We start from the raw sequence: 61,942 nt of genomic DNA, 5'->3' as shown, positions 1-61,942 counted from the left end.
GAATATGAGCAGTAGCAATATTGTGTACCATTCACTCAAAACAGACCAAGTTGAAAAAAAGAACCATTAGATACTTTGCACATGTCATCTGTGTAAAACCTAATTAAATGTTAAGAATAACTGCTGTTAAGAAAATACTACTCCAATACACTACAGGCCACAATTAAAAACCAATGGGAGCAGACATAGGACATGGTTTAAACCATACCCAGTGCTCTAGAGACTAGGGTCTAAATCACCATTCAAATCCATCTCGGCCAAAAGAACTCACCCTAAAACTTGCATACCGTATTTTTCATTCTATAAGACGCACCAGACCACAAGACGCACCTAGTTTTTGGAGGAGGAAAACAAGAAAAAAAATATTCTGAATCTCAGAAGCCAGAACAGCATGAGGGATCGCTGCGCAGTGAAAGCAGCAATCCCTCTTGCTGTTCTGGCTTTTGGGATAGCTGTGCAGCCTGCATTCGCTCCATAAGACACACATTTCCCCTTACTTTTTAGGAGGGGAAAAGTGAGTGAGCAAAAAATACGGTATAGATGATACCTAACACCATGGAAGCTGGCACAGATACATCCAGAAACTTCATCTAAATGCTGGAGAGATTGAAACGCAATAGGCACATAACGTACCTCCACATGTGGGAATGGCCCCAAATCCAATCCTTCTGGATATTGGTGCTGCAGGAAATTTCCAAAATAACAAAACAGACAATAGAAGCCACTCCAGAACTTGCCCGATTAAATATCTTCCAGGACAACAACACATGTACAGTACAAGGAACTCGTAAGTCACTCTCGGCAGCTAGAACTATCATAACTAGACGCTGGAAGGACCTATTGGGAATGAACACTGGTACCAAAACGTATGAGAAACCGCTGTACAGTGGTACCTCGGGTTAAGAATTTAATTTGTTCTGGAGGCCCATTCTTAACCTGAAACTGTTCTTAACCAGAAGCACCACTTTAGCTAATAGGGCCTCCTGCTGCCGCCACCACGCAATTTCTGTTCTTATCCTGAAGCAAAGTTCTTAACCCGAGGTACTATTTCTGGGTTAGAGGAGTCTAACCTGAAGCGTCTGTAACCCAAGGTACCACTGTACTAGAAAAGTTAAGCAACAAACTCAAACTAGCACGGGGACAAGCTACAGAGGATGCCTTCACTCCAGTGGTAAAGGGAAAGGGACCCCTGACCATTAGGTCCAGTCATGGCTGACTTTGGGGTTGCGGCGCTCATCTCGCTTTATTGGCCGAGGGAGCCAGCATACAGCTTCCGGGTCATGTGGCCAGCAGGACTAAGCCGCTTCTGGCGAACCAGAGCAGCACATGGAAATGCCGTTTACCTTCCCACCAGAGCGGTACCAATTTACTAGCACTGTGTGCTTTCAAACTGCTAGGTTGGCAGGAGCAGGGACTGAGCAACGGGAGCTCACCCCATCGCCGGATTCGAACTGCCGACCTTCTGATCAGCAAGTCCTAGGCTCTGTGGTTTAACCCACAGCACCACCCGCGTCCCTCACCCCAGTGAGGTTCCCCTTTATTACATATGCAGGACAATCACCTAACGCCCCCCCCCCAAACAGCATACAAATCAATATGGCTAACCTGACCCAACAACCTTCACACAAATAAGACACAGCGCAATCGACTAAACACAACAAACCAAGCTTGGGAACCCCAACTTCTCACAATATCAATAAAAAATACACAAAGGACCCACCTGGTGATGCTGACAACACCCCCCTTCTAATAATAGGCAACGGAACAAAAGAACAATACCCCCATCTCCCCCTCCCCTTCCCCCAATTGTAAGATATCTATGACAAAAATGTCTCAACAAATGTAAACCGTGAAAAAGACTACGAATTGGAAGTGGAGACGACAAAGCAAACAGGTACAGGGAGCAGTGTAACACAAAGAACCCAATAGAAACAAATTAGAAAGAATAGCTGCACATTATGATGCTACAAGAAGGACAGATGATTAGAAAAATCTGAACTTTATTATACATACTATATTATGCTGAAAATATGTACCCAAGGACATGAGGTTTTGAATTTACATCTGTACAAACACAAAATAGATTAGAAAACATGCAACATTTTACAAAACATTGCTTGTTATAACGGTACCAGTTTCCCAGAGGGCTCCAACTTAAAACTTTTGCCTGGTCTTAGAACATTTCTCCGATTTCAGATTTTGCTGTGGAAATGCAATTCCAAGCTACAGTATCAAAGTACCTTCGGTAAGTTTGGCAAGTGTCACTTCAACATGATCCGCGGGGGAAAGAGTTGTGTGGTTACCAAAGGCAAGAGCCAAAGCTGATTTTTTCAAGGTGCAGTTAACCCTTTAGGGTTAAGGTCTGCATTAAAGCTTTGTCGATGGAACCAGTGGGCTTCAATTGCTCTTGAGAACTGGGCAAAAAGAAACTGAAATTTTGTGACAGTCGTTCGCGTCTGGCTTCTTTCATCACTCAGACTGAAGATCCAGGATGGATGAGCGGAAGGAACTTGCCAGCGATGAAAGGAGTAGCCTCTTTGTCTTGCTATGTCTGGCAGCGGTGATCTTCGTTGCATCACAACTGGGTCGCACGTTTTAGATTGTATTCGCCTGTTGTAGATCTCCCCATTTGAAGAGACTTAGCAATTTCTCTCCCTAATGAGAGGGTTCATATATTATTTTGAAACCGGCAAGAAGTCCTCTTTTTTGTCACCTTTTGATGGGTGACAAAAAAGAATTGGGAATGGTTATCACATGTAAAAAGCATGTTCTCAAGACCTTCTGGAGACACCCCTACCTTCAAATTGTAACATGAATTGGCTTCCTCCTACCACGAAACAAGCTGTTCAGCTTTGGCTATGTATGTCAACAGGTTACAAAAGATGGGAGGTTTCACGAAAAAAATCTCTTTACAAGAGCATATTGCCTCTTAAGCACCTCAACTGGTGGTGTTTAGCTAATGTAGTTTCACTTCTAGCTTCCTTCCAGCAAATTTAAACATCACCAGACCCGACCCCCCCCCCCAGTAAGCACTTTTGTACCCACTAAATGAACTAAACATCAGAAAGGGGAATGCAAACTTCCATTTGCCAAGATGTGTGGCATATTGTGGCTAATACAATATGCTGTTGTGTTGAAACTAGTGTGTGCTTTGCTTACTGTTATTCATTGTCTGCCCTGGCAAGCACATCTCTATTTCAAACATCTGTACTGTTATTTCCAAAATATTCACAGACATTCAAATGCTTTCTTTATCCTCACTTCTAGAACTGTCTGATCACGTTCTCAATGTTTAATTATTGTGGCATGCAGAACTTTTGATCCATTGGTTTATATCATTTTAATCTTTACAAGATTAAACCTGCAACTTGTAGCTTACGTTTTAAACAACATTTCCATCTGAATAATTTGCCATTAACATTCATGCCATACTCAAAACTGACAAAAAAAAAGGAACAAGATAAACATGTCAAAATAATTAACATTTTAAAAACAATCGCATCGTTTTTGTGATAGCTGCTAAACCTTTTTTAAAAATCTTATGTCCTAAGCACTTGGCCTTCCTATCACAGCTGAAATTCAGATGTGAGGGAACTAGCAAAGAGCTCAGGTCTCTTACATCTTGCCAGCTGCCATTTTAAAACGCTCAACATACCAACCTCTTCGTAGCTTCTAATTTCAAAAATATAAAATCTATAAAAGATTCTGAATTAAAGGCTATCCAAACTGATAGTTATGTTTTGGGGTTTTTCCTGTGAGACCAAAACAAATGGCCCCCCCACCACCACCACCATCCTGTTTTTAATCCGTATTACTTCATAGTCTAGCTTTAGCTGTTTACAAAATTAAATAAATATCTGACCTTTATCTGGAACCCTTTCTGAAACCTTACATTTGCTACTGATCCCTAATAATCGTTTGGCTGAGGAGCGATTTTTTTTTCTCCCAGAACAAAGGTTATTCTGTTGTCAATTCTCATTCCCACCCTCCAAGTTCGGGGCAAGTAACATCAAACCAGAGACCACTGAGCCAAAGCTTGGTTACATCAGGATACAATGTAAAATAAGACCTTGTCTCTTTTCCTAGCTTTAGATTCTCTTAAGTGGATTCTCCAATCAGGTGCAGTTTGATAAATGCCAATATAAGCCTGGCTTAAAAGTTAGCATCTAGTTTGCTCCAATTTAAAGCCCGGGCCGACACAAAGCTCTCTTGTATCTTACGTTGGGACTGATCTGTGCCTCTCTTCGACATCGGCTTTATTAATTCTTTAAAAAACTGTACCCACCATTTCTTGTGGAAATGCCAGTTGTAAGATTCCTTCTCTATTATCGTCCAAGCATAAACTGTTGAAATGATCAAGTTCCGAAAGCACAGCAGTTAGGACGCTGCTCCGAAGGCAGTCTCCTCCGTTTCTCCCTCTGAGAAGAGTCTTTTGCAACAGGACCGCTGCTAAAAGGTGCTCTCCAGTCTCGCAAAGATGCAGGTAACGTCCGTGTGGATGGGGAGGGGGGAATTCCGAAGGATGCCATTCCTTGATAAATCCATCTTCAGCAACGGTAGCTAAATTAACCCTGGAAAAATCAGGGGCGAGCCAGCCAATTGCCAATATGACTCGTATTGAACACATTCCAACATGGACACAGGGGTGGTGTTCCAAAGTAACTTCATGCCATGACATTCACAGACACTGTTTCAAAGGCCAGTCTTTGGTAGATTCAAAAGGTACCAGCTGGGCAAAAAAAAGCAGGCGGGAAGAAGGGCTGGTTCCAACATAAAAGCAACATGTTTCAATTTCTCAGAACTTAGTTAAGTGACCTTGAAGCTTAGCTGAACCTTTAAAGAGGGCAAATCAAGAGTCCTGCATTTCCACACACAAGAAATTAGGTGCCATCCAGACCAAAACAAACCCCTTAACCTTTTGGTCTTTAGTGCTACTTTACATTTTTTAAAATGTATACATGTAAAAAAAGGTAGCCCGTTTACAGGGCAGATGCATGTAAGTTATCTGCCATTATGCAGTCCTATGAATCGACTGTGCTGTTGGGCTTTACACAACAAACAAACAGCGTTACCCTTCATGTTTTCACAATCACTATTGGGGGGGGGTGTCATCCAACATGCCCTAAGCCCAAGAAGAGAAATGCAGCATTGCCCATTTTAAACGCAGAACCTGGAGTCAAACTAGGCACCGCTGCTGCAAAAAATGGTCTCAACTGGAAGGCAATTCCTCTCAAGACATCTGAGCATAAATCTTTCTGCAAAAGGTAGAAGCATTTCAGCTCTTCTTCAATCTGCTGCAATCGCTGCACACACACACACACACACACCCGGGACTCTTAGACAAGAATAATAAAAGACAAGCATTGCCGTTTTGCTCTTTTTCTTCCTGCTTCCGGAACTGATCGCCGCGAGTACAATGAGGCCTAAACGGGAATGTTGTTCTGCCTAGTCAACACACTATGTACAATGCTGGCTTATTCTATGGTCTGTTTGGTCTACACTTTATTACTGAATTGTTTAAGAAACGTTAGTTATTGGTTTGTATTTCTTCAGTCTGGTCCACTGGCCAGTGGCGTAGTTCATTTCAAAAACCGTGTCCACCAGCATCGTGGTGCTTCCTGTGCCGTCAGCCTTTGGCAGCAGTTCCGTGTGTTCGCTCAGTTTGATCTGAATTATGTCGCCCTGTTCTTGACAAGGGTTTTCTGTGGAGGCAACAAGAGACACACGTCACGGGCGGGAGCTTAGCAAACGGAAAACGGTTCAGGCCAGGAGCAATGCAGAAAACAAGATCTGCTCTGGTACACACCAGCAGCTCCCTCATATACGTATTTCCCCTCCTGTGAAAAGTGTGTGCTGATATTCTGAAATAATTGCACCCATGACATTCAAGGATAGCTTTGTATCTCAATGCACACAGATCCCCTACTCCACCCCCAAGAGGAAGGTCACTGCAATGCCTCTGGGATCATTAAGCAGCCTTTTGCATCCCGGGCCTCTGCTTAAGATGCCTTGCCAGTTATCCCTGATCCTGCCAGCCACAATATCCAGGCACCTGGCTTTGATATTCAAGGCAAAGAAATACGGTTCGGAATACATGCCTCTGGATCCTGCCATGAACCCAAGGATGAGAGCCTTCTCTGGCCTCGTGACTTTGTTTGCTGTCTTGAACATTTCTTGCGCTGCATACATTTGTTCCTTCTGCAAGGAAGAGTCAGCAAGATTTTATTTCAGGAGAGGAAATGATCGGGAGAACAGAAAATAACTTCAAGCACCCAGCCTCGTTGTTTCTCAATTGACAAATCCCTTATCTTGTGCTGGAATAGAAAAAGCATCAGCGCCCCTCGACAGAACCTCAGAGCTTTCATTCTAATCTAATTTTCATGTAGTCAAGAGCGGTACATTGGCCAGAGCTCTTCATATTCTTGCAGCTGATATTCTCTCTCTCTGTGTGTGTCTTAAATCTACCATTAAATTCCAAGAGAGAGGTACAGAGTAGGCCATCACTTGGGTATCTTTCTGGGGATCTTTGACCCAAGTACCCAAATAGAAAGGTAAAGGAACGCAAAGCCCTCTGGGAGATACACGGAAGCTCCAACCATCAGCCAATTGTTGGGGTTTAAAGAGCAGAACAGGGCTCATCGAGAGCACCAAAAATCAGCTGAACTCCCTGGTGTAACCAAGGGGCCTGGAGGAGTCAACCTGGATTCTAGCTGCTCCCCCCAGTGTTCTATGAATCCAAGCTGCTTCCTCTGGAGTGTACCAAGTGCCCCACTTGAAAATGTAGTTATTATTTTTCTGGGGGAAAACCCTTGAATCCAAACAGCTCTTTCTGTGGAAGGGAAAATCTCTGCTTTTTAAGAGATGCCCCCCCTCCCTGCTCTAAAGAGACTTCCATGAGTTCCATGATCAGGGTTGCACCATCTTTGATGGCGCATCTTCAAAGGAGCTTGCTGCAATCACCATTCAGTTAAAGGGCTGTTGCAGCAACCTCTCCTTCAAGCCCTTGGCAGGTATCAATGACCTGAAGCCATTATGACACCTGGTAACTGACAGGTGAAGGGACGCGGGTGGCACTGTGGGTAAAACCTCAGCACCTAGGGCTTGCCGATCGCATGGTCGGCGGTTCGAATCCCCGCGGCGGGGTGAGCTCCCGTCTTTCGGTCCCAGCTCCTGCCCACCTAGCAGTTCGAAAGCACCCTTAAGTGCAAGTAGATAAATAGGTACTGCTTTCTAGCGGGAAGGTAAACGGCGTTTCCATGTGCTGCGCTGGTGCCGGCTCACCAGAGCAGCTTCGTCACGCTGGCCACGTGACCCAGAAGTGTCTCCGGACAGCGCTGGCCCCCGGCCTCTTAAGTGAGATGGGCGCACAACCCTAGAGTCGGACACGACTGGCCCATACGGGCAGGGGTACCTTTACCTTAACTGACAGGTGAGCAGTCTTACCCACTTCTCAAAATTGGCTCATGGGCACGGGTGGAAGATGGGTTTTTCACAACATAAAAACACAAAGTACGTAATAAAAATAAAAACTAGAACAACCCAATAACCCCACCAACACATTTCAAAGACCTTGTTGAAGAAGAACGTTTTTGCCTGGCGTCTAAAGGTGTATAATGAAGGTGCCACCTGAACCTCCTTAGTGGGTCAGAAGTTGCACAGGCAGGGCATCCATCAGTTCTCATCAGTATTGAGGTCTATTTGTAATCAAAGCAAATCCTGAAAGTGCTCTTAAAGAGCTACAAGGTAGGGCTGTCATACATTCAGATTTTCCCGGACATTACCAGGATTTCAAAGGCAGAATTGACATTGGGGGGGGTGTGGATTTCCGAAAGGTGGTGCTTTGCCCTGGATCTTGAAAAATCAACAACTTTCGGGGCATCCTGGTTTTTACTTTTTGAAATGTGGCAACAAGGTTATTAGCATCCATACCCTGGAATGTTAGCAGTCTTATGGTTTGGTGCTACCCAGATCCTCATATTCATAAACAAGATTGCAAACGCCTGGCTATTTCTGCAGAAGCAATGGAAAGGATCCAAGCGAATCGTCTATATACATTGTGAGAGAGTTCTCTTGGCTTACTGTTAGAGAGAGGTTCTTCTTGGGCGGCGCTTGCTGAGGAGGAGCTGCCGGTGGCGCCTGCACTGCTGGAGGGGCGGCGGGAGGAGTCACAGGAGAGGTAGGCGTCGCTGCAGCTGTGTTTGCGTTGCTGTTATACATGGGTGTCCTTTGCTTAAACTGAGTCGGGACAGCAGTGCCAGGAGGCGTCGCAGGCTCTTCTTTCGCTTGCAAGGGTTCCCGGACGGAGCCAGCTGTTTGCAGCAAAAGATGTCATCAACAACAACAACATGGTGTTCGTATGGTTTACTCTCATTACAAATTTTAACGCTTCCCTACTTTCTACTTTCACAGCGCGGGTGGCGCTGTGGGTAAAACCTCAGCACCTAGGACTCGCCGATCGAAAGGTCGGCGGTTCGAATCCCCGCGGCGGGGTGCGCTCCTGTCGTTCGGTCCCAGCGCCTGCCAACCTAGCAGTTCGAAAGCACCCCCGGGTGCAAGTAGATAAATAGGGACCGCTTACCAGCGGGAAGGTAAACGGCGTTCTGTGTGCTGCGCTGGCTCTCCAGATGCAGCTTGTCACGCTAGCCACGTGACCTGGAAGTGTCTGCGGACAGCGCTGGCTCCCGGCCTATAGAGTGAGATGAGCGCACAACCCTAGAGTCTGGCAAGACTGGCCCGAACGGGCAGGGGTACCTTTACCTTTTACCTTTACTTTCTTTCCCAAGGGTCACTAAAGGATAACATGTAACTTAGCAAAAAGGTCCCCCTCCGACAGGCAGTGACAGTCTCTCCACCTTCTTCCTGATGCCCTGCCTTCATTACCTAAAGCCTCGCTTTTGCTTGTCTGCTTTTCTGTCTTGCTTGCTTGCCTCCACAGCACAGGGAACACAGGTGCTTGCAGAAAGCCAGAATTCCGCAGGCCATACGTGAAATTAAAATCCTGAGTGCTGCGGGGGCTTGAAAGACACCATTTGGGTACAAACTGAGATTATTCAGCTGAAGCCTTTCCCCAGAAAGAGAAACAGCACACCTGCTTCCTGTCAGATCTGAAATCGCCAATCGCTGCTTGAAGCTTATGTTCGTTTCTCAGATCTGAAACCTTTTCTCACATCCCTCCCTACACACGCTCACAACTCTAATTTCAAAAAGGTAGAGTCTAAATATTACAAAGGCAAAAGTGGATGCACAAAGGTGACGCACAGAGGGTAATGTGAAGAACTTGGATACCAGGCCATGCTTCCCAGATACAGGGGGAAATATTCTCATAACACTTCCTCTAGGTTAAAAAAAAGATATATATATATAAAATAAGGTAAACGACGCCTGCCCATTAGGTCCAGTCGTGACCGACCAGTCTGGAGTTGCAGCACTCATCTCGCTTTGTCGGCCGAGGGAGCCGGCGTACAGCTTCCGGGTCATGTGGCCAGCATGACAAAGCCACTTCTGGCGAACCAGAGCAGCGCACGGAAACGCCGTTTACCTTCCCACCGGAGTGGTACCTATTAATCTACTTGCACTTTGACGTGCTTTCGAACTGCTAGGTTGGCAGGAGGAGGGACTGAGCAACGGGAGCTCACCCCGTTGCAGGGATTCGAACCACCGACCTTCTGATCGGGAAGTCCTAGGCTCTGTGGTTTAACCCACAGTGCCACCCGCATCCCTGATATATAAAATAGCACCACACAAAGGCAAGATCCTATAAAATTAATGTTATGTGCTTCAGTCCAGTCATGGGACACGAGCAGGGGAGGAAGACATGACCCAAAAGGAAAGCCACATTTGAGCCCCACAAGCCCAGTCACTTTCCACCCGTCAGCCATCAAGTGGGCAGCAGCGAAAAGATCCCTCGACTAAGCAGGATGGAGGCAGAGATGTTGTCTGGTTGGGAGCCCTGTGAAGTGGAGGTTTCAACCTTCCCCTCATCTCCATGCTCCTGAGGCAGCTACCCAGTGACGTCAGTGCTGAGGGTGCGCTGGAAGAAGCTGAGGTGAGAGAGAGGTTGTGCAAGTGTGGAATCACCCTGCCCATTGTGCCATAAAGGTAAAGGGACCCCTGACCGTTAAGTCCGGTTGCAGACGACTCTGGGGTTGCGGCGCTCATCTCGCTTTAGCGGCCGAGGGAGCCGGCGTACAGCTTCTGGGTCATGTGGCCAGCATGACTGGCGAACCAGAGCAATGCACGGAAACGCCGTTTTACCTTCCCGCCGGAGTGATACCTATTTATCTACTTGCACTTTGATGTGATTTCGAACTGCTAGGTTGGCAGGAGCAGGGACTGAGCAACGGGAGCTCACCCTGTCGCGGGGATTCGAACCATGACCTTCTGATTTGCAAGCCCCAGGCTCTGTGGTTTAGACCACAGCGCCACCCGTGTCCCACACAGTGCCACATTGGGCCACACAGCCACCAAATGCCTCCCCACCGCCAGATGTGGATTGTGAGGACAAAAACGTTACCACCCCTCCTTTATGCCATCTGGTTTCTGTTTCCTCCGAAATGCTTATATTCTGGTTTGCTTCAGAAGTTTCTGCGAGATCTGGTTTAAGCGTGACACCTGAAACCCGGTAATCTTTGAGATTATCCCAGGAGTTCGGACAATTGCCTGGAGTTGAAATATCAACAGCCACATCCCTCTTTTTCACTCAATCCTTTATAAAACTGCTTTGAGGTTTTATTACAATCAAGCAGCCTAATAAATGCTGTGAAATGTAATAAATAAAGAAGCACAAAGTGACCAAGTGTACTTTGTTGCTGCACTAATTTCCTCAGTGCTTTTTCAAGAACCTTTGAGTAGCCTCATTTTTGCATCTTGGGATGTTAACTGAGAGAATCCTGTCTTTTTACAGAAATGAGTGGATGTGGCAATTCGGGCAGAAGCTGACATAACTAACCTAAAGGAAGATGAAACTTCCTCCATCCATCACTGGCCAGGCAAGGTCTCTACAGACCATGCCCAGAAAGGATTCAAGGTCTCAGTAAGTATTTTTCACAAGAAGTTTGATACTGCTTCATGCATTCACATTGTAACTTTAGTACAGACTAGGGAATCTCTTGGGGACACTGGTGGCGCTGTGGGTTAAACCACAGAGCCTAGGGCTTGCCAATCAGAAGGTCGGTGGTTTGAATCCCTGCAACGGGGTGAGCTCCCATTGCTCGGTCCCTGTTCCTGCCAACCTAGCAGTTCGAAAGTACGTCAAAGTGCAAGTAGATAAATAGGTACTGCTCCTGCGGGAAGGTAAACGGCGTTTCCTTGCACTACTCTGGTTTGCCAGAAGCGGCTTAGTCATGCTGGCCACATGACCCGGAAGCTGTACGCCGGCTCCCTCGGCCAATAAAGCGAGATGAGCGCCGCAACCCCAGTCAGTCACAACTGGACCAATGGTCAGGGGTCCCTTTACCTTTTACTAGGGAATCTCCGGTTTGCAGGCCTAATCCGGCATACCAGGCCTCCCCATTTGGCCCGGGGAGGATGCTTCTGGCAAGCCATGCCCATCTGCCCTACACCTGATGTCATGCATGTGGGTCAGGTGGTGGGGCCTCCCTCAAAGTCGCTTAGCAGGCACGGCTGAGAACCACCTACAACCCTATGCACAGGGCTTCCCAGCGGCTTGCAATGCCTTTGCACAGGGCTTCTGAAGCACCAGACAACCAGCTGGTTGGGAAACACTGGCGAACTGACTCTGACAGGTGCCAATCAACTGATGTTGGATGATTGGAGGGTGAGTTGTTCCTTCCACCTGCCAGTGAGTGAGTGTGTGTGTAGATAAGGATTGAGCTTACTGAGCCAAAAATGTTTCCCACCTCAGCTCTAGGCAATATTGTTATTATCTTTGGGCTTATTATAGAAACTGAAGCCCTGTGCATCTTCCTTGAATTCCGGTATTTTTGGCTGTTTGAATACAGAACAGATTCAAAGCTTGCTGCAGGTGATGTGTCCTCGTTTGACTTGCACTCTGCGCACTGCTTTAAAACATTATTCTGATGAAAGTACTTGCCATAGCCTTTTGAGTGTCGTCGTTTTTACAATGTGGAACATATCAGTAACGAACATGTTCAGAAGTGCAAAAATGGAAAATTGTGTCACTTACCGGGCTGCGTGGTGTCGGAACTTGGAACGTAAGAGGAAGATGGAACGACACTGGGTGCTGCAGGCAGATAGCTCGTAGAAGCTAGGGCAGGGTCATTGTTCAAAGAGGCAATTTTCTGTAAAACAGCACATGCATCCTTAAACTATTTCAAAAATAATTTTGACAATTCAGGGTACATTGTTCGTGCCTGTGATTGCAGAGCAGAGACCTACATGGATGAGGCTTAGAAAGCAGCCCAATATACAATACCGTTCTAAATCCTACCTGAGTAGATACGAGACCAGCAGCGTAGTCTGGAGTAGCATTTTCCACGACTGTCTCTTCTTTCGCTTGCTTTTCGACCACTTCTGTATCTACACAGTAAACAAACATAGAAGCTAGTTAGCCATAACTGCTGCCTTGTTTTGGTTACCCAAATAAAGAATTTTTAAAAATCCAAAACTACTTTCGAATTTTGAATTCTCTCCTTTTTTCCCCCCCAAATTTTTTTATTGGTTTTCACAATATTATAAACAAACAAACACATAAGACAAACAAACATAAATCATAGCCTTATTAAAAATTACACTTATTAACTTGGTTAAATGACTTCCCTGCTTCCCCTTGGTTGAATTTCATTGTATATCCTTTTAACGGTTTCCCAAATCTTAATTCTTATAAAATTTAACTTAAACATAAACATCCTTAAATCTTCACTTTATGAAATTAAACATATTAATTCATCCATTAACATAAATAAAATCCTAAGCCGAATTTTGAATTCTCTGTACAAGCACCGATTCCACAGGGGAATGGTACAAGAAACAGCTGGAAGTAAAGTTTGGGCTGCAGGAACTCAGAACGGACATAACTGCTCTCACGTCCTCAAGAACCAACAAAATTGTTAACGTGTGCAAAATGACAGCATCAATATGAAATAATATCTGTTATGTCTCGTGACAATAGAAATTCAGAAAGCTTTTAATCTATTGGCATCTATCTCGAGAGACAATGGAATGTGCCTCCAGGGGTGAAGTCAAACTGCTGTGTTTGTAGCACCAAAGTGACTTCCTTGGGGTACAAGCCTGGGCAATGTGTATGGAGGTCCTGGACTGCCCAGACAACAATATAATTAATTAATTAATTAATTAATTATAATATTTATACCCCGCCCATCTGGCTGGGTTTCCCCAGCCACTCTGGGCAGCTTCCAACAAAATATTAAAATACAATAGACCATCAAACATTAAAAGCTTCCCTAAGCAGGGCTGCCTTCAGATGTCTTCTAAAAGTCTGGTAGTGGTTTTTCTCTTTGAAATCTAGTGGGAGGGCGTTCCACAGGGCAGGCGCCACTACCGAGAAGGCCCTCTGCCTGGTTCCCTGTAACTTGGCTTCTTGCAGCGAGGGAACCGCCAGAAGGCCCTTGGCACTGGACCTCAGTGTCCGGGCTGAATAATGGGGGTGGAGACGCTACTTCAGGTATACTGGACCAAGGCCGTTTAGGGCTTTAAAGGTCAGCACCAACACTTTGAATTGTGCCCAGAAACGTACTGGGAGCCAATGTAGGTCTTTCAAGACGGGTGTTATGTGGTTTCGGCAGCCCTCCTCACTGATGTGGTCCAAAGGAAAGCGGACAAATAATGCTGGGCACCAGCTGAGCTGCAGTTGCCGGAAAGAGGTGTACTAGGCACCATCCAACTGTCTTAGGGACTTCACTCTGGATTTGTGCAGGGTTAGCCTTTCCTATTTCATGTACTGTATTCATTCTCATGTCCTAATCTTAACTACGACCTGTGCACCTTTATGGAAATTTTAATGTTCTGTATGTTGTTTTATTCTGCTGTGGCCCATGGCTATTCTATTCTATTCGTTTTGCTAACTCTCAGATCCAGCCAAATTTGTGTACAAATACAACAGAACAATTCAATTTGCCTCCCTAGGCGAGTCCAAACGCATGGCAGCCTTCATATAGTAGTTTTTCTTTATTAATGAAAACAGATTTAGATAGATGAATCAATAATCATTTATATATTCCCTCTTGTTTCCCTGCATATCTTTTTCAAATTATGTGTGTTACTATTTTCCAAACCTCTCCGCTGGTCCGCAAGCAGGTGCGCTATTGTGAATTGTTCACTCTCTCAAGCCTATCACAAGTTAACACAGACAATTATTCCATGTTATCAAATCTCAACTCCCTATAATTTCACAGCAGCTTTAATAAGTGGCAAATGAACAGAAAAGCAAACAATTAGCCTTTAGCTCTAAATTTAATTTGACAGATTAAGTACAAAAGACTTTGTACTTAACCCTATATACCAGTTTGTAACCCTATATACTAACCTAAGGTCTTTCTTCTCCTTTTGGCTTCCCGGCCAGCACCAACCGTATCCAGCTCTGAGATGTCGAGTAACTACAAATACACCAAAGGAACACTTACTTTCACATTTATTGCAGAGTTTACTAGCTTCTGATGCATGGATTGCCCTGTCTAACTTCCACATACATGCATCATGTTAGAGCAACTTCCCTTATACAATATTAACAGGGGGGAAGGGAATTTAGTATATGTATCCATACTGTACCTCACCATACCAAAGAGTACTGTGTGATTTTTTAAATTAAAAAACAAAACTGTGTAAACACAACAGGAATGAAATAACGAAATAACACCCAAGCTAGTTGGACAAATACACAGGGCTGTTGTTTTTTAACTTTGAAAAGACTGAATATTCAGAAGCCAAGGGAGAGTGTCAAGGAAAGAACACTTGAAGCTGCATAAATACCTTTACTCCTCTCTCTTTGCGCAGAGGAGTTCTCGAGGGTGGAATCGGAGTTCTGTTTCCGGCAGGACTAAATACACTTGGAGTAGTGGGATTCCTGAAAGGTGCTTGTTTAGGTATCCCTTTGAGTGGAGCTATACAAAAACAAAAGGGGGGAAAATCACCGAACTGAACACAGCGGTAAGACTCCTAAAGGTAAAGGTAAAGGGAACCCTGACCATTAGGTCCAGTCATGACCGACTCTGGGGTTGCGCACTCATCTCGCTCTAAAGGCTGAGGGAGCCGGCGTTTGTCTGCAGACAGCTTCCGGGTCATGTGGCCAGCATGACTAAGCCGCTTCTGGTGAACCAGAGCAGCGCACGGAAACACCTTCCCGCTGGAGCGGTCCCTATTTATTTACTTGCACATGACATGCTTTCGAACTGCTAGGTTGGCAGGAGCAGGGACCGAGCAACGGGAGCTCACCCCGTCACGGGGATTCGAACCACCAACCTTCTGATCGGCAAGTCCTAGGCTCTGTGGTTTAACCCACAGCGCCACCCGCGTCCCTTAGGGTTAGGTAAGACTCCTACTGTAGACCAAAACATTTCAAAGCAATACTGAGTATACATATAGATGAATTCACAAATGTAGTCCAGAGGACATTAGTGTTGTGAAGCAACACATACAAGATGCATGCTTTTTTAAATGTGCTTTTCCCCTTTGCTTACTTCCATAATCTTACTTCCTCAACACAGTCCTCATTCTACTCCATTAATTCTCAAACACTGTTAACACACTTCTGTAAAAATTGGAGAAATATGGCTATTACTTTGGCAACCCGTGAATGCTTAGGGGAAGGAAGGCAGTTTTAAGATTCCTCACTATTAGAAGTTAACATCTAAACGAAGTAGCTCTCAGAAGGTATCAGAGTACACAACATTACCAAATTTTACCATCTCTTATGGGAGGCAGCAGGTGGGGTGTGCTATAGTGGTTAGTGTGTCAGACCTAAGGGGACAAGGGTTCAGAACCCCAGCCATGAATTTTACTGGGTGACCTTGGGCCAATCACTGCATCTCAGCCTAACCTACCTCAGAGGGTTGTTGTGGAGGGTTGTAGGCAAACTAAGGCCCGGGGGCCGGATCTGCCCCAATCGCCTTCTCAATCCGGCCCGCAGACGGTCCAGGATCAGCGTGTTTTTACATGAGTAGAATGTGTCCTTTTATTTAAAATGCATCTCTGGGTTATTTGTGGGGCATAGGAATTCGTTCATTTATTTCTTTTTCAAAATATAGTCCGGCCCCCCACAAGGCCTGAGGGACAGTGGACCAGCCCCCTGCTGAAAAAGTTTGCTGACCCCTGTTGTGGAGATTAAATGAGGAGAGGGAGAACCATGTACACTACACTAAAGCTGGGGTATAAATGGACTGAATGAATGAATGAATGAATGAATGAATGAATGAATGGACAAAGGCTCAGCAACTTTGCTTTTTCCTGGAATCAACACAGCCACTGCCTATTCCATTTGGAGAGCCCAAGTATAAAGAGATCTGAGAAGAATGCACCCTGCAACCCCCTGAGGCAATACAACAATATATTCCAGCATGTGGATAGGCTACTTCGTTCAAAAAGAGAGGATGTGGCAGGATTCTCTGTAATGCAGCCTTCAGTACACCTGAACGCCCTGCAGGACACCTATAAGCATCAACAGTGCCCAGAGATCATGGTAGCTGAGCAAAGGCGAGGCAGGATGCTTGGAAGCAGATTACCTGCAGTTCATAGAATCATAAGAGTTGGAAGAGACCACAAGGGCCATCGAGTCCAACCCCCTGCCAAGCAGGAAACACCATCAGAGCACTCCTGACATATGGTTGTCAAGCCTCTGCTTAAAGACCTCCAAAGAAGGAGACTCCACCACACTCCTTGGCAGCAAATTCCACTGTCAAATAGCTCTTACTGTCAGGAAGTTCTTCCTAATGTTTAGGTGGAATCTTCTTTCTTGTAGTTTGGATCCATTGCTCCGTGTCCGCTTCTCTGGAGCAGCAGAAAACAACCTTTCTCCCTCCTCTATGTGACATCCTTTTATATATTTGAACATGGCTATCATATCACCCCTTAGCCTCCTCTTCTCCAGGCTAAACATGCCCAGCTCCCTTAGCCGTTCCTCATAAGGCATCGTTTCCAGGCCTTTGACCATTTTGGTTGCCCTCCTCTGGACACGTTCCAGTTTGTCAGTGTCCTTCTTGAACTGTGGTGCCCAGAACTGGACACAGTACTCCAGGTGAGGTCTGACCAGAGCAGAATACAGTGGCACTATTACTTCACTTGATCTAGATGCTATACTCCTATTGATGCAGCCCAGAATTGCATTGGCTTTTTTAGCTGCCGCGTCACACTGTTGGCTCATGTCAAGTTTGTGGTCAACCAAGACTCCTAGATCCTTTTCACATGTACTGCTCTCAAGCCAGGTGTCACCCATCTTGTATTTGTGCCTCTCATTTTTTTTGCCCAAGTGCAATACTTTACATTTCTCCCTGTTAAAATTCATCTTGTTTGTTTTGGCCCAGTTCTCTAATCTGTCAAGGTCGTTTTGAAGTGTGATCCTGTCCTCTGGGGTGTTAGCCACCCCTCCCAGTTTGGTGTCATCTGCAAATTTGATCAGGATGCCCTTGAGTCCATCATCCAAGTCATTGATAAAGATGTTGAATAAGACCGGGCCCAAGACAGAACCCTGTGGCACCCCACTAGTCACTCTTCTCCAGGATGAAGAGGAACCATTGATGAGCACCCTTTGGGTTCGGTCAGTCAGCCAGTTACAAATCCACTGAGTGGTAGCATAATCAAGACCGCATTTTGTACAGTGGTACCTTGGCTCTCAAACACCTTGGTTCTCAAACAACTTGGAACCCAAACACTGCAAACCCGGAAGTAAGTGTTCTGGTGTGCGAACTTTTTCAGAAGGCAAACTTGCTCCGATTTGAGTGCCACACTTTCATTTGGAGTGTTACACTGAGGTCTGTCTGTTTTTGCTATTTATTTTGTGTTTTTGTGGCTCTTTTTTGGTGTGTGACTGTGTGGAATCCTGTTCAGCAACGGACTGATTGTGTGACAGCAGTACATTGTTTATTGCTTTCATTTTATGGACCAATGGTCTTGTTAGATAGGAAAATTCATGTGAAATTGCTGCTTTAGGGGTTGTTTTTAAAAGTCTGGAACAGATGAATCCATTTTGCATTACTTTCTATGGGAAAGCGCCTCTTGGTTTTGGAACGCTTTGGTTTTGGAAAGGACTTCTGGAATGGATTAAGTTTGAAAATCAAGGTACCATTGTAATGGCAATGCTTGCTCATTATTCTGTATACGTAAGAGTGAAATATGCTCATCAGTGAAGGGGGGGTATGACTGTGCCCTAGATATCAAGGTCTCAGAAAGTTCAGTCCCCAGTATAGAGACAGGACAGTCAGTATTCAGACTGTTATTACTGAAATCACAACATGCAGCTGTGAGCAAAATCCCAGGCAACCAGAGACAGGCTGAATGATCATGGCTGGCTTAATTAAGCAAGTGAAATGGTCCATAAAGGGAAGATGCCATTTCACCTCCACTGGAGTTGCTGGCTCATCTTGTCTATGGGGAAAAATTCTTCCCAAGTTGTAACACTGCAGCTTATGGCTGGACTTGTTCTTCTGGTGAGAGAAGCAGCAGCAATAGTAATTTCTGCTGCAGTAAAAGAAGAGTTAGAGAGAGAGAAGGGGGGCAAGAATCACAGAGGAACTGCAGCAATGAAAATACATGGACTGAGTATTGGGAGAAAGGAATAAGCTACAGAGATACAGAGCACCTGTCTAGGTAAATAAGGTTGAAGCCTGGATTGCATGAAAAGATGTTGCCATGAAATATCAAACAGAAAAATCCAGAAAGAAAAGGTAACAGAAGGCAAGGAAATGTGAAAAGAGGAATTCCTTTTCTGGGAATAGCCAATTACACTTAATACTACTGCCAGAACCACAAAGGCACAAGTAGGATTCCTGAACATCAACTTGCATGAAAAGCTTTCACCAAGCTACATTCCTCATCCTCCCCTCCCATCCTTTTAGACAACCCAACTTTTATTTTAAATCTGCATTTAGGACAGCATTTAATTTGAGTAGCTGGACAGTTAATTGCTCTTACACCTTTGGAGATAAAAACTCTAAAAACTCCAATTGCATGTTTGCCTACAGTACCTTCTAGGAGACAGGATATGATTCTTGAGAAGAAGCATATGTGATTTATTTCAATATTCTGTGGAACACTTGAAGAACGCTAACGCAGAACTTGGTTTTCCAGTATTCCAAAACCTCGTATGGCTATTTATATTTTAATAATATACCACCGAATGACAAAATGCTACTGAAAAACCCAACTTGGTGACACTATCAAAAACCTGAGGCAGCAACATTTTTCACAGGGGGCCACAAAGAAAGTTTGTTAACCATTTTCAGCCTTACCTGCAAAGCCTAGAAACAGTGCTTAGCAAATTACCCTTCTTGAAAAAGGTATCTCATACACCAAAAGTATCTCTTTGCTATCAGAATTCTTCTATGAATATTGAGGCACAAGATCGCTTGGTGCCACCAATATATGCAAACTTCTGGCTCATCTAAGACTTTATAGAACTTAATGCTCAATAATGATTTAACTCACATGTGGATAATACTTTTATTTTTTATATATCTTGATTATTTTATAAGGGAATCTTTGAATGACTTAATACTTTATTATCCCTGTGCTGTATCTTTGCACTTTTGTCCTTCTAGGCTGCAATGTTTTATGTTTTCACATTTTTTTATTCTTTATCTTCTTTCTTTTTGTTATCTTTGCACTTTTTAAAAACAAGTCAATAAAATATTTTAGAAGAACAAGAAATAGCTAGCGTTGATTAAATAAAAATGTGGGATTTTCAATGTTCTAAGATAACACAAAGGTATTATTCAAGAAAGGGGGGGTGCGACTGCAAGATTATATACTCATTCTCTCTCTCTCTCTCTCTCTCTCTATATATATATATATATACGTCCTTCAAAATAGCTGTTTCATGCTTTGCATATATACGTGTCGCTTAGATCTAAGAGAAAATAAAAATCCTACTTGTTGTATCGATCTTTTTGACTAGTCCTCTTCCTTTGGCATGGAATGGCACTCCAGCTGTCTTCTTGAGCTGCTGTGCAGTTTCAGTAGCTACAAAAAATAATTCTAATTAATACTCCACCAGGAAAACATATCAAGTCATTCTTAACAGTGCTCTTTGTGGAACAATTAAAACTTCACCCTCTCTGGAAAGAAATCATACGGCTCAATAATGCACAGACTGAATTTACATACAGAGCTTCCCCCTTTTTAGTGCTATACCTGGAACAGGAAGAACCCCTGGTCCTAGGGTACCTGCACAATTTTCATTCTAAAATATGTTGCTATTAATCCATGCCACCAGCTCTCAACCCACCCATTCCAAAGGACCTTTTGTATTGCTCCTGCCTGCCTTTCCCCTTCACACACATGATATGATTCTTGCCCCTTTAAACAACTCTGCAGAACAAAGGGAAATTTTAAGGTGTGCAGCCTGAAAATCAGAAGCGGAAGAAGAAAAACGTAAAGCTGTCAAAATTCACTGTTCTACATCTATCTTTTTTAAAGAGAGATTGGGTAGGGGGAGAATGGTGGGGCTCCAACTGGTGTCACCCATATATTAAATAGAGCCCCATCCCACCAGCTGAAGATCAAAGTTCTAGACTACAAAGCATCAAGACTTCCTCCAAGGCTGGGTTCAGCATCTCAAATTCTACTGTGCATGTTGCATCTTTTTCAAATGCTGTACAATACTGAGGCTATTCCTCTGGTGTTTTTCTTAACAGGTGTCTTGATACTTACACTTCTGCAGCAGCTCTGCTCGGAGAGTAGCGCTTTTTGGTTTACGTTTCAGCTGGAAGTGCTTCACCGGAGGTGTAAGTGGTCCAGCCAATGTGGTCAAGGCGTTCTTATTTAAGTACTGGCACTCCAGCGGCAGCATAGCTGACGATTCACATTCACTCACTATGTTATCAGAAAACACATAGGAAATTAGTTCTTGTAACAACCAATGTTAAGAAAAGCGTTCGTCCTCTGGGCAGACAACTACACCTTCCTCCCAACTTGGAAGACCAAACGTTTTCTCAATTTCCTCAAGTTATCTTCATCTTGTCCAGCACGTTCCCCACGGGGAGCTCACTTGCACAGCTAATCCAGCAGGCTTGGACTACTGATGGCCCATGACTTCATCCCAGCTTTCTCCAGAGATCGGCTGAGTTCCCCACATGTAATTCAGCTGTGCAGCTGAGCCGGCTTTGTCTCTACATGTCTTGCACCAGAGGTCACATATGGGGGCAGGAGGCTTGGGGAAAACGGCTTCCTGTGATACTTGCGCTGGGTGAACTTTGGACCATGGGGCAGAGGTTCCCTACCCTTTACACTCATCAATTCAGGCAACTTGTTGTGCAAAGAGATTTATATTTTGGAACAGCCCACCCCCAATGTGTAAGCTGCAGGAGAGGCGCATCAAGGAGTGAAACGGAAATGTGCTGCCCCCCCCTGCCGACAACGGGCTTCTCTCACCTGTGTTGTGGCAGCGCCCACAAAGCACTGGCTTCCAGTGGGATCTCACTGAAATCTCGCGAGATTTCGGGGGGGCTCCGCTAGGGGCGCCTTGGAAGATGGTCGACAATACCATCTCTCCAGCTCACACGAGGTAATTAAGGGGCTGCATGGGAGTAAATCAGCCTCTCGTTTTTCTTCCCGGTGGAAGGGAAGGTGCAGCCTCGTCCGCGGTTGCCCATAAATCACCCCTGATTTCGAAAGAAGGAGGGGGTGAGGGCACTGGACAGAAAGCCCTCGAGCAATCTCAGATCTCCCGGACGCTGTCTCCGAGAGCAACCCAAGTTGCATTTCTTAAGATGAAAAATTGGATATAAGAGTTATTGCACATACTTCGAGCAAAGAAAAGGGTACATTAGCTGCTAATTAAGCCTGCCGCTGAGAAGTTGAGTGATGGATTGGACTGGAAAGAAGACAACATTAAAGAACAACATCTAAGATGGAATGTTGAAATAGAACAGAAAGAGGGGGGATAAAACTTTTTCTTTTCTTATTACGATATTACCTAACAACGCCCCCCAGAAGAACTGTCAATACAGCCTATAGCAAGTGAGATTGGAAAATAAACTGTGTGGAAATAAAAATATCAACTAAAGCCTTTGTTTTTTGAAGTATCTGGAAAGAAAATAAAAGGCTTTCCTGTGACACAGTTTTTAATCGGGATCCACCATTATGAGACAGACTATGTTAGAATCATAGAATCATAGAGTTGGAAGAGACCACAAGGGCCATCGAGTCCAACCCCCTGCCAAGCAGGAAACACCATCAGAGCACTCCTGACATATGGTTGTCAAGCCTCTGCTTAAAGACCTCCAAAGAAGGAGACTCCACCACACTCCTTGGCAGCAAATTCCACTGTCGAACAGCTCTTACTGTCAGGAAGTTCTTCCTAATGTTTAGGTGGAATCTTCGTTCTTGTAGTTTGGATCCATTGCTCCGTGTCCGCTTCTCTGGAGCAGCAGAAAACAACCTTTCTCCCTCCTCTATGTGACATCCTTTTATATATTTGAACATGGCTATCATATCACCCCTTAACCTCCTCTTCTCCAGGCTAAACATGCCCAGCTCCCTTAGCCGTTCCTCATAAGGCATCGTTTCCAGGCCTTTGACCATTTTGGTTGCCCTCCTCTGGACACGTTCCAGTTTGTCAGTGTCCTTCTTGAACTGTGGTGCCCAGAACTGGACACAGTACTCCAGGTGAGGTCTGACCAGAGCAGAATACAGTGGCACTATTACTTCCCTTGATCTAGATGCTATACTCCTATTGATGCAGCCCAGAATTGCATTGGCTTTTTTAGCTGCCGCGTCACACTGTTGGCTCATGTCAAGTTTGTGGTCAACCAAGACTCCTAGATCCTTTTCACATGTACTGCTCTCAAGCCAGGTGTCACCCATCTTGTATTTGTGCCTCTCATTTTTTTTTTGCCCAAGTGCAATACTTTACATTTCTCCCTGTTAAAATTCATCTTGTTTGTTTTGGCCCAGTTCTCTAATCTGTCAAGGTCGTTTTGAAGTGTGATCCTGTCCTCTGGGGTGTTAGCCACCCCTCCCAGTTTGGTGTCATCTGCAAATTTGATCAGGATGCCCTTGAGTCCATCATCCAAGTCGTTGATAAAGATGTTGAATAAGACCGGGCCCAAGACAGAACCCTGTGGCACCCCACTAGTCACTCTTCTCCAGGATGAAGAGGAACCATTGATGAGCACCCTTTGGGTTCGGTCAGTCAGCCAGTTACAAATCCACTGAGTAGTAGCATAGTCAAGACCGCATTTTACCAACTTCTTTACAAGAATATCATGTTGCAGAGATTAATAGCCATAGGGGGAGGTGAGCCATTACTTTGTTATCATGTTTGTATTCTAAGTTCGACTTGGCAAATCTTCCCTGGAAAGGCTAATTTATGGTGCAACTTGTCTGGGAAAATTAATGAGCAAACGCCTAGATTCTATTTCATCGGAACTGAGAAAGATGGCGTCTGCCACCCGAGGAGGACTTTTGGATGGATTCGGCATAAATAACAGCATGTGAGGATTGATTGCAAACAAAAGACTTACCAGCTTTTTTAAAAAGGGAAAGCCTTAAAAAGTTCACACAGAAGCATAATATTGCTTACTTTAACTCGCCTGTGGAAACAACTCAGAGGCTATTAAGAAGAAAAAGGATAACAAGAAGATTGAAAGATGGGACTGGTGAAGACTAAGAGCAGCAGAAATATGAGATGATTGGACCCTACTGAACCGAAGCATGGGAACCCCCAACAAAAATTTATAATTTGGCAAAATATTTGGACTTTATGATATGCATTGGTATAATTTGGAATAATTAATGTGATATGATTGGATTGTTAAATGGAAAACTTAATAAAAATTATTATTAAAAAGGAAAAGAAATCTCGCGAGATTTCAGTGCTGCTGCCAATGCCCCTTTTCCACTGGCGGGTCCCTCACCTTGCCTCATAAGTGGGCCAGGTCTGATAAGCTGACTGGGTATGGGGTTTTAGCCTCCTTTTCAGTCTCAAGGAAAAGTGGCAAGAGCACAGGCTCTATTAGCACCATCTCACGTCCCTTGGGCTTTACCATCAAGCCGTCAGACGTATCCTGAGGCACAACTGAACCAGCAGAACATGAGACTCTTAATCTCAGGGTTGTGGGTGAAATATTCCTGCATTGCAGGGGATTGGACTAGATCAGGGGTCGGCAAGGTTTACCTCGCCTGGGACGGTTCACTCCGGCGGAGATCCCTCTGTGGGCCGGATTGCGCAGGCGGCCCGGTTCAGGGGTGGCTCGTGGGCCGGTTAAACAACGCCCGTGGGCTGCTTCTGGCCCATGGGCCTTAGGCTGCCTACCCCGGACTATATAATACTCATAGTCCCTTCCAACTCTACAATTCATGTTCTGCCCCTCGGCTGGGTGACATTTTCTGTCAAATGCTCCCTTTGAACTCCCCTAGATTCCACCTCCAAAAATCTTTCCTCTGAGCCTCAGACCCAGATCACCTGGCAATTCTACTCCTACATCCTGAGAAACACAGGATTAATCTATTAATCTAAACACCGCCCAATCCACGTTTTACAAAGCAAGCGCAATACAACAATTTCACAGGAAGTTACATGAAAGACCTACCTTTTTCTCGCAGTTCTCCTAAAATATCCTGAACATTGGGATTCTGCTCCTCCAGATCAAGGTTCAGGGAACCTATATCGGGAAATGATTTCAAGATATCGGCCACCATTAAGACCCAGGGGTCCGGATCCAAGGTCGCAAGCTGGATGATTTCTGTCAGTGCATTTTTCATCTAACAAAAAAGAAGAGAGAAGGCAAATCAAGAGTGGAATGTTCAAAGCACGTTAAGAGCTGCTTTCTCAAAATTTTGCTGAATAGACCAAACCTGTAGCTCACATTCGCTGGGGTAAAATATGTAGAATAAGGAGTAGGGAATACAGAGGCAAATTTGCCCATCCCTACATCTGTACACTGACCACTGAAGGAAAATGGGCGGCGGCACTTCTACAGCCCTCTCTCCAAGGTAGATGCCCTTCCTTACAGTGAGGCAATGTGAGCAAGGTTGCCCCCCAAATGTGCCTGTTTAAAGTTTAGTACGAGTAAACTGTGAAACTTTAAACGGTATTTGTCACAAACGGCAAAGGCACAGGTGCTCTCTGGTCATCTCACCCACAATTTCTCTCCCTGTGAAGAAGGACCCTTCCTCACAAGTAAGAGTGTCTCAAAGGGACTAGGAATGCCCACGCCGCTGCCCCAAATGCAGCGGCAAAATTTTTCTATAGCAGATCTCAGAAGCAGGCGTGAGTGCACAGGGGGAGGTCTCAGATAGCAAAACGTTTTGAGCCAGCCCCAGCCACACCCTGATATCACTTAAATAGCAATGAGGTCTTCTATTTTTTTCTGAACAACAGAGGTTAAATAATACTTTGTTGCACAGTAAGGAACGATTTTCCTCTACTTAAACAGAATACAAACCATTTTAATAACAGTGGTACCTCGGGTTAAGTACTTAATTCGTTCCGGAGGTCCGTTCTTAACCTGAAACTGTTCTTAACCTGAAGCACCACTTTAGCTAATGGGGCCTCCTGCTGCCACTGCGCTGCCGAAGCATGATTTCTGTTCTTATCCTGAAGCAAAGGTCTTAACCTGAAGCACTATTTCTGGGTTAGCGGAGTCTGTAACCTGAAGCGTATGTAACCTGAAGCGTATGTAACCCGAGGTACCACTGTATTTAGTTGCAAATCAGTATGCTTTCACTGCTCTAGCAACTATTTAGTACCATTTAGCATGCACCTGGAAAGGATGCTAGCAACATCTCTAGCTCACAAAAACTGGGATGCTCAAATCAGTTACTACGGCTACCAGTAACTGCAGTTGACTGAGACACATCACCACTAGTATTTACTTCCAGCTTTCCTCTGAATGGTTAGCTATCTATTTTCTGGACCTATCAATATATATGATAGTTTGTTTTTCCCATGGAAACAATCACCAATGCCCCAACAGCAGAAATGGTAATGCACACCCATACTAGTAGAGCAATGTTTCAAAACGATCTTGCATAAACCTAAAAGTATAATACTATGTAGAGTTAGAATGCTGGAACCCACTGAAATAAACAATTAGGTTTGGAAGATAACGTAATCCTGGGATGTGGCTCATAAGCCATTTGGAAATCAACCCTGTAGCACTAGACCTTACTTCCCAATTATGACCAGCAAATCAATACTAGCTAAAAATGGGAATTCCTCTCTAAAGCAGTCATAAAGACTGATATTACACTCCCAAGCCAGTATTAAATAAATGTACAGCCAGAGCCCATGCCTACAAACAGTAGCAGAGTTTTCTAGTGGGCCTTTGCAATTTTAAAGATGCCAGTGTTGCCATACATAAATTAGTTGTAACATTGCACTATGTGATTTACGTGCTTGTATTATTTAGTTTCAATAAATACTGCTTTCAGCAAAAGGGTGTGCTCCTCTCTGGAAGGGAGACGTTTGGGGGGTTGAGTGAGCAACAGGTGCTCATGAGATCAATTCAGACATTTGTATGGAGTCTTTCCCTGAAGCTGTGTGAAAAGTATACAAACGCCTTCCTGTGGTCTTAAGCAGAACAGCCCAAGTAAAGCACCAGCACTTAGCTCCACTGCATGCATAAACTAAGTCTGGGATGAAGTTGGGAAGGGATCTTGCTTCAAACTCTTGCAAGAGATGGGCTGGGCCAGATTGAATGTACATAGGTGATGTGATATGGCAGAACCAGGCAGTGATTTCTGTTGAATCACCTAGTGCCTACTGGCTACTAATATTCCCCCCCAAAAGAATTAAGCACACCTCCATCCGATTTCCCCTCCCCCAACGGCACTTGTAAAAAATTCGGAAACAAGAGTATCAGGGTATCGTCCAGAGTTTAACATTTTGCCTTATCAGATTAAAAGGTCACAACTTATGGAGCCTTGCTTTGGAAAAAGAGGTAAAAAAAACCCAGCCAGGTGAACCTCAGGAATATTGTGAGTATTTGTGTGTTTGTGGATGTGTATAAATAAGAGATCGGTCAATGAGAAATTGCAGCCCACCCCTGTGAACAAGGAAAACCCGTATTGCAGGTTTGCTGCAATGGACCTTGGGAATAGTTTTGAGTATTTGTGTGTGTTTTTGTGTGTGTATGTGTATAAATAAGAGATCACTGAATGAGGAAGTGCAGCCCACTCCTTTGAAAGTGCACCTTAAGGTAAGCAAAGGACCTCAGGAAAAGTTTGAGTATTTGTGTGTTTGGGTGTCTATATATAAATGTGTGTGTGTGTAAATAAATAAAAGATCACTGAATTAGGAAGTGCAGCTCACCCCTTCGAAAGTGGGCCTTAGGGTAAGCAAAGGACCTTGGGAAAAGTTTGAGTATTTCTGTGATTGGGTGTCGTGTGTGTGTGTGTGTGTGTGTGTGTGTGTGTGTAAATAAATAAAAGATCACTCAATTAGGAAATGCAGCCCACCCCTTCGAAAGTGGGCCTTAGGGTACGCAAAGGACCTCGGGAAAAGTTTTGAGTATTTGTGTGTTTGGGTATCTATAGATAAATATAGATATGTGTGTGTGTGTGTGTGTGTGTGTGTGTGTGTGTGTAAATAAATAAAAGATCACTGAATTAGGAAGTGCAGCCCACCCCTTCGAAAGTGGGCCTTAGGGTACGCAAAGGACCTCGGGAAAAGTTTTGAGTATTTGTGTGTTTGGTTGTGTGTGTGTGTGTGTGTATATATATATATAGCGTTTCAATGTATCTTCTGTTTCAATGTATCTGAAGAAGTGTGCATGCACACGAAAGCTCATACCAAGAACTAACTTAGTTGGTCTTTAAGGTGCTACTGGAAGGAAAAAAAATTTTTTATATATAGCGTGTGTGTGTAAATAAATAAAAGATCACTGAATTAGGAACTGCAGCCCACCCCTTCGAAAGTGCACCTTAGGGTACGCAAAGGACCTCGGGAAAAGTTTTGAGTATTTGTGTGTTTGGTTTTGTTTATATGTGTGTGTGTGTGTGTATGTGTGTGTAAATAAATAGAAGATCACTGAATTAGGAAGTGCAGCCCACCCCGGTGAAGGAGGAAAACCCACCTTGCAGGTCTGGCTGCAACAGACCTCAGGAATAGCTTCGAGCCCTTTCTTGGCGCGCGTGTATATATATGTGTGTGTGTTGTCGTTGGCACCCGTCTGCCTCGGCGGAAGACAATGCAAGTGTCATTTTTTGCCTAGGCTGCGGGTGTGCAGAGATGGGATGTGCATCCCCCCGAGCCCCCCCCCTGGGGCGGAGGAGGGGACCCCTCCCCTCTTTCCGATGGGGGCTGGAGGAAGCGGCGCCCACCCCGGGGGAGGAGAAGGCTGAGGGCCGAAGCGACGGGGGGGGGCGCCGGGGCCCTTCCCCGGGGGGGGGAGGTCCAGGCTTCCCTCGCGGCTGTTTGGGGGGTGGGCGGCCTCCTGGGGGGTCTCTCCCTTCGCCTCACCTCGTCCACCGCGCGGCGAGGCAGGTGCAGCATCCCCAGCAGCAGCTTGAGCTTGACGGGCGACGAGAGGCCGTGGAAGCAGAGGCGGATGTTGTCCACCACCGAGGCCGTCAGCAGCGAGGCGATGCTGGGCGGCGCCCACAGCTCGTCCGCCGAGCCCAGCTTGTTGTGCAGCCACAGGCCGGTGTCGCTCTCCCGCATCGACGCCATCTTGGAGCGGGGGGGAGGGGAGGGGAAGCTCTCGGCGGGCATTTTATGAAGACACCTAAAAAAAAAAATGGAGGGAGGGAGGGAAGGAAGGACTACGGCCGCAAGGCCCCGCGGCCCCTTTTCCCGCCTCTCTCCGTCCGTAACGCAAAATGGCGCCGCCCACGCGCCGGGGAGAAAAAGCTGACGGGGTCTTAAGAGCCGGGCGGCGCAAGGTCGCCGTGCAAAATGGCGGCGCCCGCGTCAGGGCGAGAGAAAGAGCTTCCTTCCGGGCAGCAAAATGGAGCTTTTCCGTACGGGAAGATGGCGCCTCCCAGCCAGGATGGGCTTGTGCGGAAGTCGAAGAGCGGCAGTTTCTTTTTATATACTGTATATAATCACAAACACACACACACACACACAGACATATTTATGATATGTAAAATGAAGCATGAAAATAGAAGAAAGGAAGTCATTGATATTTTAAGGATGTAAAAATGAGTACTTTAAATTGTTAAATTGTAAATTTTACAATTTAATTGTAAATTTTACAATTTAAAGTACTTTAAATTGTAAAACAAATTTATAAAAATTATAATTCTATATATATGTATGTATGTATAATGTGTTCTGCTTTACAATTTAAAGTACTCATTTTACATCCTTAAAATATCAATGACTTTCTTCTATTTCCATGGTTCATTTTACATATCATAAACCCCTGCATATTTTACAGAAACTATACCATTCAGGCATATTGCATCCATCAAAACGTATTTAAACTTGCATTTATCTTACTGCTGCCTGTGTTTTCGGCTGTACCTAATTATTTCCCATATATTCAGTAAACCAGTCTTCTCTAAACATGTGTTCTTCTTGTTCTCCGAGTATATGTTAAGTTTGCGAGTTGTGCATCTTTTGTCAACTTAAGTTGCCATTTTTGTTTAGTTGGGACCTCGCTCATTTTCCATTTTGAGGCTAACGAAACACGGGCCGCTGGAGTAGCATACATAAATCACCTTTTTTGACACCTGGGAATTTCGGTCTGAATTATCCCCGACAGAAAGGACTCTGGGTTTTGGGGGGAAGTACTTTTAAACATTTTTTTGAATTCATTATGGATCATTTCCCAATTCTCTCTTACCCTGCTACTGAAGAGCGGCTGTTTCCACGGGACGCAGCAACCGTTTTTCACTTTGCTGCTTCAGAAATCTTTTGATAGGGAATGCCCTCAGTGGCTCTTCCATTTACCAATCTGTCAAATACAGCAGTGTTGTTGTTGTTGCTGTTATCAGTGCTCTTTTTTCTACAGAAAAAAGGGCTGGTACTCATCATGAAATTGTTACAGTGAGTGCTACACTTTTAACACCTGGGGGGGAAAGGTGCTGGTACCCCCCTGAGTACCCCCAGAAAAAAGCACTGATAATTATATTTATGTATGTATTATATTTATGTATGCAAAGTGTTATGTACTGAAGTTCTCACCCTGGGCCAGCAGGGGGATACTGTAGATAGTTTTCACTCAGGTCCACATGCAAATAAGGGATTGAAAGTGACATTCAGTGATTGGATAGTTACAGAAAATGGTTACTGTTGCGTTCTAGTGGAGCTCTATATAAGCAGGCTGGCTGAACCCTTCAGTTCAGTTCTGTTCTGGCCTGTGAATAAACAAGAGCTGTTTGAAGAATCGCTTTGTCGTCTGATATGTTCACCCACAACTTAACAGGTACTCTGAAGCATGGTTGCCTCCAGGTGTAGAGGCAGAGCATAGCCATCACAGCTAGTAAACGTTGATCAAGAACTTCGTGGAGGAGAGGGCTAATTCTTTTTTAAAGCCATCCAAGTTGGTAGCCAGGTTGCAAAGTTCATGTCCTAAGAGGCCATGGCAAACTTGTTTTTAAAGCAGTATTAGTAAAAATAAAAAAGAAGTAAATTTATTTACTAAGCAGCAGTATTAATAAAATAATACAGAACGTAATTCATCCGTAATATAAAATTTCATAATATAGAAAAGACTTTGCCAAGTTCCTGGGCATTAAAATACAGTTTCCCTTGTGCATCTCGGACAGCTCCGATTGTAATATTTTGCCCTTTTAAAATCCAGAGAGAGAAAGCAGAGACACCTACAAATTCAAATCCAGCTTGATTTATATTAAACCTTTGAATTGCCACAAGAATTTACAGGGATTTTATATAACTCCTTTTTGTTGCTTTTTTTTTTTTTGCAGGCAGTTCACAGAGGGCTACTCTGTGTGTTACAAAGCTATTAATGTCACTCAAAAGAAACTGAACCATTTGTGCCAGGGAAATGCAAAAAACCAACAACAATCTCTTGGGTCTCTATATAAGCGGCAGACTAACAGATAATGAGTGGTGTCTTCCACCTGAGGTTGACCACAAATACAAAGTCTGTCTGTGTATGGGACCTTGTAGCAGCCATCTAAGCCTTCAGTGGGCATCACTTGGAAACACAGCTTTTAATAAAGGCATTTCTTAAGGAAGCGGGTGAGTGTTTGGTCCAATAACTAGCTCTAAAATGCTCTGTTCTCAAAAGTGGATTCCAAGGGGGAAATTAGCATTTCTAATTAGTTGAGGTCCCTTCTGGATTCTATCTACAATAGCCAGTCTCTTGGTTGAGACTTACTCAAGGTCAAAACACTTCTGGAAAGGTCGGTTCTGGAAAATAATAACAGTCTAAAACATATTGTCAAGTATGGGAAACAAGCAAGATTAACTGGAGCTTTTAATACAGGATGGCAAATATGACCTGTAGGCATTACTGAAATTTGGTGGAATGACTAATGACTGGAATGTAGGAATTAGGGGGTATAACCTGTTCAAAAGGAACAGACCAAACAGGAATTGGCAAGGAGGAGCATTATACATAAAAGATGTGTACACTTGTGAAGAAATCCATGACCTGCAGCATGGAAAGACCTTAACAGACTGGAGAACTAGGCGCAAGCTAACAAAATGAATTTCAATGGGGACAAATGTAAGGTTTTGCACTTAGGCAGGAAGAACCAGATGCACAAATATAGGATGCAGGACACCTGGCTGTACTAGTTGTGCATGTGGAAAGGATTTAGGGGTCTTGGTGGACCACAAGCTTATTATGAGTCAACAGGGGGATGCAGCAAAAAAGGTGAATGCTATTCTAGGTTGCATCAAGCATACCTTACCTGGTTCTCCAATGCCTCAGTCAAATAAAAGGTGATTAACGAATTTCACACACTACATACACCATTTACCTACCTCAAGAGAGCTTTCCACTCTCTAAGCCACTCTTGGGAGCCAGTGTGGTGTAGTGGTTAAGAAAGATGGACTCATAATCTGGTGAACCGGGTTTGCTTCCCTGTTCCTCCACATGCAGCTGCTGGGTGACCTTGGGCTAGTCATACTTCTCTGAAGTCTCTCAGCCTCACTCACCTCACAGAGTGTTTGCTGTGGGGGAGAAAGGGAAAGGAGAATGTTAGCTGCTTTGAGACTCCTTAAGGTAAAGGGTAAAGGGACCCCTGACCATTAGGTCCAGTTGTGACCGACTCTGGGGTTGCGGCGCTCATCTCGTTTTATTGGCCAAGGGAGCCGGCGTACAGTTTTCAGGTCATGTGGTCAGCATGACTAAGCCGCTTCTGGCGAACAGAGCAGCACACGGAAACGCCGTTTGCCTTCCTGCCGGAGCGGTACCTATTTATCTACTTGCACTTTGAGGTGCTTTCGAACTGCTAGGTTGGCAGGAGCAGGGACCAAGCAACGGGAGCTCACCCCGTTGCGGGGATTCGAACTGCCAACCTTCTGATCAGCAACTCCTAGGCTCTGTGGTTTAACCCACAGCGCCACCAACTCCTTAGGGTAGTGATAAAGCGGGATATCAAATCCAAACTCCAACTCCTCCTCCTCTTCTTCTTCTTTTTCTTCTTCTTCATGTCCTGAGGGAACTCTACATTTGGAACAGTGTCACTTGTTTCTGCAGCTGTACATTACACCATGCTCATGCCCCCCCCAACTTACTTGCGTGCGACTGCGCATACGCGCAGTGCTGGGAAATAAATTAAAAATTCAATTCAAACCTGGAAATGGCAGGAGAGAACTGGAAAGTCCTCGTAGCTCACGAGGAGACCCTCCCCCAAACCCAAAGAGGATGTCAGTGAGGGCAAAGGAAGCCCCAAAGATATTGGAGGAGCCCTGGGGCTTTGTTTAGGCTGCTCAGCCTCCCTGCCTAGCCGCTAATGTGCAGCTGGTAGCAGCTGGTCCCAGAGCTTCAATTCTAGTTGTGGATATTTTTGGATACAGTATTTTTTGTCTGGATTGGAGAGAGACCGACAGAGAGGGTGTTTTGAGGGTGCTCCCTATTTACGTGATTTTCACTTAACGCTCACAAAAGTGGGGGAAAGACTGTACTGTAACCTGCATTGATTCATTATGGTAAAAGGCAAGTAAATAAAATAAAGCTTTTTTTAAAAAAACACCACCACACAGACAATTTGATCCATTATTTGACCGGCGCTGTGGGTTAAACCACAGAGCCTAGGACTTGCCGATCAGAAGGTTGGCGGTTCGAATCCCCGCAACGGGGTAAGCTCCCGTTGCTCGGTCCCAGCTCCTGCCAACCTAGCAGTTCAAAAGCACATCAAAGTGCAGGTAGATAAATAGGTACCACCTATGCAGGAAGGTAAACGGCATTTCCGTGTGCTGCTCTGGTTCGCCAGAAGCGGCTTAGTCATGCTGGCCACATGACCCGGAAGCTGTACGCCGGCTCCCTCGGCCAATAAAGCGAGATGAGCGCCGCAACCCCAGAGTCGGTCACGACTGGACCTAATGGTCAGGGGTCCCTTTACCTTTACCTTTATTAGCATCAAACTTTCTACCCTTGTAACTCCCTCTGTTTTCTTAAATCTGAGTTCCCAAAAATAGGGGGCGTCTTATACATGGGTGCGTCTTATAGATGGAAAAATACAGTATATTTCTTACTCTGTACATGTATGGGAAGCAACATATACACTTTGGGGCCATGATCAGATGGCCAATGTGGAGACTTCATGAAATCCAGAGGGTTCTCTTACAATTTGTAATGCTTTTTTTTTTATTTTTTTTTTACAATTGCTGACTCTTTCATCCATCACATCCAGAGGTTGGGGGTGTAATTGTGTATAAAAAAAGCATTCTGAATATTGGATTTGATTGGTTAAGAGACTGGTGGCAAGAAAAGATAGCTAAACTGAATTTATTCCTCCGTTCCAGTTGTGACTCATCATTACCTCTTGGACGCTCCTTTTCAAAGGAGCAAACTTAGGGATAAAATCCCTCCCCCTATTTTCTCTCTCGTCCTTGGGTGGGGGGGTGAAGAGGTTCAGCATCTCACCTGATAAAGAGTTCTGGAGAACTTGGAGGGGGAAAAATGTTGATGATTCTGCCATATTTTAGATAGTCCTGGTAGAGATATTACAGTACTGTGGCTTTGGGATTAAAACTCAGGCAAGTCTTGGTTGACTTTTTCACTGGGGTGTTGCTTCCCTCTTTAAAGTGATACCATTCATAATAAAGCAGCAATACCCAGCCCATTGTTCTTGAGCCTCTCCTTGAGCAGAGCGCTGTGCAGCCGCGTTGCCATGGTAGATTCTCTCCCCTTTCAGGGAAGGATAAAGAGAGCCAGTGCACATGCTCAGAGATGCTCACTAGCAGTTTGCTGCAGCCATTCAAAGAGACCATCACAAAGGCAAGTGTGACACCAGGTACTTCTATTTTATGATTTGCTGCAGAGGGGTTTCCCCCCGTTTTATAAAACTGAAAAGATGTAGTGCACTGGCTCATCGCATGCTATAATTTGTCCCTGAATAGCTATCGCTCGCTGTGCAAAAAATAAACGGCAAGGTAACTGGCAGGAAACAGGTGATTTCTTCTTGCCATCTTTCTTTGCCGGAGCTATTGTGATAAGCCGGCCTGCTGAGGCTGAGACCAAGGAAGCAGGAGCTTCTTTAGAAAAATAGAGACAATGTTTGTTTTACGGGTGCAATGAGAAGGCTTTTTCATCATTCCAGACAACAGAGACTTCCATGAAGCTCAAGTCACTTCATCGTTCCTAACATATACGGGTAGGAGACATCCCTGCCTTTGCAGAGAACTATAGCGAGGGTTAAAATGTAATATATTGGCAAACGGCTGGTTTTAAAATGCACTCAGGTTTTCAGTCAATATTATTTAAAGAATGAAAACTATGCGGAGTAATATGTTTGTGTTAAGCAATTTTATTCGGAATTGCAAAATTGGTATTCTTAGGGCTTTTGCAGGTACCCCTGACGGTCGTGTGTTTTCATGCAGCAGCTGTGGTTCAGAAGCCACATACTGGAAGAACTGCCTTTGCCGCTGTTTAACGGCATCTTTGCTCTCGATATAAAATGGGGGAAATTCCAGCATTGCCCTCTGTGCATGTCAAATGAGCATTCTTATATAACATCATCATGTATAGATGCTGCCTTCCCTCACAGCACTTCTTCATGGCTTTTGAACATGAGACCCCCCCATGGCAACACATTCCATCGTTTTGCTTTGAACATTTGTGGCTGAAGAACATTCTAACAACCTTTGAAAGTTTGTGAGATTTTAAAATGACTAGCTGTTGTAGTAAACAATGTCACTTCACATACCGCAAGAACTTCATGTATAATGTTTTGGTAACTTTAAAACTGTGGTTTGATTTTGTCATTTGTCATCTTGAGTTTTTTATGAGGAAAGGGGGGTTAATAGGGTGTTAAGAAATAACTAAATAGTAGCACTGTTGATATTCTGGGTTTGTAAATGAATAATTGCTCAAGTATCTCAGGTGTCAAGATGTTTAGAGTTTGTGTGAGTTGCCACAGTGGTATTTTGCTACGTCATGTGTCTGTCACAATTCCTTTCTAAAATGTTAAAGGCAAATACTGAACATGCAGATTTCCATGGATGTAGGTGACACTCTGCTGACTAAAAAAAGTTAGGATAGTTTGCAGCAGAGATTGTTATCCTCAAGCCCACCTGATGTTTTGGTGTCACGAAACATTTGTGCAATGCTGAAACACATTTTCAGCTGTGTGATACTTGTACCTGTGAAATCTAACAGTTCAATTAAAAATAAATAAAATTGCACAGTGAAGTTTGTAAGACTTGAAGTTTCACAGCTTCTCAGGTAATAATTTGGCCACCTGTAACAAACCCTTATGGGACGCAGGTGGCGCTGTGGGTTAAACCACAGAGCCTAGGAGTTGTTGATCAGAAGGTCGGCTGTTCGAATCCCCGCGACGGGGTGAGCTCCCATTGCTCGGTCCTAGCTCCTGCCAACCTAGCAGTTCGAAAGCACGTCAAAGTTGAAGTAGATAAATAGGTACCACTCCGGCGGGAAGGTAAACGGCGTTTCCGTGCGCTGCTCTGGTTCGCCAGAAGCGGCTTAGTCATGCTGGCCACATGAACCGGAAGCTGTACGCCGGCTCCCTCGGCCAATAAAGCGAGATGAGCGCCGCAACCCCAGAGTGGTCCACGACTGGACCTAATGGTCAGGGGTCCCTTTACCTTTACTAACAAACCCTTAAGAGATTTATATCGACCCACATCTTCAGGCACATCCATGCAACTGTAGACAAAGTAGCAAATAGTATAGAGCTAGACATAATTGTAGTATTGTATTTTGGCTAAGAAACCATATGATATTTCCTTGGCCCTGTGTCAGTTATTAAATTGTTTCATGGATGTGACTATAGAGGGGGCTAATTAAGATGTTTGGAATTAGCTGGGGATTTTGATGTGTTCTTGATGCTGCTCTGGCTATTCGGTAGATAAAAACTTGGGTTTGCTTACCAGGATATATGCTTCTCCCATCGTTCATCCAAATAATGTACTACTTCAAAATGCTACTTTGTCTCTGAATTCCTGTTTTCCCTAGTGAAGGAGGAAGACGCCACTAGCGAAATGGTGAAGCCCTGCATAAGCAAAGTGATCGTTTTAGTGCCTTTAATGCTTGTAGTTGGGCTTTTTTCTACCAAGCCAGCTGCAGCCGAAGAAGAATCAGGAACAACAATCCCTGCTGAAAGTACGTACTGCGTTCTATCTAGTCTCTCATACCAATACCCTAAGGGTCATTTCACACAAATCACAGTTTGCCACTGGCTGCAGTTCCTTGCTTGAATATCCACTCAATTATTATTCCTATATGTATGTTCCTTATGTGTGTGTCTATGGTACACATATGGTACACACATGAGAAGGGATGCAAGTGGCGCTGTGGGTTAAACCACAGAGCCTTGGACTTGCCAATCAGAAGGTCGGCGGTTGGAATCCCCGCGACGGGGTGAGCTCCCGTTGCTCGGTCCCTCCTCCTGCCAACCTAGCAGTTCGAAAGCACCTCAAAGTGCAAGTAGATAAATAGGTACTGCTCCAGCGGGAAGGTAAATGGCGTTTCCGTGCATTGCTCTGGTTCGCCAGAAGCGGCTTAGTCATGCTGGCCACATGACCCAGAAGCTGTACGCCGGCTTCCTCGGCCCATAAAGCGAGATGAGCGCCGCAACCCCAGAGTCGGCCACGACTGGACCTAATGGTCAGGGGTACCTTTACCTTTACCTATGGTACACATGTTTTCATGCAGCTCCTAATTTATTCTGTTGCTGCGAATACAACACTGCCCAAATCCTTCAGAAGAAGCATCAGTATGCAAACAAATTTGTGAACCAATAAGCCAATAAGCCATAATAATAGCAATAATAATAATAATAATTGTTTGTTTGTTTGTTTGTTTGTTTGTTTCTACCCTGTCCATCTGACTGGGTTGCCCCAGCCACTCTGGGCAGCTTCCAACATATATAAAAACATAATAAAACATTACACATTAAAAAGCTTCCCTCAACCGGGCTTCCTTCAGATGTCTTCTAAAAGTCAGATAGTTGTTTATTTCCTTGACATCTGGCGGGAGGGCGTTCCACAGGGCGGGCGCCACCACCGAGAAGAACCTCTGCCTGGTTCCCTGTAACCTCACTTCTCACAGGGAGGGAACCGCCAGAAGGCCCTCAGAACTGGAGGTTGTTTCTGTCAGTGCAAATTATATTACACAGACACACACATGCAGTGCTTTTTTCTGGGGGGAACGCAGGGGTACGCATACCCCTAAACATTTTGTGAATCTATGTTTGGCCTCATTGAGGGGAAGTATTTCAATATGAGTAGGAAAATGAGAGTACCCCTTAAACATTTTTTAAGGGAAAAAAAGCACTGTAGACATGCATATATATCTCAAGTTATATACGAACTATTTCAATTGATTTGTATTCTTCTGTAGTAGAAGAATATCTATGGTGCCACACTCCCATGTGATGTGATAACATCATCCATAGTCCGAGTGTTGTTAGAAAAGCGATTTGCATAAGCTACAAATCGTGATTGAACCCACCACACATTCTTATAGGCTTTCCATGTGTTTCAGTTCAAGACTCCACTGTTCTCCTGCTTGTCTTTGTTTCCCATCTATTGGCATGAAATGTTGAGGCCTTCTGTTATCCTTCCCAAGTGTTGGAATGGTCTGAAGATGAGGACTGGGGAATGCATTCTATGGCAGGCCAGCTTCTCTCTGGTGGAGAGCTGGAGGAGGAAGAGTTGTCCCTCTCGTCCACAGCATGTTCAGAAGCAGAGAGAGAGAGAGAGAGAGAGGAGATGAACAGCTTAGGAGGGAGTTACCCAGTTATGAGATAATGACAACAGAACCAGGAGGGAGGGGGCAGCTAGTTGAGACGTCACTTGAGAGTGTGGGGGAACCCCCCTCACCACGGACTCGGAAGTCTGAACGTATCAAAGGGCAAAGGGGTCAGAGGGAGCAAGGAACTTCCGTTTGGCGCCCAAAATGCTGCGGAAGCCGGAAGGAGGATTAGACTAGCCAACTGCCCTCCTTTCCTTGCGGAGAGCTGTGTGCTTGTGCTTGCAACATGATGCTGTAATAAAAGGACTATAAATCTATCAACTGCTCGCTAATTCTTATCTGTGCAGTTACTACAGGGAGGGGAGGGGATACCAGCAAACTGCTGAATTTCAGATAGGCAGACCCCTGGTTCCAGCTAATAAGAGGAGAGGTCCCATCCTCCTGTGGATCAGGAACTGGCTAAGTTGAAGGAAGCAAAGGGTAGCAATAAAGGGACAGTTATCCAGATGGAATAAAGAATAACGTGGAGTCCCTCACAAGGATTGGTGTTTAGACCTCTGCTTTTTAACGTATTCATAAATGATCTGGAGTTGGGACCGAGCAGTGAGATGACCAAGTTTGCGGATGTGTTCAGAGTTATTGAAACAAGAATGAGATTGCGAAGATCTCTGAAAGGACCTCTCCAGACTGAGTGTGTTAAGTTGTGGGTGAACATATCAGATGACACAGCGATTCTTCAAACAGCTCTTGTTTATTCACAGGCCAGAACAGAACTGAACTGAAGGGCTCAGTCAGCCTGCTTATATAGAGCTCCACTACAACGGAACAGTAACCATTTTCTGTAACTAGCCAATCACTGGATGTCACTTTTGATCCCTTATTTGCATATGTGGGCCTGAACTATCTACAGTATCCCCCTGCTGGCCCAGGGTGAGAACTTCAGTACATAACAGAGTGAATGGGCAATAAAATGGCAAATGCAACCAGCAAGATAACAACAACAATAATAATTTTATTATTTACACCCTGCCCATCTGGCTGGGTTTCCCCAGCCACTCTGGGTGGCTTACAGCATAGATCTAGGGAGATGGTGCGACTTTGCTACGGGGAAAGGTTGCAGCGTTTGGGACTTTTTAGTTTAGAGGAAAGGCAACTCAGAAACACAATAGAAGTTTATGAAGTTCTCCACGTGAGGCATGGAGAAAGTGGAGCCAGAGAGAAAGGTTCCCCCCCCCGCCTCCTCTCTCATAACGCTAGAACTCTTAGACATCCAACGAGTCTGCATGGTGTAGTGGTTAAGAGCGGTGGACTCGTAATCTGGGGAACCGGGTTCGCGTCTCCGCTCCTCCACATGCAGCTGCTGGGTGACCTTGGGCCAGTCACACTTCTTTGAAGTCTCTCAGCCCCACTCACCTCACAGAGTGTTTGTTGTGGGGGAGGAAGGGAAAGGAGATTGTTAGCCACTTTGAGACCCCTTCGGGTAGTGATAAAGTGGGATATCAAATCCAAGGGCAGATAAAACAAAGTTTATTTTCATGCAGAGTGCAGTTAAATGATGGAACTTGCTCCCACAGAAGGTACTAATGACCACTAATCTAGATGTCTTTTAAAATGGATTAGACAAATTCACATGGAGGAGAGGGCTGTTGAAGGCTACTTCGCCATGATGGCTAAACTCTGCCTCCATAGCTGGAGAATACGAGTTGCTGGAGACTAGAGGAGGGAATAATGTTCCTGTGCTTGAATCCTGCACATGGGTTGCCCAAAGGCAGAAACTTGCACGCACTACTTTGGGGAGCTTATTTGAAGTCAGGGTGGCGAAAGGGCATGTGGCACTGGGTATGTCTGCCTGCTTGACCAGCTTTTGTATTTCCCGGTGACTTTTATATAGCTAATTTTTGTTTCAAGGCGAGATTTTTGCATGTATGCACGCTTAACTCCCAGGCACAGGACAGCTTCCCAAGAACATCCTTTGGATGTGCATGTATCCCATTGGCAAATCACAAGGAACGTTCTAATGGTAGCAAAAATGAGGGTGGAGAGTCTGTGTGGGAGGTGTTGGAAATCGTCACTGTGGAAGAAAATTGAGTGAAAGTACTGCCCAAAACACTTCATTTGCACTGTTATTGGAAGTTTATCCTAAAACCGTGAAGCATAGCTCTGAATATATTTTACGGTTAATATTTGCTTTAAATATTAATGGTTTTTTTTTTGTAAAGAGGTATAAACTTGCCCTGTTGCTCTGCACATAAGAATTTTGCAGCTTTTGGCTTTGATTATATTTCTCTCTTCCCATCTCTGTGCCGGTGCACAGAGCGCAGAGCGCAGAGCTCAAATTCAGTTGCTAAAAACTCCCAGTTATCTAACTTTTGCTGGTACAGTGGTACCTCGGGTTACATACGCTTCAGGTTACAGACTTTGCTAACCCAGAAATAGTGCTTCAGGTTAAGAACTTTGCTTCAGGATGAGAACAGAAATCGTTCTCCGGCGGCGCGGCAGCAGCGGGAGGCCCCATTAGCTAAAGTGGTGCTTCAGGTTAAGAACAGTTTCAGGTTAAGAACGGACCTCCAGAACGAATTAAGTACTTAACCCGAGGTACCACTGTACTCATTTAGTTTGCATGCTCAATTTTGGTTTTGATATTTGGGTAGACTGTTTATATTTTGCAATTCAGCTAGAGGTAGCAACTTAATGGGACGTTTGAGGCACGTGCTATTTCTCAGATTGCGAGCCAGGGACTCCTTCCCAAATCTGAGTGGAACCTGGATGTTATTTTGTGCAAAGTCATGACCCAGTGACAAAATTGCTATGTCAGGATAGTTCATGCTGAGCTCTTTGCAGACATTCTTGGGCATTGTGCAATTTTCTGCTGTGTCACAGGGACTCAAAAACAAAAGCTGAAATTGTAATGAGTATGGAAAAGCTATTGGACTCATGCTGTTCTTAGGCAGATTGCCCTGTATTGATACACTACATATTTCTCTGTGTGTTTGGTTATTTGACTAAAACAGTTGTTCCCCAGCCTGGACCCCTGCCAGCTCCACTGGTTGGGGTGAATGGGAGAGGTAGTTCAGAACATCTGTAAGGCAGGCAAGTTGTGGAAAGCTGTTTTCGTCAAACCAGTGAAGTCATGAATAGAGAGAAACTGGGTATATAGAGTGCTTTTCTCCATCTGTGAAGTCATCCTGTGAATGTTGGAAGACTCAGGAGGTACTTATTCAGTGCATAATTAAAACAACGGAATCTGCTGCCAATTTTAGATGGCTTTAAATTAGACACAAACTTGGATGGCTTAAAATGAGGTTTAGACAAATTCGCTGAGAATAACGCTACCAAGCCTACTAGCCCAGACCCTATTTTACAAGGATAGTCCCGGTTTTACAGAAGCCGTCCCAGTTTCTGATCTGGTCCCAGAATGCCCCGCTTTTGCTTAAAAAGGTAAAGGTAAAGGAGCCCTGACAGTTAAGTTGAGTCGCAGACGACTCTGGGGTTGCGGCGCTCATCTCGCTTTACAGGCCAACGGAGCCAGCGTTTGTCTGCAGACTGTTTTTCCATGTCATGTGGCCAGCATGACTAAGCCGCTCCTGGCAAAACCAGAGCAGCACACGGAAACGCCATTTACCTTCCTGCCAGAGCGGTACCTATTTATCTACTTGCACTTTGACGTGCTTTCGAACTGCTAGGTTGGCAGGAGCTGCGACCGAACAACGGGAGCTCACCCCGTTGCGGGGATTCCAACCGCCGACTTTCTGATCGGCAAGTCCTAGACTCAGTGGTTTAGACCACAGCGCCACCCGGGTCCTCTGCTTTTCCTTAGGACTTCCCTATTTTCGTTGGAGGCTTTGGAGTTACCCAACCCCCCAGACATCTGAAGGCAGCCCTGTATAGGGAAGTTTTTTAAATGTTTAATGTTTTATTATGTTTTTATATATGTTGCAATCTACCCAGAGTAACTGGGGCAACCCAGTCAGATGAGGGGTATTATTATTGTTGTTGTTGTTGTTGACTAGGACATCCCTATTTTTATCAGAAAAATGTTGGAGGGTATAGTAGCCAGAATTGCTATATTCTACCTGCACTGGGGATGCGGGTGGCGCTGTTGGTTAAACCACAGAGCCTAGGACTTGCCGATCAGAAGTTTGGCGGTTCGAATCCCCACAACGGGGTGAGCTCCTGTTGCTCGGTCCCTGCTCCTGCCAACCTAGCAGTTCGAAAGCACATCAGTGCAAGTACGGTAGATAAATAGGTACTGCTCCGGCAGGAAGGTAAACGGCGTTTCCGTGCGCTGCTTTGGTTCGCCAGAAGCGGCTTAGTCATGCTGGCCACATGACCCGGAAGCTGTACGCCGGCTCCCTCGGCCAATAAAGCGAGATGAGCGCCGCAACCCCAGAGTCGGTCATGACTGGACCTAATGGTCACGAGTCCCTTTACCTTTACCTGCACTGTTAGAAGTGATGCGTCTCAGAGAGCCATTTGCCAGGCAATGCAAGTAGGGCGAGTGATGTTGTGCTGTGGTTCTGCATGTGGACTTCTCATTGGTCCCTGTGAGAAGAACAGGATGGATTGTGCTTGAGCTTTGGTTTGGCCCAGCAGGCTCTTCTGCCGTTGTTTTCATTTCCATTAATATTTCGTGCTTGTCTGCCCACATTTCTCCACCCTTAGGTCGCCCATGTGTTGACTGCCATGCGTTTGAGTTCATGCAGAGGGCTTTGCAAGATTTAAAGAAAACGGCATACAACTTAGACTCACGGGTAAGGCTTGTTTCTTAATATGGGCACAATGCCTTTTTGTTTCTTTTAACGCTCTTCCAAAAGAGAGCAATTGTGTGTGTGGGGGGGTGATCTTTTCCCCGTCCTCTTTATCTCTCTCTCTCTCTGTTCCCACGTTAATTGTTTGTCTCTACCCCTGCTGGTGCCCATTTCTTGCTCTCTTTAGGTTCTCTTGCCCCATTGTGTGTGAACTCTTGCCCATGCCCAGAAATCAGTGAACCACCCAAAAGGTTTTAATAGTTTGCAAACCGGCACACAACGCCAGCTCCAGAAAAAGCAAAATGTTTTAAAGACTGGTTTGGAATTTAAAGTGGTTGGAATTGAATGTGGAAGAAAGATTGGGTCATCTAACGTGCAAGTGCGGAGGCTCGCAATATCAGAAAAGCAAAAATTCTTAGTGAGTTCCAGTGTGTTCCTCAAGACCCACTTACTTACCCAGCCAAAAAGAAAACCTGCGTTGGGGGATTATTAGCTTATTTATTTATTATGCGTGTTCATGTTCTGCACCTTCAGGCAAGCATGACTTTTTCTTAAACTATGTGCTTCAGTTAAGCTGTTTAATATTCAGAGAAGGCAGAAGCTGAGGAAGCCCTTTGTGAAATCTGAGCAGGGAGAAAGTATGAACTCATCAACAATCTGCATGCAGCCTGTTTCGAAGCCAGTTTCCAAATAATTTAACCTGACGTGACTTTCCTGAAAGAACCTAGGGGGCATAGCTTGCTGAGGATTATTATTTGATAGCTTTGGCTGCTGCCCAAAAATAGAATCCCAAACGTTCTACAAGAATTAAACAGATATAAAATTGGGGTAGAAAATGTCCATATAGCACCAACACATTGCTCTGAAAACAATAAGTACAGTAGTTCTCACAGAATAGGGTTTCTTCTAACTCTCTGATTTCAGTATTGGTTCCCAAGCTGCTTTCAAGTACATACTCAATTAAGCAGAACAGCAATGGTTACTATAGTTGTTAACTGGATTCAAAGTTTGCCTGGCAACAGCAGAGGCTGCAAACACACCCTCCATTGGCTGAGTGGATTACCACAGATCCCACATTTCAGCTCCCACAAATGCTGCTGCTTAGAGCTTTTCAGCTGGATTTTCACTCTTTTCCATCCCTAAGATCAGGGCCCTGGGAATTTAATTTGTTGACTGGATGAGACCCAGAATGTGCTGCTAAGCTGAGATCTGATATATGTGCACTACCGTATTTTTTGCTCTATAAGACTCACTTTTTCCCTTCTAAAACGTAAGGGGAAATGTGTGTGCATCTTATGGAGCGAATGCAGGCTGCGCAGCTATCACACAAGCCAGAACAGCAAGAGGGATTGCTGCTTTCACTGCGCAGCAATCCCTCTTGCTGTTCTGGCTTCTGAGATTCAGAATATTTTTTTCTTGTTTTCCTCCTCCAAAAACTAGGTGCATCTTGTGGTCTGGTGCGTCTTATAGAGCGAAAAATACGGTAATAATTTGGAATATTGCCATCGCATGTGCAAAGTACCTTTTTGGTCACCAGAGTTAAAGAACAGGAATTCCAGGGCAGATAGCAACTTTATTTTGTGAGGGAAGAGGAAATCAGTTCCTCATTTCAACCACTGCTCCAATCCACTTTGGTACTTTTTTCCAGTCCCAACTAAAGTGTCCTAAGAGAGGGTTTTCTTTTTTAAGAAATTCGCCATGAAAAACCTGGCCATGAGTGTAGAGCCAGGAAGTCAGGCATAGGCAAACTCGGCCCTCCAGATGTTTTGGGACTACAACTCCCATCATCCCTGACCACTGGTCCTGTTAGCTAGGGATGATGGGAGTTGTAGTCCCAAAACAGCTGGAGGGCCGAGTTTGCCTATGCCTGCAGTAAAGGAAAGAAGCTTCAGTCAACCCACCACCTTCCTTTTTCTCTCCTAGAGAGCAATCCTGATCTATGCCCATTTCTTTTGCACACTAACCGAGGTTTTCATCTGCAACATGGGATGCTTTCGAGAGTTCAAAACAAACGCCTTTCATGGCCTCTCCTTTCACTTAAATCTAGTGATCTCTCTCCGTAAATGCTGTTCCTTGCAGAGACACTACAAGTTTCTCAAAAGGTCTGGGCCCAGGGACATAAAATCGCCTAGCATTTGCATATGCAGTATTTTGTAGAATTTGAATTTTAACCAGAGTTGTGGCTCTCCCTGGAAAATAACCACAGGTTACTGGAAAGCTGAAGGAAATGGACATTGTTTCCTGGTCAAGGGTGCCAAATTTAATAAAATATTGGAGAAGTGTCACGTAAGCCCTGCCCCCACATAACTGATCACAATTTGAATGGCAATGCTCATCAACTTTGGGAGCGGTCTGGCCCTCTCAAAAAAAATTTGGCTCCTATGTTCCTGGGCCTTCTTAAACTGTTCCTTTTTCACAATCTCTATCAATAGGTTTAATATTAGGAGGATAAAAGTACAGTCATCTAAAATAAAGATCTGCCCCTTAAATTCCACAAATGTTTAAAAAAAGAAACTGCACACACAGCTTATCCGATGAACTTTGTGCCCTTGTCATAATTCAGTTCAGTTCACAGCAGAACCTTATTTAAGTTAGCAAAGGTGACATTTTATTTTATTTTAATGGTTGCATCCAACTAAGGTTTACTCAGAGGATTGATATTGGTGGACCTAGCAGTCACATCCATTCATTTCAGCCAGTCCACTCTGTGTGAAACTTCATTGAACACCACCCTAGATGTGCTTTGTGTTGGCTGTCCGCGAGATGGGCAAACAAGACAAGTGTGTTTGCCTCAATTTTATCTTCTGCAGCAAAATTGCTGACACATTCTTGGAGCTCATTTACATGATAGCTAAAGGGATGCTGAGTCAAAATTCCCTGCTTCTGTTATGCCACTGAGATGGTAACTTGAGGACTTCACCTTGCCTGCATTTCAAAGGAGCACATTTAGTGGGAAAGAGAGAGATCTGCCTTATCTTTGGTCAGGCCATGGCTCCATCGGTGCAGTAACCTTACTGTGCCCTTCAATTCAGCTTCATCTTGATTAAATAATCAGGCAAGTGCTTAGAAGACAGGGAGAGACCCAGAAGAAGGCACATACCGTTAGCATCACAGCGCATTTGAGGAGAGCTGCATTCCTATACAGATTTTGGGGATTATTTCTGAGTTGATTTGAATAGGTTTGTGCTGCAATGCAGTTGCTTTCAGGGCTGAAATCTCCTCTGCAACCACACCAGGAGCCAGCAGGAAACCCATCAACTTGATCTTCTTCCCCTGTAGCAAAACCCTGAAATACCGTATTTTTCGCTCTATAAGACGCACCAGACCACAAGACGCACCTAATTTTTGGAGGAGGAAAACAAGAAAAAAATTATTCTGAATCTCAGAAGCCAGAATAGCAAGAGAGATCGCTGCACAGTGAAAGCAGCAATCCCTCTTTCTGTTCTGGCTTCTGGGATAGCTGCGCAGCCTGCATTCGCTCCATAAGACGCACACACATTTCCCCTTACTCTTTAGGAGGGAACCCCCTCCCCACAACTAAAGCTGAACAGGGTGTGTGGGCAGGGGCAGATCTCTCATTCAGCAAATTGAAACAGGGCCAGGACACCAAGATGGAAGCTCAAGGAAAATGTCACCTTTGAGTTTACAGAAACGAAAGGATTGGACTGTAGGGAAAATGCCACAATTCTGTTCAGAATTATTTTGGTCTGTAAATCCACAAGGACCATCCTACTGTCTCGTTTGGTACTTGCTGCTAGCTGATTCCTTCTTGTTAGAGTCTGTCTGGACTAGATTGGGTGATTCAGTGTGCAACTCCCTGTTGTTGTTGTTGTTTAGTTGTTTAGTCGTGTCCGACTCTTCATGACCCCCTGGACCAGAGCACGCCAGGCACTCCTGTCTTCCACTGCCTCCCGCAGTTTGGTCAAACTCATGCTGGTATCTTCCAGAACACTGTCCAACCATCTCGTCCTCTGTCATCCCCTTCTCCTTATGCCCTCCATCTTTCCCAACATCAGGGTCTTTTCCAGGGAGTCTTTTCTTCTCATGAGGTGGCCAAAGTATTGGAGCCTCAGCTTCACAATCTGTCCTTCCAGTGAGCACTCAGGGCTGATTTCCTTAAGAATGGAGAGGTTTGATCTTCTTGCAGTCCATGGGACTCTCAAGAGTCTCCTCCAGCACCATAATTCAAAAGCATCAATTCTCCGGCGACCAGCCTTCTTTATGGTCCAGCTCTCACTTCCATACATCACTACTGGGAAAACCATAGCTTTAACTATACGGACCTTTGTCGGCAAGGTGATATCTCTGCTTTTTAAGTTGCTGTCTAGGTTTGTCATTGCTTTCCTCCCAAGAAGCAGGCGTCATTTAATTTCGTGGCTGCTGTCACCATCTGCAGTGATCATGGAGCCCAAGAAAGTAAAATCTGTCACTGCCTCCATCTCTTCCCCTTCTATTTGCCACAACTGTAGCAGGTATCTCCCTCATCTTCTCAATCTCCTCTCAACTCTTTCCAAGCGCACACGAGCTTACACACATATGCGCGCACACACAGAGCAAGTGGCTGGCCAAAGCTCGTAAGGCTGAATGCTGACTTCTCTCATTGTCTGCTCAGCTCTTCTGCTTGTTGTGTTGATAAACTCAGTTGCATTGCACACAGTGCACATTGAGCTCCATGCAACTTGAGAAATGAAGGAGTCAAGAATTAAGAGTGCACTGGGGAGGCCCAAGTAGAAGTTTGATCTTCAACAGCAGTCATGACTGGTTGGGAGACTGGTCCTAAACAGCCCACGAATCCCGGTTGGCGGTTCGAATCCCCGTGACGGGGTGAGCTCCCGTTGCTCGGTCCCTGCTGCTGCCAACCTAGCAGTTCGAAAGCACGTCAAAAGTGCAAGTAGATAAATAGGTACCGCTCCGACGGGAAGGTAAATGGCGTTTCCGTGCACTGCTCTGGTTCACCAGAAGCGGCTTAGTCATGCTGGCCACATGACCCGGAAGCTGTACGCCGGCTCCCTCGGCCAATAAAGCGAGATGAGCACCGCAACCCCAGAGTCGGCCACGACTGAACCTAATGGTCAGGGGTCCCTTTACCTTACCACTCGGATCCATGAATGACAAGTTTGGTTCCTTTTCTCCAGCTTCCTTGTTTGTGACAAAATGCAGGAGGTTGTGATGCAATCGGTTTATGCTAAGTTTGCCCCCCAGTGTTTATTCCTCTCTCCCCCCCCCCTTTCTATTCCTACAGACGGAGACCTTGCTTTTTAAAGTGGAGAAGAGGACTCTGTGTGACTGTTTAACTGCAAATGCACTGAACTGAATACTGGAGACCCACCTAGCAGCCACTGGTTCGTCAACAGCTTTTAAGATGCTGCTGTTAACGCAGACAGATTTAGGAAATAAAATACTGCTTCAGGGCACTTACGCAACTAGGTGGAGGATTTGGGTGTGATATTGATGTGTCTCTCCTGTCTGAATGCTTGTGTAATTCTTTGTCTTCACCTGTGTTCATGTCCTCATGAGCTCTAAGATATTTTCCAAAGAAAGGGAAAAGCTGGAAGGGGCGTGGTTCTAATTTATGGCAAAAATATTAAAATCTTATTTGGGGAAGCTCTGGGGTTTTTTAACTACATTTCCCTCCCCACACAAAAAGCAAAACACAGAGCACATCATTATTCCTGGGATTTCTTCCCCTAACAGACACATACACATTTCCCTCTAATGTTTTAGGAAAGTCTTTTCCCCCCTCTCACATGCAAGATGGGGACTATGTCGTCTAACATGGTGGCTTCAAAAATGCTGGTTGCTTCAAAAATATTGTCTATGCTCATGAGGAAATTATAGATAGATTAATTGATCAAAATAGTAAAACTCACATGATTAATTGATTCCAATAAGTTTGAACTTTTTTTGTTCCGTGAACCACCCTGGGACCTCCGGGTATAGGCTGGTATATCAGTTCAATAAATAATAATCATAATAATAAAATAAGGAATTGATGCTCTGAGTCAATACATTGCACCAAATATCTGCTGCTCCTCCCAAGGAAGGTGTTACTGTCATAGTGGCGCAGAAGAGGGGGAAAAAACCCCAAAACCCCAGATCCTTTATGACTGCACTAATATAAAGAAATGTAACCCAACAGTGATGAGTCAGATTTCTCAATGAAAAAATAATATTTGCCACTTCAGTAACCATTGATATTCTGTTGAAAGTCTTTAGGGCCCTACTTGCTAGCAAGAACAGCTGTAGAAACTATTTTTAAAAATCCTAAGACAGTAGTTCTTGGCTTGAGGGTATTTTGAGAATCCTCAAGAATCACAAGAAAGTGAATGTTAAAACAACTGGTGGGTCTTCAGAACTTGAGGAACCTACAGCCTTTCAGAAGTTATTGGGGATGGTCCTCTAGGCAGTTTCCCAAACTTGGGTCTCCAACTATTTTTGGACTACAGTTACCACCATCCCTGACCACAGGTCCTGCTACCTAGGGATGATGGGAGTTGTAGTCCAACAACAGGTGGAGACTCAAGTTTGGGAAAGCCTTCTCTGGAAGACCATCTCCACCGTCTCATCACAGATGTATGGAAGTCCCCTTGTAACCACGTTGTTGCTAATATTTGTGTACCTGGATATATGGTGTACTCTGCCGTCCTGGTGTCGTATAGTCTCCTAATCACTTTGTTGGTTAACTTCCACAGATTTACACAGATGGACTTAAAGAGTTTGACTGACCTGATGTTCTACCACTAGTTGTGTATCGCTTATTTTCAAACATTACTTCCCAGTTTGAGTTTCCAAAATGAAAGAACACCAGCCCTCCAGAAATGGAGAGCTAATACTTCTTAAAATCCAGTTCATTGATTATTATTTTTTGTTTCTGCAAGAAACTCACACAATTTCTGGAGTATATAATGTCATCCTCTCAAGTCTTGCTAGAAGCAACCCAGGTCTCTAGCTCATAGTTCCCCCTGTCCTCAGCACCTTGCTGTGACGTATATTGCCTGAGTTCCCCGTGATAATGACCTTGTGATTGCCTGATCCTGTTTCTGGATTATGTTTAGACCTAGATCGATACGCTGTACTTGACCTTGGCTTGTTGGGACTGTGCCACTTTTTCAACCCTGGCTGTGTTGGCAGGTACTTCCTAGGATGAGAGACTAGCCTCTGAGAGCACCTCCTGGAGTGTTATAGCTGATTTAAATTATTACCGTATTTTTTGTTCCATAAGACACACTTTTATCTTCCGAAAAAGTAAGGGGGAATGTCTGTGCGTTTTATGGAGCAAATGTGTGGTCCCTGGAGCCGAATTGTCCAGGGGCAAAAAGCAGATCATGCTCTTTTTTTTTTGAAAGAGGGAAGTGGGTGTTGAAACAAAGCCGCTGATCGTTTGCCAATCGGGGGAAGAGATAAGGGACGCTAGAGATAAAGGAGGCTGCCTGGGAGGAGGGAGGTAAAGATAGCAAACTTGCAAGGGGGGGGGACAGGAAGACTAAAGCAATAAGGAGAGAAATTAGAAGAAAAGGAGCAAAAAACTTCTCCAGCTAAGGAAAAGACACTAAGGCAAACAAGAAGGGAGTGTTGAAAGGAAACAGCTGATCGATGGGATCAGAAAAGAGATAAGGGTCTCTAGTGGAGGCTGTCTGGGAGTGGGGAGGTAAAAGCCCATGGATCCTCAGGATTTTTACATTGGGTCACCCCAAATTCACCCCAAATTCACCATCAGTCGCACAGCATGTCCATGGCTACAGCCTGCACCAAAAAATCATGCACCCACTGTTGCGTGGGGCCGCAGTGGTGCAAAAATGTGCTTACAAAGCATGGATCCACATGGATCCTCAGGATTTTTGCATTGGGTCACCCCAAATTCACCATCAGATCACATGTCTGTGGCCACAGCATGAACCACAAAAATCATACATCCACTGTTTCATTCAGAATATTTTTTTCCTTGTTTTCCTCCTCTAAAACCTAGGTGCGTCTTATGGTCAGGTGCATCTTATGGAGCGAAAAATACGGTAATTTGTTCATTTAAATCGCCTTGCTTTAGGTCAATCTGCTCCGACATGCTGCTGTCATACAGCAGATACTGTAATTGTAAATTCTGGTCTGGGCCCAACTTCAACCTTCAAGTCGGCGAGTTAGTGTTATACAGGGCTCTCTTCCGAGTCTTGCCTTCTATTGCCTATCCTATCCCATATGGTCAGTCTAGGATAGTCAATACACTCCAGCCACTTTCCCCACAAGTTCTGTACTTATTTTGATGGTTTCCCCCTCCTTTGGTTTTGCTACGTATGACCCTTTCAAATCTAAATTCCATCAGGAAGATCTTTTGATGCAGCTGCCTAAGTCTGGGCTCATGAGGCTGTATTCCTGAACCACCCGCTCCACACCTGATGTCATACGTGACGTCAGGAGTGGGGCAGGTAGGGCAGATCTGCTGCATGACAAAAGTTCTCCATGATTCCTGCAAAAATCAGCTTTGCCAGCCCCAGGCTTGGCTGTTGGGCTCTTGGGACAACTGGCCTGTCCATTGATTTCATGTATTTCCTTGCATGTGAACACGTCTGTTGTATATAAGGCAACTCCCTTCTTGTTTGGTCTGTTCCCATTCAATAAATTGTAATTTCCAAACCCTACATTCATGTAATGAGTCTTATTTCACTAGGTTTCGGTAATGCCTGTTAAATCTTATTCACCTTTCTCTATTAAGAGTTTAAGTTCATCAGGCAGCCCTGTTCAGGGAAGTTTTTAATGTGTGATATTTTGGTGTTTTTTGGATTCTATGGAAGCCGCCCAGAGTGGCTGGGGAAACCCAGCCAGATGGGCGGGGTACAACTAATAAATTATTATTATTATTATTATTATTATTATTATTATTATTATCCGGGTGGCGCTGTGGGTTAAACCACAGAACCTAGAACTTGCTGATCAGAAGGTTGGCGGTTCAAATCCCCGCGACAGAGTGAGCTCCCGTTGCTCGGTCCCTGCTCCTGCCAACCTAACAGTTCGAAAGCACGTCAAAGTGCAAGCAGATAAATAAGATGTCATCAACAACAACAAAATGGTGTTCGTATGGTTTACTCTCATTACAAATTTTAACGCTTCCCTACTTTCTTTCCCAAGGGATGCGGGTGGCGCTGTGGGATAAACCACAGAGCCTAGGACTTGCCGATCAGAAAGTCGAATCCCCGCGACAGGGTGAGCTCCCGTTGCTCAGTCCCTGCTCCTGCCAACCTAGCAGTTCGAAAGCATGAAGTGCAAGTAGATAAATAGGTACCGCTCTGGTGGGAAGGTCAACGGCGTTTCCGTGTGCTGCTCTGGTTCACCAGAAATGGCTTAGTCATGCTGGCCACATGACCCGGAAGCTGTACGCCGGCTCCCTCGGCCAATAAAGTGAGATGAGTGCTGCAACCCCAGGGTCGGTCACGACTGGACCTAATGGTCAGGGGTCCCTCTACCTTTACCTTACTGTGTGAATTATAGAGGCATTGATAACCCTAGATTGAACAAAACCATGACCACATGCTTACTCTTTTTCTTGCACAGTCACCCCCCCTTTTACCCATGCTCCTCTAAGTAACCAAAGAACTGAACAAAACTACCCCAAACGATCTGATGTTTGTGCTGAAGTGTCGCTCACCAATTCATTGTAATGAGATTGGAGTTGAACTTCATGGGGTTTAGGGGTCCTCCAGCCCTGCAGACCTGTTCGTAAAACAAAGGTTCTTCTCTTCTTTCCCCCATTATTATTCCCTCCCGCATCTGAGCCTTCTTTCGCCTCCTCCCCGTTCAATCTAATGAGGTCGAACTGGAGGATAACCATAGCCTGGCAGATTCTCTTTGGTTGCATAACTAAAGAGAGGGTCAAGTACAGGTGATGTTCTGCCACAGAAACTAAAATAAAAGACCAGAGATCCTTCTGGAAGCCTGAATGCTTTCCTTCTCTCCCCAGCCCAAAGCCTGCCAAGCTCGAGGTGATGTCATTAAAATGCCGCGTGTGCAGTAGACCAGCAGTCTTGGAACTGGGTCTGAGAGGTAGAGAGGTCTGATTTGCAGTCAGTCAAAATCCAATACCATGGCATTAGTAGCCCCTGGAAACCTAATAGGGCAGCCCTATCGCTGTGGTTTAAACCACAGAGCCTAGGGCTTGCCGATCAGAAGGTTGGCGGTTTGAATCCCTGCAACGGGGTGAGCTCCCGTTGCTTGGTCCCTGCTCCTGCCAACCTAGCAGTTTGAAAGCACGTCAAAGTGCAAGTAGATAAATAGGTACTGCTCCGGTGGGAAGGTAAACAGCGTTTCCGTGCACTGCTCTGGTTCGCCAGAAGCGGCTTAGTCATGCTGGCCACATGACCCGGAAGCTGTACGCCGGCTCCCTCGGCCAATAGAGCGAGATGAGCGCCGCAACCCCAGAGTCGGCCACGACTGGACCTAATGGTCAGGGGTCCCTTTACCTTTACCTTATCTGTTGGAGGTTAATGCGGTGAACTTTTCATCTTATGCTCAAACCAGTGTACGTGCAAATCATAATCATAATTATTATTTATTAGTTATACCCCGCCCATTTGGCTGGGTTTCCCCAGCCACTCTGGGCGGCTCTCAACAGAATATTAAAAGCACAATAAAATGTCAAACATTAAAAACATTAAAAACTTCCCTAAACAGGGCTGCCTTCAGATGTCTTCTAAAAGTCAGATAGTTGTTTATTTCCTTGACATCTGGCGGGAGGGTGTTCCACAGGGCAGGTGCCACCACCGAAAAGGACCTCTGCCTGGTTCCCTGTAACTTCACTTCTCACAGGGAGGGAACCGCAGAAGGCCCTCAGAGCTGGACCTCAGTGTCCGGGCTGAATGATGGAGGTGGAGACGCTCCTTCAGGTATACTGAGCTTTCTCTGGTGACCTTCAAAGGAAGCCAAACTCAAGGTCTGTGCAGGAACCCCTTAAACCAGGGGTCAGCAAGCTTTTTCAGCTGTGGGCTGGTCCACCATCCCTCAGACCATGTGGTGGGCTGGACTATATTTTGAAAAAAAAGAAAGAATGAATTCCTATGCCCCACAAATAACCCAGAGATGTATTTTAAATAAAAGGAAACATTCTACTCATATAAAAGCACGCTGATTCCTGGACCATCCGCGGGCCAGATTGAGAAAGTGATTGGGCCACATCCAGCCCCCAGGCCTTAGGTTGCCTAAAGGTAAAGGACCCCTGTCCATTAGGTCCAGTCGTGGCCGACTCTGGGGTTGCGGCGCTCATCTCGCTTTATTGGCCGAGGGAGCTGGCGTACAGCTTCCGGGTCATGTGGCCAGCATGACTAAGCCGCTTCTGGCGAACCAGAGCAGCGCACGGAAATGCCGTTTACCTTCCCGCTGGAGCGGCACCTATTTATCTACTTGCACTTTGATGTGCCTTCGAACTGCTAGGTTGGCAGGAGCAGGGACCGAAGAACGGGAGCTCACCCCGTCGCGGGGATTCGAACTGCCGACCTTCTGATCGGCAAGCCCTAGGCTCTGTGGTTTAACCCACAGCGCCACCCGCGTCCCATAGGTTGCCAACCGCTGCCTTAAACATTTCACTGCTCAGAGAGCGGTGTGTAACATGTATAAGTCGAAACATTATTAACATTAGAAAACATGACATTGCCAGACGGCAACACTGTGATTGATGGGTGATGGCGGACTTCCTGCTCTAGAGGTGGCCATTACCTCTGCTATTTCTTCTTTTTACTGGTATTGTTTTGGTTTTTACTTTGGTGTCATTGGTGCATAAACCGATGACTCCATTATGCTCATGTAGTGGGGTCTGAAAATCACCCTTTTCCGTCTCCCTAAAACACAGAGTCACAGGACCTTCAGCTTTTCCTTCTTGGGACTTCATTCCCAGCACTCGCATGGCATTTCTTAATCCAAGGCTATCGTTCTCTCTCTTGGAAGGCAGCAGTGACTGCAACGACAAACCATGGTTTTGGAAAGGAAGACTCCTCCATGTCTCTGGATCTTATTTCTCCTAGGAAATTAATGCCCCCCTGTTGGTATTCCAGATGCCTCTTAGGGGTATCCTCTCGCAGTCTGAAAGCCTGGGGTCTGGGGAATGAGATAGCTCAGCGAAAGTTCAAAAGAAGTCGGGCGGAGAGTTAAAAAACAACAGCGCTCCAAAGCCTTGCATATGCTGACACAGGCAGCCCGTGAAAGGTTACCCTTCTCCCAAATGCTGAATGGAAACAAATGGAACGGCAGATGACATTTTTCGTTCAAGCCAGTTGACATTCTTCTAGCCATCTCTGTCTTAAATAAAAAGCCCATGGAGGCATATCCCTTTCCCGACAAGGTATCAAGTAACTCTTGCATTCCAAGGCGTGGTGAAAAGCGCGGCATCGCCCAGCACCACAACTTTGCTGCCCGTCAAAGCTTTTCAACACTTCTAACAATGCACTCGCTGTTCTACACCCACATTCTGGTGGAATATAAGCCTGGCTTCTGCGAGAGTCCAAAGTCCCTATAATTATGGTATCTGTTGTCCATTTAACTGAAGTGGGTTGATGAGTGAAGAACAATTTGCCCCTGGCTGGGATGTAATTCACATTTTGTCACCCCCCTAAAAACAACGACATGTGTAATCACGAATGGTGACGGAAAATGTGAATATTTGTATCTTTTTTTCCAAAATTTTTAATTGGTTTTCACAATATTATAAACAAACACATAAGACAAACAAACATAAATCATAGCCCTATTGAAAAGTACACTTATTAACTTTGTTGTCAGCGCCGCCCAAGGTCCCAGCTCACACAAGACCAACGCTGCTTCTTCCTCAAGTAAAAAAGTCTTTATTGAAGTTCAGTTTCATTTCCAGACGCGCAGCGCGCAATGCTACGTCTATGCCTTAGACCGTAGAAGTTCCATCTGAATCTCCTCCCCCCTGACACCAGCTTAAGATTCTAGCCTTACTCCACCTCTTCCTCTGTTCCTTCTTTCTCTGGGTCCTCCTGCTAGTCGGAGTCTCAGCCCTCCTAGACTCCTCTGACGCTGAGTCCCCTGACTCTTCCTCCCCCCTCCTTCGGGCTTTCGGACCTGGCTCCCAATCCGGGTCTTCTGCTGTCCCGCGCTCCTCCACATTTGAACTTGGCGCGCGCGCGCAGCCTCCCACTTTCCTTCTGACCGTTACACTTGTGTCACTGCTCCCTCTTTCGGGGAGGCTAGCTGGACCTGGCCTTCCCTCCATCTCCCCACTTCCCGATGGGGGCATGGTTACCCCTGACTCATCTTCTCTCCCCGCTGGAGGAGAAGCTGGTCCTGACTCATGTGACTCTTCCCCCCCACTGTGCTCTGGTGGGGGAACTGGTCCTGATCCTCCGCTGCTCCCTTGGGAGTCCCCTCTGGTCCCTTGTTTATGGAGCGTCCCCCCTGGGACCCCCCTCGCCCTTACCATAGGCGCCCCCTTCTGGGAATCTTCTGATTCGCTGGAGAAGCTCATGGAATCTCTCGGGTCACTGTCATATTCCCCTACGCTCCCCTCTGATTCCTCTCCTCCGCTCTCTATTTGCTCTCTCCCCTGCTCTTCTGCTCCTGAGCCTCTGACATCCGTTAAGTGACTTCGTCGCTTCTGCTTGGTTGAATTTCATTGCATATCCTTTTAACGGTTTTCCGAATCACAATTCTTATAAAATTTAACTTAAACATTAACATCCTTAAAAAAAAAAGTGAATATTTGTAAGCACGAAAGGCTGAATCATAGAATCAAAGAGTGAGAAGGGACCATGCGGATCATCTAGTCCACGGGTGTCAAACACAAGGCCCGCGGGCCGAATCCGGCCCGCCAGACCTCGTCATGTGGCCCGTGTAGCCGCCGGCGGCCGCCAGCCTTCACCTTTTATTCTCGCTTTTCTTTTCTTTTTTGACACAAGAAAGCCGCCTCTTCAGCGCATGCGCGGCAGCCTACAAGCCAGAGAACGTCTGCCCTCTAGCGGTGCTGGCCATTCTACACAGGAAACCTCCACTTTACATGCATTCAGGAAACCTCCACTTGTTTTTATATTGAGCGCATGCCATCGATGTTGACAGTAACAATTACTGTCTGTTACCAAAAATCATTTTTCAATAAATTGTACAATAATTATACATTTGAATATCTACTTGCCATTACTCTATGTTTCTGCTTTCAGAGCTAGTTATTACTTACATTATTACAAAAAACAGTAATAATTGAATGCAGTGACAATAATTTATGATAATAAAGAGTGGACACATAGTCCTACAGATACAACCGGCCCTTTGAGGGTGACCAAACTGCTGATGCGGCCCCCGATGAATTTGAGTTTGACACCCCTGATCTAGTCCAACCCCCTGCAAGGCAGGAATATGCAGGGGGATCGAACCTCCAACCTTGGCATTATCAGCACCATGCTCTAACTAATTGAGCTATCCAGGCACAGAGTTGGGTGATAAGCAACTCTGGAAAGCAGCTTCATAAAATCAGAGTTGTAGAGTTGGAAGGGGGCCTGAGGGTCATCTAGTCCAACCCCCTAGAATGCAAGCATCCATGACCTCTGCTTAAAAAGCTCCAAGGAAGGGAAATCCACAACCTCCCAAGGGAGTCCGTTCCACTGTCAAACAGCTCTGTCAGAAAACTCTTCCTGATATTTAGCCAGAACTCCTTTCTTGTAACTTGAAGCCATTGGTTGGAGTCCTACCCATCCTCCATCTTCCATGTGACAGCCGTTTAGATATTTGAAGATGGCTATCGTATCTCCTCTCAGTCTCCTCTTTTCAAGGCTAAACATACCCAGCTCCTTCAACCGTTCCTCATCAGGCTTGGTTTCTGAAATATACTCAGAGTCGCGAAGTGATTTCATGCTCTTTATTCAGCTCATAGTGGTGAGGAGGAATGAATGAATGTCCCCTCAAAGTATCTGCTTTATATACATTATTTACACAATGGGCTGCACATGATTGGCTAATTCCGGAATTCTACTGTAAGCCAATCAGGTTGTGGATTCACTTCTATCTGGAGCATGATTGGGTAGTTCCTGCCAACCAATCATACTGCTGCATTGTTCTAGGACCAATCAGACTGCTGCATTCTGGACCCTATTGTTCTAGGACCAATCAGACTGCTGCAGTTTGGATCCTATTCAACTCAGTACATAACAGTTTCCAGACCCTTGATCATCTTGGTTGCCCTCCTCTGCACACATTCCAGTTTGTCAATATCCTTCTTAAATTGTGGGGCTCAGAACGGGACTGAAGTTGGGGAATTTGCTGGCTTCCTAACTCCTCCTCCATTGTACCCCCCCATCGCCACCATTCGCTGTCCCTCTGCTGCTTTCCCTTTCCTCCCCCTCCCCATTTTCTTTCCCATTTCATCCCTTTCTTTCCCCACAACATTTATCCTCTCCATTTCGCAGCATCTTCCTTTCCATAGCCCTATGAAACCACCAACCCACAGAGTCCCGCTCAAGAGCTGTGCTGCATGTGCAGTTGTCCCAGACAGGCAAGCTCACAGCTTTGCAAGAGAGCAGCGTCCGTCTCCAGTCGGCATGCCATGGTACAAAGGCGAGAGAGAGGTCAGTTGGTGGAATGGAAAGGGGGGGCCAAGGAAGGGAGGTGAGATGAGCACCCTATCACCACCACAGTTCCCTCTCTCCACCCACAGACACATTACAGTCAGTAAAAAAAACCCAAACCACCTCAAGGAGGGTGCAAAGCAGGATGATCTAAACCACAACAGAGAGGTTTGGAGCGCTGCATTTGGTCTCTGCACCTGATAGTCCCTATCCAGCCCCCTTAAAGGTAAAGGGACTCCTGTCCAGTCATGGCCGACTCTGGGCTCGCGGCGCTCATCTCGCTTTATTGGCTGATGCAGCCGGCGTACAGCTTCCGGGTCATGTGGCCAACATGACTAAGCTGCTTCTGGCGAACCAGAGCAGTGCACGGAAACGCTGTTTACCTTCCCGCCGGAGTGGTACCTATTTATCTACTTGCACTTTGACGTGCTTTCAAACTGCTAGGTTGGCAGGAGCAGGGACCGAGCAACAGGAGCTCACCCCGTCGTGGGGATTCGAACCACCGACCTTCTGATTGGCAAGTCCTAGGCTCTGTGGTTTAACCCACAGCACCACCCGCGTCCCTCCAGCCCCCTTAACAAACTACAATTCCCAGGGAAGGGGGACACCGTTTTCTGGTTCGCCTCAGGCAGCAAAATGTCTTGAGCTGTCCCTGTTCAGTGCCTTTTGCACTTTTACCACAAAACATAGTTTGGCTCTTTTAGGGAAGGGAAATATCGAAATCACGCCACCAGTTGCATGCATGCGTAGGAAAGTGAAAAGTAAGATCATTGAGAGGGAAAGGAAGCAAAACGAGAAAAGGAACACATAGAGCAAAGGCTGGAATTATGTTTCGTTGAGATTCAGTTAGAGGAAGTGACATAAGAGAAGAGATAGTAGAGAGAAAATTAGAGACTAGAGTGCAATTGTGAAACAGAGGGAAGAGAAAGATAAATGTTCAGCACAGATCTTACGAGACAAACTAAAGAATGGTATAAGTGAGAGAACTTTGAAGCAGATTAAGGAGAGAGGATAGATGGGGGGGTGCAAAGAACAGATTTTGATGAAGTGCAATGACCAAAGAATGAGAAAAGGAAAAAAAACGAGGGAAAGGGGATAAATACTGTAAATGCACATGTAAGAGTTGAACCAAGGATGGACACCACCCCTGCCGACCCCCCCCCAAAAAAACCCCCATCCTCAGCTTTTTGCCCATGAAACAGCTAAAGACCAGAGGAAATCAGGCAGACATGGGGTCAGAAAGCAAGAGACCATTGGTGAAGAATATATTTATGGGGTGTGGGAAGGGCAAAATGTAGGTTGAAAAGGGTCTAGGTGGGAGTTGACAGAATTGGATTGTAAACATACTTTTTAGGAGTTTATGCTGCCCTGAGCTCTGTGGAGGAAGGACAAGATAAAGAGAGAGAAGGAATCAACCGAGGGAAGATAGCTGCAAAGGTAGGCTGGAAACCATAAGGGTGAAGGTAGGTGAAAGCTCATTAGCTGGAGAGTGAATAAAATTTTCATTGGTCTTGGTGGAGGGCAGCAAAAGCAGAAAACTGTGTGTGCAGACTTATTTGACTGGCATAATTTGTACAGGCTGCGGAATTCAGTTTTTCTTAGTGTAAAGGTAAAGGGACCCCTGACCATTAGGTCCAGTTGTGGCCAACTCTGGGGTTGCAGCGCTCATCTCGCTTTACTGGCCGAGGGAGCCGGCGTACAGCTTCCGGGTCATGTGGCCAGCATGACTAAGCCGCTTCTGGCGAACCAGAGCAGTGCATGGAAACGCCGTTTACCTTCCCGCTGGAGCGGTACCTATTTATCTACTTGCACAGACATGCTTTTGAACTGCTAGGTTGGCAGGAGCAGGGACCGAGCAACGGGAGCTCACCCCGTCGCGGGGATTCGAACCGCCAACCTTCTGACTAGCAAGTCCTAGGCTCTGTGGTTTAACCCACAGCGCCACCAATTTGGTGCAGAATTACTCAGCATTTCCCCTGCAAAGTACACACAAGGACAAGGGTAGGGAATAGGACACTCAGGTCAAAGTGGACGTGACTTGAGAAGGCTGGAGAGTCTCCAGGAGATGACAGTACTGGGGAAAATGACAGTGTGGGGTAGCGGACAGTGTGGGAATAAACAAGGCTCCTGTTAACATATAAAGATTGCCTTTACTCCTATCCCTTATTAACAAAAACCTGAGCCAACAAAAACAGGAGCCAGCATGGTGTAGTGGTTAAGAGCGGTGGACTCGTAATCTGGTGAACCGGGTTCGCATCTCCGCTCCTCCACCTGCATCTGCTGGGTGACCTTGGGCTAGTCACATTTCTCTGAAGTCTCTCAGCCTCACTCACCTCACAGAGTGTTTGTTGTGGGGGAGGAAGGGAAAGGAGATTGTTAGCCGCTTTGAAACTCCCTAAGGCATGGGTAGGCAAACTAAGGCCCAGGGGCCGGATCCGGCCCAATCGCCTTCTAAATTTGGCCCGCGGACGGTCCAGGAATCAGCGTGCTTTTACACAAGTTGAATGTGTCCTTTTATTTAAAATGCATTTCTGGGTTATTTGTGGGGCCTGCCTGGTGTTTTCACATGAGAAGAATGTGTGCTTTTATTTAAAATGCATCTCTGAGTTATTTGTGGGGCATAGGAATTCGCTCATCCCCCCCCCACAATAGTCTGGCCCCCCACAAGGTCTGAGGAATAATGGACCGGCCCCCTGCTAAAAAAGTTTGCTGACTCCTGCCCTAAGGAGAGTGAAAGGCAGGATATCAAGTCCAAACTCCTCCTCCTCCTCCTTCTATCCCGCTTCCAAAAGAAACTCTTGCCTCAAATCAGAAGGACAAACTTTTAAGGTCTGCAAGGCTTGTGTTCTCTGTGGGCACTGCTCTCTTAACACTCCTCTGGGTCTGCCATGGGCTCCTTAAAGGGAACCTTAGTCGTAATTTCATAGCAGTTGTCCCAAACCAAAGAACACCAAGGAGTTATTAAAGAGTGATATTTGCCCTTCCATCAAAGAGTAGTCCAATCTACACCAGACCAGCCACCAGGCTAGTGTGTGCACAACCTTCCCTCCATCTCAGGAAGTGATAAGAGGACTGTACCAATGGTTATCTCACAAAGCTGAATGAGATCTTCAAGACATCTCATTTCCTGTTTCCTGATTCTTTGCAACAGTCAAAACTGGGACACACACCACCATTGGCTTGGAAGGAATACACTCCCAGAACAACTCAACAACACATTTGATGTCATTGAATTTGATGTCAATAAATCAAGGCC

The 61,942-nt window shown here is 45.3% G+C and overlaps 2 protein-coding genes and 1 long non-coding RNA gene across 5 annotated transcripts; 1 reads left to right on the top strand and 2 right to left on the bottom strand.

The window, feature by feature from the left end:
• Positions 1-1,983: 1,983 nt before the first annotated feature.
• Positions 1,984-5,413, bottom strand: LOC128413610 (uncharacterized). Its single transcript, XR_008330384.1, has 2 exons — positions 4,286-5,413; positions 1,984-2,655 (listed from the first exon to the last, which is right to left on the bottom strand). It is a non-coding gene; the product is annotated as an uncharacterized LOC128413610 (long non-coding RNA).
• Positions 5,414-5,474: 61 nt separating this feature from the next.
• On the bottom strand, positions 5,475-28,796 carry NELFA (negative elongation factor complex member A). The gene is made up of 11 exons (XM_053387767.1): positions 28,550-28,796; positions 24,678-24,849; positions 20,797-20,958; positions 20,017-20,106; positions 14,908-15,038; positions 14,465-14,534; positions 12,410-12,498; positions 12,146-12,260; positions 8,080-8,309; positions 6,099-6,198; positions 5,475-5,702 (listed from the first exon to the last, which is right to left on the bottom strand). Exons 1-11 carry the CDS (start codon positions 28,757-28,759, stop codon positions 5,518-5,520), a joined length of 1,554 nt encoding a protein of 517 aa, XP_053243742.1. The 5' UTR covers positions 28,760-28,796; the 3' UTR covers positions 5,475-5,517.
• Positions 28,797-34,346: 5,550 nt separating this feature from the next.
• Positions 34,347-50,702, top strand: C5H4orf48 (chromosome 5 C4orf48 homolog). 3 transcript variants are annotated; one of them, XM_053387765.1, is made up of 4 exons: positions 34,347-34,451; positions 36,653-36,794; positions 43,050-43,138; positions 48,378-50,702. In XM_053387765.1, exons 1-4 carry the CDS (start codon positions 34,404-34,406, stop codon positions 48,447-48,449), a joined length of 351 nt encoding a protein of 116 aa, XP_053243740.1. In that variant the 5' UTR covers positions 34,347-34,403; the 3' UTR covers positions 48,450-50,702. The 3 variants fall into 3 exon arrangements, with proteins under 3 accessions (XP_053243740.1, XP_053243738.1, XP_053243741.1); XM_053387763.1 differs by having other exon boundaries at positions 34,357-34,467; positions 36,648-36,794; XM_053387766.1 differs by having other exon boundaries at positions 34,433-34,451; positions 36,648-36,794.
• The last annotated feature ends 11,240 nt before the right edge of the window (positions 50,703-61,942 follow it).

Source organism: Podarcis raffonei, chromosome 5 (assembly GCF_027172205.1).
Source record: "Podarcis raffonei isolate rPodRaf1 chromosome 5, rPodRaf1.pri, whole genome shotgun sequence".
Taxonomy (NCBI): Eukaryota; Metazoa; Chordata; class Lepidosauria; order Squamata; family Lacertidae; genus Podarcis; species Podarcis raffonei.
This window is presented reverse-complemented; position numbering and strand designations above follow the sequence as displayed.

What these genes read in the sequence shown, in the direction of transcription:
- NELFA (XM_053387767.1), bottom strand. Translation starts at nt 28,759, where the DNA reads ATGGCGTCGATGCGGGAGAGCGACACCGGCCTGTGGCTGCACAACAAG. An exon ending in TTCCGACACCACGCAGCCCG is followed by an intron (nt 8,310 to 12,145) that starts GTAAGTGACACA and finishes TGCTGCAAACAG; the next exon opens with CTGGCTCCGTCCGGGAACCC. An exon ending in AGAAGAACCTCTCTCTAACA is followed by an intron (nt 6,199 to 8,079) that starts GTAAGCCAAGAG and finishes TCTTCCTTGCAG; the next exon opens with AAGGAACAAATGTATGCAGC.
- C5H4orf48 (XM_053387763.1), top strand. Translation starts at nt 34,404, where the DNA reads ATGCTCACTAGCAGTTTGCTGCAGCCATTCAAAGAGACCATCACAAAG. An exon ending in AAAGGCAAGTGTGACACCAG is followed by an intron (nt 34,468 to 36,647) that starts GTACTTCTATTT and finishes TGTTTTCCCTAG; the next exon opens with TGAAGGAGGAAGACGCCACT. An exon ending in CATACAACTTAGACTCACGG is followed by an intron (nt 43,139 to 48,377) that starts GTAAGGCTTGTT and finishes CTATTCCTACAG; the next exon opens with ACGGAGACCTTGCTTTTTAA.